The sequence below is a fragment of the Papaver somniferum genome, chromosome 4 (genome assembly GCF_003573695.1).
Source record: "Papaver somniferum cultivar HN1 chromosome 4, ASM357369v1, whole genome shotgun sequence".
NCBI classification, from domain to species: domain Eukaryota; kingdom Viridiplantae; phylum Streptophyta; class Magnoliopsida; order Ranunculales; family Papaveraceae; genus Papaver; species Papaver somniferum.
The window spans coordinates 37,133,656-37,205,744 of NC_039361.1; the positions used below are offsets into that span (position 1 = coordinate 37,133,656).

Genomic DNA, 72,089 nt, shown 5'->3' on the forward strand with positions numbered 1-72,089 from the left:
AAAAAAACCAATTTTTTGAAAACCCATTAAAACCAAATAGTGGGCTTTGTGTCATTTCAAAATGGGCCAACCTCATGCTCTCCATGAATACATGTATCCGTCAATAAAAATTCCATTATCATGTATTGTATTACCTCAAACCAATAACCCTTTTAAAATAAATGCAAGCATGATACAAATACTTCCTATATTTCGAGGGGTCGATTCTGAGAACCCCTATACTCATGTAAGAGAGTTTGAACAAATTTGTCGGACTATGCAACCTGATCATATGTCCGAAGACTCTCTGAAATTGCGTTTGTTTACATTTTCTTTAAAAGAAAGGGCCAAAACATGGTTTTACGGTTTGAGACCACAATCAATCACCACTTGGGAACAACTCACTAATCAATTTTTCCAAAGATTTTTTCCACATCATAGGACCATCGCTATTCGTCAAAGTATCAATTGTTTTGTCCAATTGGATGAGGAAACTGTTTTTCACTATTTTGAACGTTTTAATGATTTGTTGAGTGAATGTCCGCACCATGGAATTGAGAAGTGGAGACTTGTCGTCATCCTCTATGAGGGACTAGACTTTAAATCTCGAACCATGGTTGAGTCTATGTGTAATGGTGAGTTTATTGATAAATCTGTGGATGATGCATGGAATTTTTTAGCCGAGATTGCAGAGAAAACCCATCAATGGGAATCCGTTAGGGAAACAGGAACAACACCACATGATATGAATCACCCCCATGAATTAGAGTTTTATTCTTGTAATAGCTCCGACCTTAGGATTGAAAATTATCCTAGATTGCAAAATCCCTATCATGATGATGATGATGATTATGATGTTATGTTAGAAGAACATGTCTATACTGAAAATGTTATGGAACCTTTGTTCAAATACATTAGGCTTCTCTGCCCCGACCTTAATGCATGATATTTCTTCTAGTATTCCATATGATGTTTCCCCTGATGTGCCGATACACGAACATAAATCTGTTGATGATGTTGATAATTCTGATTGTGATCTTGCCAATTTGATTGATGATTGTGAGCATGATGTGACATGTGTAGATGAGTTAGAAGATTTTGATTTGATTGATAATGATATGCCTATTCTTCTACCTAAGTCACAATCTGATGGCCTTCCACCCAACCTAGATTTGGTTTGTACCATATTGTAAAACCAATTTTTCTGAAAATTCCTAATCTAGGATTGGAACTGTGTGCTTCCCAAGTCCTCTTGGACTATTTTGCTTCAAAATATAACACTTTTCAAGAGCCACAGTTGGAATGCATTTCTTTGCCCATCCCGAAAACAGTCCATTATGAGTTAGACCTTTTGAATCCTGAATCCCTAAAATTAAAAGATTTTGTGCTTAAAAGTAAACCTGTTGAAAAATTTTGGTTTAGGGGTGATTCATTCGGTTTTTCACTCTCACTCCCATTTTTAAGTCCAATTTTAGTGTTTTGAAGCTTTCTTTGTCTCTACACTTTGTCTTTTGGGTTGATCCTCAACTCTTTAGATTGTTAGTGTATGGTGAATTTTTTGTATATAATCCAGTAGATAAAATTTCTTAAAAACCCCTTTTGTTCGTTTTGTATATATTTTGCTAATCCAATATGATCTCGGCTGAAATATGTTGGATTTTTGCCTTGAATAACGGAGTTTTAATTCTGCTTTCGCCGAAATCGGGTATTCTCTCTCCTTTTACTCTACTCAGCATGTCCCTTTCCATATGTTGCATCTTAATTCTTTCCATATTTTGAAACATTGAGGACAATGTTTAGTTTAGGTTTGGGGGTATAGAGTAGATACCATGATAATTTGCCATAATTGAAAACGAACTCCTTCTTCTTTTTGAAAAAAAATTGAAAAATTCCAAAAAAAATTGAAAAATCAAAATTCAAAAAAAAATTAAAAAAATGAAAAATCATAAAAAATGGAGCTCATTTACCTTGAAATGTTGACTCTTGTGCAAATATGTATTTTTATTAGGAGTCTTAGTCTAGATATTTAGGCACCCTGATTCTAGCACAATTCACATTGTGATAAGAAATTTGCACGCGCACGATCTACCAATACATGTATGGCCTCGATCTTCAAGGTGTTTGATAGGAAGTTACGATTGCCAATCACTTTAGAATACTGAACGAAACTTGACTAGCTTGTTCTTTGGTTGGTTGGGATAGAAGGTGGAGGTTACATTAAGAAAGACAACCATCGAATTTAACTGGGTGCATCAAAAAGGGCTACCTCTTGCAAAGTGTCATGTAATCTTTTGTTTCCTTTTGTATATGTATCAAAAGTGTTTCCTTGTTCAAAAAAAAAAAAAAAAAAATATCAGAAAAATACAAAAAAAAAAAAAAAATCAAGTATTTATCAATTCCATCATCTCTTGTTCCAAAAATAAAAGAGAATAGTCAATGTAAATAAGAGTCATGTAAATAGTCATTTTTGTTGTTTCATTGTAATAAGCAAGGAGGGTGTATGCCATTGATGTACAACGCGAGCAATTGTGAAATACCTCCAACTCATTCACAATTCTCGTAAAGTCCGGACAGCTAGCTAGATTTCGACCTTGGTTCTTAGCCTGAGAAACTATCTCTTGGTGATTAGTAGTCATAACTTCAGATCTTTCTTTACACATGTGTAGATACACTTTACACTCTTATCACATGTCTTTTTTTTTTATCAGTTGCTAGGATTGTGCCTTCGATAGCTAGATTGACATCTCCATTTTGCTGTGAGCTTAAACTGTTTTGCACATGTCACATTTGATGGAATATGAGCTTATATTTTGTCCTTAGGTTTTGTAGGCACACCTCTGGTAAACCTTCACGAGACTTCAACTCGTCCACTAGGGACACTTAGTGGTTTAAAAGGCTTAGTGCATACGCTAAATGCATTCGAGAGACCAGCGACAGTGGTATAGTAGGATTCCTTAGTTTTGTTTTACTTGAGGACAAGTAAAATTCAGGTTTGGGGGTATTTGATGAGTGCCAAATATTGTATATATTTATCCCTTTTTGTTGGCATTTAACTCATCTTTTGCATTAATTCTACATTTTATCCCATATTCTGTATTTTCATTGTTTTCAAGAATAAATATTTTTCTTACTTAATTTTGCATTTTTAGGTAATAAATAAAGTTGGATGACTTGCAGCGGAAAAAGCAGAAGAGTGAAAAGCCGGGAGAAATCACGCAAGGAAGCCGCGAAGAATGGTGCGCACAACCTCATTTTCTACACACAAAAACGCCTCCGTTCTCAGCCATCAGATCAGTTCTCAGAAGCATCCGATGGTCGCTCCTTCATAGATCATCAAAATCGGAAGTCTCTGCCAAGCACCACAGCGCTGAAATTCCAAGCCTTCAGATTAGATGGTAGTTGAATCCAACGGTTGCTCCCTTGCTGTTCATCAAAGTTTGATATCTCCGCCTTACACTACAGCACCTAACCCCATCTGGAGCCGTCAGCTTCGTTGTATCACCTAATCCAACGGTCGCTCAGAGCTTGTTTACATCGTGCCGTTCGATTCAATTAGTAACTGATTATCCAACGGATCTCCTCGCTGCGCATAACTTCAGATGATCCCGCCTCACACCCTAGCGACCGAACACCTACACCCTAAACAAACGCATCCCTTCTCCCAAAATCAACTGAGCTCCTTCTTCCCCGACATTTGCAGAGCCACCTCTCTGCCACCACCTTCCCCGACCATTTCCAGCCACCACCTCACCTCTGCAACACCATCACTTCTTCACCAACATCATCAGTACCTCCCCAGTCCGTTCCTTTATCTCTCTAGCCATCTATTTTAGTGACTTCTCACCATTCTAAACCCTAGGTTGGAAATCACTAAAATAGATGAGGCTCTAGACATCAATCGAACACAGGAGAGGAAGCAGGAAGATCAGAGGAGGAATGGGTCGAAGATAAGAGAGTCAATTCCTCGATTTTGGGTAATGAAAGTTAAACCCTAATTTTTGGGATTTGGGGGAAACCCTAATTTTAATGTTTGGGTATAAATTGAGGGTTGGGTATCACTGTTAAAACTTGTTCTTGGACTAGCCAAGTAACCAATTAGGGTTAAATTTCAGTTTTGATATTTGAATTTTAATTCAATTTAATTTCAGCTTCAATTTAGGTTTGGTTTAATTTTCATGTGTGATGTTTAAATTCCTGTTTTTATGGTTTAATTTCATGTTAGGGTTAGTTTAATTTCATGTCAGGGTCAATTTAATTTCACTGTTTAACTTTAGTTTCAATTTTCTGTTCATGCCTAGTGCTCTGCTGATTTCACTGTTATGTTTAATTCACTGTTAGTTTGATGGAATGCTAGGCTAGATACCTTTGAAGCACTGAATTGATTGAGTAGTGGAAGAAATCAGTGCTCATAGCAAGCTGATTATCTTGCCATTCCATTTTTGTATGCTTAGGGTGCATTGTGTTGATTGAGTAGTGGGGAGAAACTAGTGCTCACTAGTGACAATGAGCAAGCTAGTTCTCTTCCCACTCTAGAAGAATGCCTTAGCCTTGCTCTGTTAGATTCACCATCTCCCTTGCCCTTGGCTTAGGCCTTGGTTCATTTTGCATTGTTCTCTGCCTGTTTAGTCATTGTCTTGTAAATTTTCTCCATTGTCTTTCCTGTTAACTGCCTTTGTTCTTCATTGCCTTGTTCTGCCACTGTTACCTTGGCTTAGTGCCACCACTACTTGCACTGCCATCTCTTCTCCTTGTTCTGCTGCTGCTACTACTTGCACTGCTTGAGCAGCTACTGTGCAGTATTGCTGCTGCTGTTGCTTCCCTTGCTGTTGTGCTGTCTTCTTGGCCTTGAGCTGCTGTGCACTGCTTGTGCAGCTGCTGCTGCAACCCATCTGCCCTGCAACTCTCCTGTTGCCTTTTCCTTCCACTGCTGCTGCTGCTGCATTGAGCCCAAAAGCCTCAGAAGCCCATAAGTCCAAAGCCTGGGTTTTTAACCATTGGCCCTTTACAAACCAAAGCCCAGGTCTAATCAAAAGACCACAGTCCACTGTTAGCTCAATCCCATTGAGCCCAAAATCCCAAAACAAGGTTTAAGACCTAAAGCCCATAGTCCACATTTCTGAGCCCAAGCTCAGTTCAATCCATTTCAAAATCATTCAAAGGCCCAAAACAGTTCTCATCATTACAAACAAACTCAAAGGCCCAAAGCACAATCATAACCCATTGGTTACCAAAATCCATTGGTACCCAAAGCCCAACAATAGCAAATTTAGAACCCAAAATAGCTAGAAAACTACAAATCACACCCAGTCTCTGTGGATCGACCCGTACTTGCACGAGCTACAACCGACGACCGTGCACTTGCGGTATTACTGTAGGCCCGCGTTTCTTCGCTTCATTTTTATACATATCTCCGGGCCCACCAAGTTTTTGGCCGGGGATAATTTTTAGGACCTTTTAGAAGCCTACCACGACCCACTTTCACATTCAGATAGGTGAGTTCCATCAAGAGTGTTTACTGTTCACCCCACTTCAATCTTAAATTGAAACTATAGAACTCATTAAGACTTAATTGAAAGTCATCTTCCACATGCAGTCAGACTATCACGTCTACACCATAGGGAAGGACAGAGAATAAAAATTCTCTGATAGTGTTTACCTTGACCCGCCACAAATTAGTTGTCTCATTTAAAACCTTGATCTTGGGATCTCAAGTCAGCAAGGTTGAGTATCCTTCATGGAAAGTTTATTTAATGAGCCTAAGCCTCATCCCCTTCGATGCATTACTAACTATCTCCTTGGAAAAACCTTTCGTCAAAGGGTCCGCGATATTCTTCTTGGACTTAACCCAATAAATGGAAATAGCGCCTTTTGAGATTAGATTTTTTAGGGTATCGTGTCTTCTTTTTATATGTATAGACTTCCCATTATAGTAGTTGTTTTTACCATTTTCTATAGCAACTTGATTATCACAATGTATAGATATAGCTGGCAAAGACCTATGCCAGAGAGGAATGTTTTCTAAAAAGCATCTTAGCCAAGCGGCTTCCTCTCCTGCTTTATCTAACGCAATAAACTCGGATTCCATAGTGGATCGAGCTATGCAGGTCTGTTTGAAACTTTTCCAAGAAACAACCCCACCTGCTAGAGTGAAAACATATCCACTCGTAGACTTAGACTCCTCTGAGTCTGATATCCAGTTTGCATCACAAAATCCCTCAAGGACGGAAAGGTACATTTCATAATTTATACAAAAGGTCAAAGTGTATTTCAAATACCTCAACATTCTAAAAAGTGCATCCCAATGTTCCTGCCCTGGATTACAAGTTTACCTACTTAACCTACTCACAACATAAGTAATGTCTGGCCTTATACAGTTCATCAAATATATCAGACTTCCTATAAATCGTGAGTATTCAAGTTGTGATACTCCATTACCCTTATTCTTTTTGAGTCTACAACAAGGATCATACGGAGTATGAGAAAGTTTACAATCAAAATGATTGAATTTTCTAAGCACAGATTCAACATAATGAGATTGACTAAGACTATAACCGTTAGAATTTCTTCTTATTTTCATCCCAAAGATTACATCTGCGTGGCTAAGTCTTTCATTTCAAAGTTCTCATTTAGCATTCTCTTAATGGAATTAATTACATCCATGTTTGTACCAAGTATAAGCATATCATCAACATACAACCATACAATCACACATGCATCATTCACAAGTTCAGTATAGATACACTTGTCAGATTTATTAACTTTAAAACCACTAGAAAACATTACATGATCAATTTTTTCATGTCATTGTTTAGCTGCTTTTTTCAATCCATACAAAGATTTTTTCAGTTTACAAACTTTGTTTTCATAACCTTTCACTACAAAGCCCTCACGTTGTTCCATGTAAATTTCTCCATCTAATTCACCATTTAGAAAAGCTGTTTTTCCATCCATTTTATTTATCTCTAGGTTATGAACCGCAGCTATACCAATTAACATCCTAATGGAAGTAATTCTCGAAACATGTGAGTAATTATCAAAGAAATCTACACCTTCCTTTTGTTTATAGCCTTTAGCTACTAACCTAGCCTTGTATTTTTCAATAGTTCATCTACTTTACGTTTCCTCTTGAAGACCCATTACATCCTATGGATTTACACCCTGGAGGTAAATCTACTATCTCCCACGTATCATTCTCTTTGATGGATTCCATTTCACTAATTGTAGACTCTTTCCACCATGGAGCTTCAGATAAGTCATGGCTTCTCAATAAGTCTGAGGATCAGTCTCGGCTAGTGTTAAGAAGTCAGGTCTAAAGGAGGTTTTGGTTCTAGCCCTTTTACTTCTCCTAGGATCAATTTATACTTCATCTTCCTCTAAAGGTAAAGTCTGACTGGTTGAAGGGACATCTAGGGGATCAAAATCTCTCTTACGAGAGTCATATTTTAATGGAAAAACATTTTCAAAAATCACAGCATCCCTAGACTCCATAATAGTATTCACACCAATTTCAGAAATTTCAGAACTCACAACCATAAATCTATATGCAAGAGTATGCTCAGGATACCCTATGAAGACACAATCAACAGTTTTGGGTCCTATCTTGGTTTTTTTAGGTTTAGGGATCTTAACCTTAGCCAAATACCCTCACACTTTGAAGTATGCAAAAGAAGGTTGTCTACCTTTCCACAAGTCATATGGAGTTTTTCTGATCCTTTAAAGGGTACTCTATTCAGGATATAGCAGGGTGAGAGGACAGCTTCCCCCCACAAGTTCGAAGGTAATGCTGAACTAACATAGCATTCATCATCTCCTTAAGGCTACGGTTCTTACGTTCATCTACACCATTGGACTGAGGTGAATAAGGAGGGGTAACCTCGTGTATTATGCAATGTTCTACAAAGAAATCTCCTATAGGAATTCTATACTCACCACCATGGTCAGACCTAATGGTTTTAATGGTAGTATTCAATTGGTTTTCAACTTCTAGTTTATACATTTTAAAGGCTTCTAAGGCATCATCCTTACCTCTAAGAAAATATATATGACAATACCTAGTACAGTCGTCTAAAAAAGTAACAAACCATTTCTTACCACCTCTAGTTTGAACCGATTTCATGTCAACTAGGTCTGAGTGAATTAATTCTAAGGGTTTGGAATTTCTATGAACATTTTTGCTAAAAGGTTTTCTAGCATACTTTGATTCTATGCATATTTCACACTTGTGTTCCTTTTCCAAACTAAATTTGGGTATGGAGCCTACATTATCTAGTTTATGCATTGACTTATAATTTATTGGTCTAAGTCTACCATGCAAAACACACACAAAATATTAAAAATCAACAATGTTCACTTCATCAGATTTTTCTTTAAGCTTATAGAGACCATAAGTCTTATAACCATTGCCTAAAAATTCATTTCCCTTAATTACAAAAGGTTTTCTAGATTCAATTAAGAAATTAAATCTTTTACCATCTACAACATAACAAGATACAAGATTCTTGCATATGCCCGGAACATGAAAACTTCATTCAGTGTGAGAATATTATAGATATGAGCTTATGCTCGACCTTTTCCTTTTATGCAACCTTTGTCGCATGAGTTACTCACATAGAGTTTCTCGACATCTTCTATTCTCTGATAGAAGGTGAACAGGTCTTTGCTTCAACAAACATGCTTGGTGGCTCCAGAGTCCACCCACTGGTCTCTCATATTGGTTATTAAAATAACTTCCGACATTATGCCACTGAACTCGTTCTAGTTTTTTTCAACTAAATTAGCATTCACTTTCTACTCATTAAGGTTTTTATGTTGTCTACAATTTGCTGCAGTATGGAAGAATTTTACAAACATAACAATCACCTTTATTTAAGTAATGCCTTATTCAGTTTTACGAAACATACCTTTCTTATGAAACTACGCTTACAGTTGTGTTTGATGTTCTCATCCTTTTCAGCTTTAGAAGATTTGTTTCCATCCACATGCGCCTATTAGCCATTTCCTTTGCAGATGACACCTTTATTCACAAACCACAATTCCAAATCGGAAAGTTAAATATGAGTTTTGAAGATGACATCTATATTTACAAACTTTATTTGTATTACCATTTCAAAAAAACTCATGGTTACCCCATAAAAAAATAGTTTTGTCAACAACAAATTTCTGCTCGTCATAATTTTTCAGGAATGTTTCTCTGTATTGTAAAATATAGAAAAAAATACTTTTACAACTCCAAATTTTTTGAAATGTTACATGGGTAACTATAAAGTTATCTACTACATTATGTCAAAAGGGTTCACCGAAATTTTTTCTAGGTAAAGAGATAAATTCGAAACTCTACAGCTGACACAAAAATTCATCTTATTGTTTCTCACTCCACAATTAACATCCATAATTGTTGGGTGCAATAAATAAAAACAAGGAACAATCAAATAAACAAAATTTATTGATACTTATCTCCTTTATAATGAATGTGATTTATTTGACAAAACGGATGAGCTCCCCAGAAAATTTTGCAGGCCTTTCAACATCGTTCTTACCCATTTTTACAGACAAAAAAAACTATCGTGTTAAGATTGTTGCAACTGTAACAATAAAATACTCAACAAAAGATGTTAGAAAAAAATTTATGAATAGCTTAAATAAACACTCAATTGAATCAACAAACAGAGGACAAAGTCACTTGATCATCAAGCTGTCCTTAACACGATAGTTCACCGGTACGCCTCAAGAATGAGTGATGCCTATACCCTGTGGTGAAGTCGTATCCAGGATAAAACTGATCGTTGCAAATATTGTTAGCACTATAATATTTTCCCACTCATACGAACTCAACAGTAATGGCACAAAGAATAAAAACCACACAGAGGGAGAGAGACGAAAAGAAGAAGGATAGTATCTTCTTCTGGACACAAGTTGAAATGAAAAATTCGAGTCCCTTTTATAGGTAGAAATGAGAGAGGTGCAGTAATGAAAATTGATTCTACGATGTGGTCGGGCCACATACTCAAAGTATGTGGCCCCCTTTTTTTTTACACGTATTATAAAGTGGAAAATAAAGTTGAAAACAATTTTATTACACAACTATTTAACTAATTTTTTTTTAATTTCCTACTTTTTCTCAAAAAGTGAATTTTTTGCGGGGACTTGGAGGGGGCGGGTTTTTAGTTTATATACGTGTCAAAAAATGAAAAAGGGCCACATACTTAGAGTATGTGGCCTGACCACATCGTAGTCGGGGTGAATCAATTCCATGCATGAAGCTAATTAAATTAAAATGGAAATAAAACAACCAATTTAATTTAATCTTTAAATCAAAATAAATATTAAAACGGAAAGAATATTTAAATTAATTAAGACGATCATTACTGCATAAGAGATTTTTTGTTGAGAAAAATATATTGTGCCTGGTCATACGCCCTCCCCCCACATTAAGACAAAATATAACGGGCCCCTAGCTCAGCTGGTCATCCCCGTTCCCCAAAGTTTAATGCGCTCCAGGAGGTCCCAGGTTCGAGTCCCCAATGGCGTAATATTGTAGGAATTAACATGGAAGGTAGTGTTAGTTTTCCCCCCTTGTGACACAATCTCAGCCCCCCTCCCGCCGTTTCGGCACCCTTGGCTAGGTTACCCATGAGGCTCGCTGGGTAGGTTAACACAGCAACCTGTTCAATTAATGTAATAGTATGTCGTTGGAGCTTAGCATGTTAGGCTTCCAACTAGTTTCATGTAATAATATCTATCCAATAATATTTTCAAAACGTTTTAGGAAATAATTTAAAGGAATTATGTTCAAAAAGATAAGTCTTGGCACGAGCTCTAAGCCCAAGCCTTAGTGGAAACAAATATATTTTTCCCCACCCGTTCCACACACATTGTTTTACTAACTATCCATAAAGAATTAGTTAAATAATGAAAATCCTCTTTAGTTATATCCTATGTGGGACTAAAGGTCACATTTCATTCACTCATAAGAAAATGAGCATGTGCTCTTAGAGAATCAAAGATCCTAAGTTCTATTCCCACCAACACTATAAAATCAACACTATAAAACTCATTTTCTCCAACACAACTTTGGCAAACGAACTGTTTACCATGTTTTCGCTGCCAATTTTTACGAACATGTCTTTCAAAATCAACATTTACCTGACCACTTGATAGACGCGTTTATGTGTCTAATATATCTCAATTGTATATATTGTAAGTGCTCGATTTTGTACTTATTGGGTTATTTTATTTATTTGTAGGTGTTTTGGGAAAAATAAGGTTTTGCGGCGAAATTGGCTAGAAATGTGGCGTTTGGAACTCCGTAGACAGTGTACCGGAAGTACCCCGGAAGCGCCCCAGAAATACCTCGGAGGAACCCCGAAATAAGTTATATTTTCACCCTAGAAAAATCGCTAGGGGCACCCCATTTCAAGGCATATGCTAAAAGGGACTCCCAGTCTGGTTAAGGGGACACCACATTCAAAGTTCAAATAATGGAATTTGGCGGGAAAATTAAAGTTCACGTCTGATAATTTGTTGTTGGATTTCTGGGCAGTTTTGAGGGAGATTAAATCCCTGAAATCAATTGGGCTAGGCCTGTTAAGACTAAACAGACCGTATACAAGTGATTTTATCGATCAACTTGGGCTGGAATGGCTGGGAGAAGCGATCAAAGTCCAAACAGGATACGTATTGTTCTGTCCAGTTTCAAGGATTTTTATGAAAGATTTTGTGAGAGTTTTACGCTGGATAGTTACGTACTAGGTCCTGTTCAAGTCTTGATAAGAGTTTGGTGGAAAGTTTATAGCTAACAGACGCGTACGAATAGCTTTGAGCAGTTTTGATAAACCCAGAAGCCGCGTGAAGAACTGAAAAGAAGAAATATTTTCCGAGACTTTGGAAGAAAGAAAAAAAGAGATTCTATCGGGATTTTTTTGAGCTGTGAAGTATATAAGAGGTGGAGAGAAGTTAGAGAAGGTTTATCAAGAGTTTGGGGAAGGTTTGGGACGCAGAGGAGCGAAGAAGAAGGAGTAACAGCAACTCCCACCTGCTGCTGCTGCTGCCATTAGAGGACCTTGAAGAACACGAAGAACAGACTGCACTGAGCAGTCTTATTTCCGCAGCGTCAACAGCAGCAGCGGAGTGTCGTTGTTTTACTGCAGTTCTATGGTATCGTTTCTTTCTGGACGTATTTTGTGGGTCACAAAACCACTTCTTTATAACTTTTGACTCTTTTGGTCACACTTTGATATTTGAATTAATATTTTGAGTGTATGATTAATATGAGTAGCTAAATCCCAACACTGGGATAATGGAGGAAGCCGTTCTTTACGCATATGATAATTATATTTAATTCTTTTATGACTACTTGCACTTTTATTAATTTTTTTATGATTTTTCTTAATTGGTTGTTATATCGTATGATGATGTATGCTTGGTGGAAGTGCTTTTGATGCGTCATGCTAGTGATTTACAATCAATCTTCTAAAAATCTACCTTGGAAATAATAAGAGTCGATATCATTTGAGCTATAATTGTTTGGGAATAAATATATGAATTGTGTGAATGATTAATGGTGGAATCCTGAGTCCTAGTATCTCTTGATCTTGTGACATATTTTGTATATACAATTTTGTTTTTAAATCTTTTCAAGTCCGAGCAACGAACTCTTATTTACCGCAATCGAAATACTATAACACCACTCTCCTTGCCTCCTCTCTTGGCTTGCATTATCAATGCAACATAAGCGGTTGCTTCCCTGTTGATTACCATGAAGCGTTATGCCAATCCTTTTGGATCACGAGAATTGATGTTCATGGTTTGTTCTTCAGATTTACGAAATTTATTTTCCCACATGGTGTTACCATGTTATTTTGCATCACTGATACAATTTTGGTTAAAAAAACATAATTACGGCAAATACATTCATCTTCTATCATGTTGTATTTTGCACCACGAACTCTGGTTTTTTACCTTTGCCTTGCATTTGAGATTGAGAATCCATATTACAAGAAATAAATAATCGTAGAAAAGAAGTGATTGTTTTAGATTTGAATAAGATTGAGAAATTGTAGAGAGATTTAGAAATTCTGTTGTGAGTTGAAATTGGTTTGAAATTGGGTTTTTATAGTGCGGAAAATAGTTGGATGGGGAACTGCTGAGCGATAATCAAATCAGCGAGCGATACAATGACTGGCGCTGGCGATTTAATGACCACCGAGCGGTCAAATCTCTATCTGTCGCTGGAAACTCCATTTTGTATGCTTATATATTATTTTTGACATATAGGTATACACGTTTGGAAGTTTGGCATACACAGTGGATGCATATATGCCAAATATCAGATTTTGACATGTGCATAGGAATGAATGCACAATTGGGGGATATCAAAACTAATTGGGGGATATGAATTACTTCCCCTAACCCATAGTGTCTGCTAAGGGGTGTTTTTTTGGGAGAAAAATACTAAAATACCCTTCCCTTAAAATAAAAATTAAAAAACTTAAAATAAAAAAAATAAAATTATATCCCCCATTTTCATCTTCACCTCTTATTACTCTCTTTTAGGGTTAGGGATTTGAAACCTAAATATTCCCCACTCCCTTTCAAATTCTCTTCTCCTTCTCTGTCGGCTCCTCACTTTGAAAACGATTTTTTTTAACATTCGGAAGTGATGAAGACCATGCCGGAAGTGATGAATACCATGTCGGAAGTAATGAAAACATGCCAGAAGTGATGAAGACCATGCCGGTATAGATGAAGACCATGCTGGTAGTGATGAAGACCATGCCAGAAGTGATGAAGACCATGTCAGAAATAAAAATTTTTACATCACCGGAATTGATGTGACCGTGTCGGAAAATGGTGCCGGCATGCTTGGTAACTAACATTCAATGCCGTAACTAAGTGCCGGCATGCTCGATAAAAATCTATCAATGTCGGTCGTCAAGTGAAAAAAAAATCAAGTTTCTGGATACTTTACATCGTGTGCCGGCAAATATATTCAAGCAACATACCATGTCGGTAGCAGTACCGGCATGCTCGCGAAGTAACTGACTGTGCCGGAAATGGACTAAAAACCAGAACAAAATTCAAAACGTACTGGAATTCAATTTTCTCGTAGGGTCAGCCGGGAGGGGTACGCCCCACCGGACCCCTCCGGACCCCATGGATAGTGTACCGGCAGAGTTTTTTAGTTGAATACTATGTCGGCTTGAATTTCAAAATGGGGGATAAGCTCGGTGCCGGCATGGACGTGGTATGAATACCATGCCGGAAGCGAAGGTATCGGCATGGTATTCATACCACGTCCATGCCTGCACCGAGCTTTTTCAGCTGCAAAAATGGTGGATTCAAAGAAAAAAATCAAAATTTCAACCTCTTAGCAAAAATTCTCTCTTCACAATCATCCTCCATTTTTACCAAAAAAAGTTTCTTCTCAAATATTTTTTCCTTCCTTCTACTCTCACCTCACTCACCCAAATTCAAATAAAAATACACACTAATCATTTAACAAATACTTAAGATTCTTACTAAATTTAATTATTTACTAAACCTGATTAGTGAGGGGTATATTAGGAATTAAAAAAATAATTCGATAAGGGGTGACCCTGATTTGATATTTGGATCCAGTATTTGTCTTTTTCCTCTACCCCTGGTTAGTTTTGATATCCCCAGTTGCGCGTTCATATGAATAGGCCTAAATATTTTTATTTTTTTTTATAAATAAAAATTGATGTCGAAATGAGATATTGTGAGTGGGTGTTCCAAATCAAAATCTAAAGCCTTTTCCAGTAGCAAGTACCAGGTCGGCTAGAGAGTAATCTCATAAATGGACGACATAGTTTTTATGCCGGTCTGTCGAGCCTTACACAACCCGCAATCTGACAGGCAAAAATACTTGACGCTACCCGTGCCGCAAATTGTTTTTGTTTTGCACCAGATGACAAGTAATCCCCGTTTTAATGGGATTACGAATTCTCGGCCATTAATGCGGGTATACTTACATCCTGTCCCTATTGCAGAAGCTACTAGGATTCTTCCCCTTTTACAATCTGCAGGACTGCATTTACGTGGTCGCGGGTTGAGGGGCAAAGGAAACAAAAGAAATCGACCGGCAGAAAAGAAGTGGGTTGTTAGTCTGATTTCATATTCCGTAACGAAATTGTGAGTGGGTGCCCATCCTTTGTGGTGGTTCCATAATTCGTTATGCATTTTTTTTTGGTTGGAATGATATTTTTAGACATATACTATCTCCGTTTCAGAAAAAGGGATACATTCACTTTTTGAACTTTGCCTATTTTGTATATCTTTTTCTGAAACGGGGTGAAAGTATCTCTTTTTCTGGAACGGGATGAAAGTATTAATTTTCCTGAAACAGAGTAAAAGTATCACTTTTCTTAAAACAAAAAATAGTTTATGCATAAACAAAAAGATATGGATGCCTAATGTGTTATGCATCCTTTGTAGTGGTTTGCAAAATGGCTATGCATTCAATTTTCAAAAATTGTGCCTAAAGGATAAACACCTCCGATTTTTTTGTAAAAATTCTAAATTTGATATTGTTGTTTGTACTCGTTGCGTAGAGTTTTTTAAAATCTTTCCAACGAGATAAAATTTATAAAATTCCGAGGCACGGATTATTTCATATGTTATATTCTAGTTTACATTCCAATTATACCCTTACAAAAATAAGATACACAAGTAGTTATAGTAATTGGATTAAAAGAGGAACAATTGTGTCTAGTGAAAAAGTAACCATGGATACGTAAATTTCCATTTTTTTTATCAAATTACATATTTGTGTTATTCTTCATTTTACAAAAAAGTGGTCATAAAAGGGACTCCCTCACTTAAAGCTCTCCGGTCGGTCGCCCAATAAAGAAAAGGTCGACTTTTCGATCGAAATGACACGAATGCGCCCGTCCCTTTACCCTTCACGACATTTTTTTTTCCTGTTCTTTTCCCTTCCATTCTCTTCCTAACTTCACCCAAAATCAAATCGATTGATGTTCCTTCTTTCTAAAACCCGAAATTGAATTATTCATCTCCTCTCGAAATCACAATATTGTTTTCCTGTACCTAGGTGAAGAAGAAGATTTGTAATGGAGGTGGGGCTGATGAGATCGTGACGGATGTGTTGGTACCGTAGGTGATCAGGAAGAGGAGAAGAAAGAAGAAGAAGGATAAATCAAAAGGAAAGTGCAAGTATATGTTCTATTCCACTTACGAATTGTCCTTTATATTTTCTGAATTTTGGTTTGATTTATTAATATTTATGAAATGTCGAAATCCTAATATGTTCTGGAATTATCCTAATCTTTTTTGGAATTTATCAATTTCAAATAGTACTGAAGAGTTGGTCATGTTTTTTATTTGTACTAAATGCCTGAGAATGCTGGTAGTAGTAGGACAATTAGGTAAGGATTTAGTCATTTTTACCGTTTTAATCCTAAATTTGTGAACAACGACAGGAAATGCCTCAGGGGCGTGCAGGGCCGGTTTTGAGGGTGGGCAAAGTGTGCTTTGGCACAGGGCGGGAAATCTTTTGCCAAAAAAAGTTATCTTATATAATTATAGTTGTAAATTGTAAATGAGCTTACATTAAATAACTTTCTTAAGCCCAGAATGAAGAGCCCATCTCTTATTATGATCTGGCAAGTGATTTATTTAGAATGATTTTTTAGGGACCATGGTTTTTTTGAGGGGACCATGATTTTATTAGGCCACCTTCCCTATAATGATAAGGGGTGTCCTAAAACTTTGAAATGACTAACCTACCCTTAACCTAATTTAATTTAAAACCAAACCTAATAACCACCTATATATATATATATATATATATATAACCACCACCACCTCCTCCCACCACCACCACCACCCACCATCGCCGATTACCACCACCACCACCTCCGATTATCACCACCACCAACCACCGATTACCACCACCACCACCACCGCCGATTACCACCACCACCACCTCCGATTATCACCACCACCAACCACCGATTACCACCACCTCCTCCCACCACCACCACCACCACCACCACCGCCTATTTAAGAAATGTAACAACATCAATGCAATCACAATTAAGTTCAGTTACATAATAATTTTATCGAGTATAAAAGATGCCAGCCGCAACCTGATTCTGCCATGGGACCACTCCGGAGGTATTTTCCAACAAACCCTTCGCTTTGATTTGATTTTGATTGCTTCAATCGAATAGAAATCATCAAAATAGGGTTTTAATAGGAGTTACAGAGCCATGTTCGGTTAGGTCGATTTTCCAGAAAACCCTAGTTTACTAACCGAACTTCTTGAAAATGAAGAACACGAAGAACAGTTCGGTTCTATTGGATTTAAAACTAAGTCATCGAACTCTCTGTTCGGTTGTTTCGAAAAAAAATGTAAAGTTACAAAGTAACCGAACTCCACCCTTAGAACCGAAAAAAAAACAAATCCAGTCTAACCGAACTTAGCCAATAGAGTTCGGTTTGTTCGAAAAAAATTTTAAAGCTACAAAGTAACCGAACTTAGCCAATAGATGCTGGAACTTCACATTTTTGTTTGTTTATTAAGTTCGGTAACTTCACAATTTTATCGCAGAAACTGAACTCAGAGTTCGGTTGGTTAGCTGTTAGGTTCAAGTTTTCGAAAGAACCGAACTTTGTAAACTTATATACTCTTATATTACGTAAAGTTCGGTTAGATCAAAAGTGCATGCAGTTTGCGAACCAACCGAACTTTGTACACCAAAGTTCGGTTAGTTGAGAACCAACCAAACATAACGCTGTAACTCCTAGAAATTATCAGAGAGTTCGGTAACCTGCGTGTTTGGAACAAGTAACCGAACTACACTTTCAGATGAGTTCGGTTACTTGTTCATCTCACGGGGCAACCGAACTACATCTTCAGATGAGTTCGGTTACTTGTTCTTCATATAAAGTAACCGAACTGTTCAAAATCCAGTTCAAATCCGGATCACTTTGAAGATTAACAAATATCCGGATCACTTTGTTCTTCATATAAACTAAATGAAGAATCATTTAGTTTTCTATATGATTATAGATTTGAATACTCAAACTTAGTGAACTGGAAAAAAAAATTATTTTCCATGTTTTTCTCCTTCATCCTCTCTAACTCTACTCTCTCAATAATTCTACTCAACTAATAATAAACCCATCTTTTAATTTAATCTCACTAATTGTTTTTAACTAATCATTCACTAATCATAATCTAAAATTAATTAAGAGGGTAGATTAGGTATTAAATAAATAACTAGATATGGGGTGATCTAGAATTACTTCTAATGCCTTTACCCAAAATAAAACCATGGTCCCCCAAAAAAACCATGGTCCCCAAAAAATCGTTCTTTATTTATGTTTTCAAATCTATTAGTCTAGATGTTCTGTTTTGATTTCTCTTTTTGTGTTACTCATTGTTGTATGGTCATTTTATATATTCTTTGAATACCGGTTAGTTTTCTATATGATTATAGATTTAGGATTGTCGGTAACTTTTGGAAAGCGTTGCGCAAGAAAGTAGAGAACTGATGGCTGTTGTATATTTTCTTACAGAGGCACGATGAATAACTATCCAAATCAATATGTGAACAATGAACGCTTGGAACCGAATTCGTTCTCCATACCTCAAATCATGATAAACATCTAAAAATGTATTGATTTTTAGAAGTACTGTCAGTGTTTATTTGCTCCCAGAATTCCAATTTGTTCAAGTTTTTGTTGCCGTATTAACCATGAGGGATATTTGGTACAATTAATATAGATTTTTCCATCTGTTTCCATATTGTATTAGCAATAATATGCGTACTAAAATATTGCATTTGACATCTGATTCCATATTATATAAACAATAATATGTGTACTAAAACGGTTATACCAGCTAAGATTGGATATTCTAGACGCAAAAGTGAAAATAAAATGATGTAATAATGATAGAGTACCAGTTAAGAAAAAGAAAATTTATATGTGTGCAAAAAAAAATTGTATCAAAGGGCACTGAAGCTATGTATCCCCATCTCCATTCGCCATACGTGCCTGGGGGACATCCTCAATGAGATATGCAAGTTCTCGTCCTGGTGGAAGGTCACATCACCCCAACTCTTCTGCCAGAAATTCTGAGGTAATGCTTGAAGCTGATATGAGTTAAAGAACAAACAAGAGAGAGGAGAGCACAAATGCGGAAGCATAAAAGACTACATTGATAATAATTCGATGTGATAACATTCATGGCTCAACAACCTATTTATATTGTTCACAAACTTGACTACCACTCAAGACACTTTCCTAACTAAGATCAAACTCTAAGCATAAGCACTTTCCTAACGTAAACCAATTTCCTAAAATACAAAAGACTTGTTTAACAAATAAACGTGTGTTACTTAACACACGTACTGTATGCCTTAACACCCTCCCGCAAGCGTAATGGGTGATCTTGAACCGTGAGCTTGAACCTGACATCAAGAAATTTCAAAGCAACCATAGAACCGGATGTGATTGAGTGAGGCTGAAGAAAAATTGAAAATATGACATAATAGAAGATTGAGAAGAAGAAACAATAGATGATATTAAAGAAACAATAGTAGATGATTAAAAGATAGAGAACGTGATTAATTAAGTAAAGAAGGTTAAAGAATAAGGGAGGCTGTGTAGTAGAACACAAAGTTGAGAAGAAAAGAGGATCGAGTAAATAAGGTAGTTGGGGCTAGTGGAGATGGAACAGCTTAAGTGGAGGTACGTATAACAAACAGATGGGAGATCAAGATTAATACGATAATGAAAGATTAACATGGTAGTGATCAAGATTAAGGAATAAGTGGTAGAAGTCGTGACAGAATAAGAAAGAGGTATGGACGAGATGTACTGTTGTGTAGAAAGAATAAGAATGGGAAACAGGTGGTAGTGATAAGAAGTTACAAGTTTGGTAGCGTGATGCGAATTCGGACATGGAAGAGAATACAGAGAAGATGACGGAGGACTCGACGTTATCTTGCTGCCGATGAAGGCTCGAGTAAACAGAGTCACGGACGATGACGGAAAGGAGTATATGGACTGAACTTAGGAGTTTGGTGATCGTGGAAGCTGAAGTAGATAATGTGGTTATGGTGGAGATATAAACAAAGAATAGAGCTGGTAGTTGTTGGCAGTAGTGACGAAGGAGTTAGAATATGTCATGGTGATCGACAGAAGATAAAGAGAAGTGGGAAGCTCGAACTGTTGTTGCTGTCGGCTTGGCTGCAGTGTATGATGAAGTTGGTGGACTTAGATGCTTTCGATGGAGAAATTGGCTTGATGCCATTGATGTATCAGTGAAGATGGACAACGAGGATATGTATATTGAGAAGAGCTGGGAAGAACAAGAGACCTTGCTGCCAGTAATGGTGATGATGGAGAAGCTCGTGATAATCACGATGGTGCAGTGAAGAGATGAAAATAGGAAATGATGACATCCATAGCAGTGGTGATTGATGGAAGACGAGTAGAGAAGAAGACCTCAATTGTTGTGATGACATTGATGCTGGAAGTTGTTGATGGAAGACACGGTGATGATCGAGTTTAGTTGTGTTGTACGGGATGAAAGGGATATAAAGGAAGTAACAAGGGTTTTGTGTTGTGGTTGATGGTGAAGACATGAATGGTTGGCAGTAGCGATGGAGTTTGAGCATCATTGGCGATTGACGAACAGAGAAGAAGTGATGCTCGGACTTGGAAGTTGGCTCGAGCTTGGTAGCGAAGATGGAGCTGATGTTGGAGCTAAGCTAATGGCAGTGACAATGAGAGATTAATGCTGATAAGATTGAGAAGAATTATTAAACACGGACGTGAATAAAGAATTTGATAATAAAGAATTGAAGAAGAAGATGCTAAAAAGAAGATGAATGGGAAGTTTAAGTTTTCTGTGTATGAAAAGAAAGTAGAGAAAGAGAGAGAAGGTGAGGATCGAAACTTGCTCTGATACCAAGTTAAAGAACGAACAAGAGAGAGGAGAGCACAAACGCGGAAGCATAAAAGACTACATTGATAATAATTCGATGTGATAACATTCATGGCTCAACAACCTATTTATATTGTTCACAAACTTGACTACCACTCAAGACACTTTCCTAACTAAGATCAAACTCTAAGCATAGGCACTTTCCTAACATAAACCAATTTCCTAAAATACAAAAGACTTGTTTAACAAATAAACATGTGTTACTTAACACACGTACTGTATGCCTTAACAATATGTGTGCATGAACTATGACCAGAGCATTGCATGTTTGGAAGTTAGGATCTTTCATTGAATACATACATCCCCGCTTCCTTCATGATTATAGGTTTGTGTTTCTCTTCATGTCAGGGTAATAGCGCAGATGAACGTTCTTACAGTAGGGCCCAAAGTCATGAGTTGCTTTTGCAGATGGAGTATGACGCAGACCGAGCATGGTATGATAGAGACAAGGGTAACACATCATTTGATGGTGATAGCTTACAATCTTGTTTTGAGGCTTCTTCCAGAAAGAAAAAAGCAGAGGTGGCCAAGAAACTGATACGTGCAACTTATTTTCTTCATCTTTTTGGTATGCAGTATTATTACATACATGATTACTATTTTGTTTAGTTTAGAATTAAGATAGCTTAACCTGGAAAAAATGGCAAAGGTATTAAACATGCAGTATTCTGGTCATTGTAGATGTTTCGTTAGGCTAAGTCCTATGGTCTTCTAATCTAGCAGCCAGATTGGTCATCCACGTCAGCTAGGGCAACCTCCTAAGTCCGATGGGATGGCTAATCTAGCTTCTAGATTAGAAGACCACGTTATCTGGAACCACTATACAAAGCTGTTTTGTTCAACGCATTAAATCTCAGCCGTTAGATCAGAAAATTAATCTCCCAGCGCTGAATCGTTCAGCGTTGGGACCACTTTTTGAACGCTGAATCATTCAGCGTTTCAATCTCGCTGCTAGTTGAACTGTGAGCAAATGTTAGGAGAGAGAAGTAGACAGAAGTAGTGCTAACTTTTTTCCCACACTTTTTTTTGATTTGCAACACTTTTTGGCCAATCTAGCTGCTCAACCTAGCCCATAGGGGTTAGCCTTCAAGGATTCTTCAGTTGCATATACAGCTATTTGTGGGAGTGTCTTTTTTCTCGTAGTATCCTCTATTTGCTGGTTGCTCTCCGTTCAAAAAATGTTTCCATAGATTGTTCCTTATATGGATTTTGTGACAGGTTTGCAAGGATGGGACAATGATGACACTTGGGAAGAGCAAAAAATTAACTCCAATAACCGCTGATAAGGCACGATGGGAGGACTGCCAGCTTCTGAGATCAGGAGCTTTTAGAGGAACAGTTGTGCTAACCGAGTTATTCTACTTGTTCATGGTATGCTATGCACAGTTTACATAATTCACCTCTTTAAGAAATTAATGGCAGTAATAGACTATCATTGTTTTTTATTCTCTTTTGTAGATTTTTTATACTCTTTTGTAGATTTAGGTTATTTTGTATTTTATTTTGTATGATAGTAGTGCAGCACTATTTGTATGTTCTTGTATGTGCTCGAAGCAAGCACATACAAATAGTGCTTGAAGCAAGCACATGCAAATAGTGCTTTCCTAAACTATCATTGGGTTATTTTGCTTTAAGTGTCTATTCTTGGTTACATATTTGTATGTTCTCAAGGTAATCGTCATGTACTGGTAACTATATGTACACCGGTAACCTAAGTTAAATTAAGGACTATTATATTGCTAGTTTAGGAAAGTTGAAGCGTACCAAATGCCAAATTGCATCTCATAGTTTAAAGTACAAACGAATATATTTTTTTTTATATACAAAGCATCCCACCCTTGTTTGAGCCAGTAAAAGCATTGACTTTTGGTATAATCTTGTGATAACCCACTTATAATCTCTATGTACAGTGGAGTGCTTACAAAAGTATTTTATGCATCAGTTGCAGATACAAAGCCTCCTTTTCTGGATGGAAGAGTTGTCTTCACGAAACAAGCCGATCCTCTAATGCCCTTGCAGGATTCCGCTTCCGATATGTCGATTATATCTTGCAATTCAGGTGTGACGGGAATGACAAACTCTTTTACCATGACTTATTTAGGTTTAAGCTCCTGACTGACCACAACCAAATGGTAATGGAAATGCAGAACGGAGAAAAAGATATGTTTACCTATAGTAAAGATATATGTGTTGTTGAGCCCATGATAGTCCCTCTCCTGGACCAGCCTTTTCCTCTCAATGGTCAGCTGCAGATATAAGAGAAACAAAAGCAATGAAAGATGGAACAATTACAACAGATAAAGTGATAATACAGTCTAACCGCCATCCGCATCATCTGCAGAGGTTGACGGTACTTACTGCCTGTAACATAAAACTCTATTTGAGCAAGTTCGAATAACTTCAGTTAAGTGAACCTAAATCAACAGGTAACTAGCATATGAAGGTCATATTAACTGTGACATTATTTCCAGTCGGGTTATGTTCTAGACTGCCATAACCATTAAGAATGGCTCTGTAGGCTGACTTAAAAAAGAAAATGCCGCTAGCAGCTGGCTTCCATCTCAACTTATCCTCACCAGAGAAGGGAATCCTACTTTAGGAATATCCTTAACAATAGCTTCATCAAAAAAAATATTGTGCCTGAGCTTATTTTAGGGTGGTTTCCTTTTCCTGTCAAAGTCTTGTTCTAGGATGGTTTCCTTTTCCTGGTCCAAGTCTTACTTTTAGGATGATTTCCTTTTCCTAGACCAAGTCTTGTTTTAAGATGGTTTCCTTTTAGGGTGATTCTTAGGAATTATTGAAGCCTATATAAGAAGGCACCTGCGTTATTATTTGGTTATAAGAAAAATTATTTGCTGCTGTGAGTGGACTGATTGTACACACACAAGTTTGTTTGTTGGATCTTTTGGTTCCAAGTCCGCTAGATTGACAGTGAGGAAAATTGAATTTGGTAAAGAGAAACCGGTGGACATGGAGGGAGGTTATCATGGGGAAATTGACCTGTACGCAGTGGCAGTGAGATTATCGAAATCAGATGAAGTTAGCTATGGAGGGTTATGTGTTCCTGGAAAGGATAGAGTGGTTTCTAGAACTCGCGAGAAGAAATCTCTTCTAGGTTTGGATGTGCTGGCGAACGCAAAACGAGAATTGAGAAGTGTTGGAAAACATAAACGAAGAGATTTCAGGGATGATACTATTTCAGAGAGTAGAAGTGTGAGGCAAAGATATGATGGCACTGGTCAAAGGTACCGTGAAGACTCCCGGAGAGAGCGAAGCAAATATGAATGTCCGACACCTGGAAGATCTGTCTGGGATGATGGAAGATGGGAATGGGAAGACACCCCAGGTAGAGATGGTCATTCAACACCTAGTAGGAGGTACCGGCCTTCACCAGCCCCAATGCTTGTTAGTTCATCACCTGATGGTCATTTGGTGTCCCCATGGCTGGGCGATGCACCATCTTATGCAAGGTCTGCTGCTTCTCCATGGGACTATGTAACCCCATCTCCAGTCCCGATACGTGCTTCTGGGACATCCTCAGTGAGATATTCAAGTTCTTCGAAGGATAATGGTGTAGATGAACGTTCTTCCAGTAGGGCAAAAAGTAATGAGATCACAGAAAAGTTGCGTTTACAGATGGAGTACGATGCTGATCGAGCATGGTATGATAGAGATGAGGGTAACACAACTTTTGATGGTGATAGCTCATCAGCTTTTCTTGGGGATGAGTCTTCTTTCAGAAACAAAAAGGCAGAGGTGGTCAAGAAACTGGTTCGCAAGGATGGAAGTTTGATGACACTTGCACAAACCAAAAAATTATCACAGATGACGACTGATTATTCACAATGGGAAGACCGGCAGCTTATGAGATCCGGAGCCGTTAGAGGAACAAAGGTGCAAACCGAAACCGAAATCGAAGATGAGGATGAATGCAGAGTTAATCTCCTGATTCATGATATAAAGCCTCTTTTCCTGGATGGAAGAGTGGTCTTCACGAAACAAGCAGATCCTGTAGTGCCCTTGAAGGATCCCACTTTAGATATGGCGATTATATCACGCAAAGGATCTGCTCTAGTCCGAGAAATCCATGAGAAACAAAGTCAAAATAAATCTCGTCAAAGGTTTTGGGAACTCGCGGGATCAAATCTTGGTGATATCCTGGGTATTGAAAAGACAACGGAGCAGATCGATGCAGATACTAATGCAGTTGGGGATAAGGGTGAAATTGACTTCAAGAAGGATGCTAAGTTCTCCCAGCACATGCAGGTGAAGGGCGAAGCTGTTAGTGAATTTGGCAAGTCAAAAACTTTACTGGAGCAACGTCAATACCTGCCGATATATTCTAGGCGTGATGAGTTGATGCAGGTAATTCGTGAAAATCAGGTGATCATTATAGTGGGAGAAACTGGGTCAGGAAAAACAACTCAACTTACACAGTATCTGTGTGAAGAGGGATATACAACAGAGGGAATTGTCGGTTGCACACAACCAAGGCGTGTTGCAGCAATGAGTGTTGCAAAGAGAGTCAGTGAAGAAATGGAGACTGAGCTAGGTGATAAAGTTGGTTATGCTATTCGGTTCGAAGATGTGACTGGTCCAAATACAAAGATAAAGTACATGACCGATGGAGTACTTCTACGTGAGACACTAAAGGATTCTGATCTCGCTAAATATAGTGTCATAGTCATGGATGAAGCACATGAAAGATCTCTAAATACGGATGTGCTGTTTGGAATTTTGAAAAAAGTTGTTTCTCAGCGTCGTGACTTTAAGCTCATTGTGACATCTGCAACCCTGGACGCTCAGAAATTCTCCAACTTTTTTGGAGGTGCTCCACTCTTCGAAATCGAGGGGAGGACGTTTGACGTTGATATCTTTCATAGTAAGTGTCCTTGCGAAGACTATGTCGAAGGTGCCGTGAAGCAGGCCATGTCCATTCATATCACGTGCCCTCCTGGTGATATCTTAATTTTTATGACTGGTCAAGAAGAGATTGAAGCAACTTGCTTTTCCCTACAAGAGCGTATGGATGACCTTGCTTCCACCACCAAGAAAGGGGTTCCTAAACGGGTTCCTAAACTGTTGATACTCCCAATATACTCCCAACTTCCAGCTGATCTGCAAGCCAAAATCTTTCAAAAAGCTGAAGATGGGGCGCGGAAATGTATCGTTGCAACTAATATTGCTGAGACGTCACTGACGGTGGATGGTATCCTGTATGTGATTGACAGTGGTTATAGTAAGATGAAAGTGTACAATCCTAGGATGGGTATGGATGCACTCCAAGTGTTTCCAGTCAGCCAAGCTGCTGCTAAACAACGTGCAGGTCGTGCAGGCAGAACAGGCCCAGGTCAATGCTACAGGCTTTACACTAAGTCTGCTTTTGATAAAGAAATGCTTCCGAGTCCTGTACCTGAGATTCAAAGGACTAATCTTGGTAATGTTGTTCTATTGCTGAAATCACTGAAGATTGAGAACCTGCTGGATTTTGACTTCATGGACCCGCCACCTCAAGATAATATCCTCAACTCGATGTACCAATTGTGGATACTGGGTGCCTTGAATAACGTTGGGAGTCTGACAGAGCTGGGGTGGATGATGGTGGAGTTCCCATTGGATCCATCACTTGCAAAAATGCTTCTAATTGGAGGACAACTTGGATGCTTAAACGAGGTGTTGATAATTGTGTCCATGTTATCAGTGAGCAATGTATTCTTTAGGCCAAAAGCGCGTGCTGAGGAAAGTGATGCAGCCAGGGAGAAGTTTTTTGTGCCAGAGTCTGATCACCTGACGTTGCTCAATGTATACCAGCAGTGGAAAGCAAATCAATACCGTGGTGACTGGTGTAACGACCATTATTTGCATGTGAAAATATTAAGAAAGGCCAGAGAGGTGAGGTCACAGTTACTAGACATTTTGAAGACCTTGAAGATCCCACTAACCACGTGTGGTCTGGATTGGGATGTCGTACGTAAGGCTATATGCTCTTCCTACTTCCACAATGCTGCCAGACTAAAGGGGATCGGTGAGTATGTGAACTGCCGCAATGGGATGCCGTGTCACCTTCCTAAACATAGTGCTCTGTATGGACTGGGTCACTCTCCAGATTATGTGGTGTATCATGAATTGATTTTAACTACCAAGGAATATATGCAATGTGCAACGGAAGTGGAGCCACAGTGGTTAGCGGAGATGGGTCCAATGTTTTTTTCAGTCAAGGATTCAGATACCTCGATGTTGGATCACAAGAAGAAGCAAAAAGACGTGAAGACTGCAATGGAGGAAGAGATGGAGAATTTGAGGAAGGAGCAAGCAGAAATGGAGAAGGTAAACAAGGAAAAAGAGAAGCAGAAGAGGGCTAAGCAGCAGCAACAGATTTTAATGCCTGGATATACCAAATGTTCGTCCACTTATCTAAGACCAAAAAAGTTTGGATTGTGAATATGTATAAACTGAAACCCTTCATTGAGATTTTAATCATTTCTGATATTACTTTGTATCTTGTTATTATGCTATGAATATCTACGGACTACTCTTGTTTAGTTGAAATCTTATGTATTACTCTTGTAGCCTGTTACAAGCTACGATGCTATGCTAGTTTGGATTCTAAGTGCTACTTATTCCAACAAATTTTGTTTCCAAAAAAAACAAGACAAGTTTATTTTTTGAGAAAATATTGGTTATCTTAATTGCTTATATTTTATCTTTGATATTTTTGGAAGCAAAATTAGTTGAATCAATTAATATGAAAAACACATGTCAATTCCTGATTTGTCCCTCATGCCCCCATCAAAGAACGCCCACATCAAAAATTTATCCTGAAATATGGTTATCGAAGAAGAACAAAAATAATAATTATGATGACTTGAGTAAAAAGATTAGGTATGATTCTTTGGGCATTGGGTTACCGGGGCCATTTGGGTATACGAGGAGTGGTAGGTTTCTGTTCTCTGGGTATATAAGTGGGAGAGCAAAATTTATATTTATGATTCAGAAGCTTCATTCACGGATATTGATTTTGACAAGGTTGTTTCTGAAGTAATCCGTCACAAGAACACCTTAGTTTCATTAAAAGTATTAGGAGAAAAGAATACAAAAACAATGGAATCTAATGAAAGAGCAAGTTCAAGTGAGGTGATAGATAGCACTGCTTAGCCTTACAAGCATCAATTCGAAGTAAGATATCTTTAGGTAAGTTTAGACTAATACCCTTCATTGACATTTTAATCATTCTGAGATTACTCTTGTTTACTCATGTTATTACGAATATCTATGAACTACTATTGTTTAGTAATGATGTTATAATATCTATGTTGCTATGTTAATGAAAAGTTTGGATTTAGAAGTACGGGGTTGACTCAACATATTCGCCCGATCCTCAGAGCATGACGAAAATGCAATTTGACCCGTAATACTAATCTGACTTAAACCCAAACTAACTTAATTGGACCAGATTCTTCTTTAGACATATATATCAGACCGAAACTTTATAAAGTAAAAAAATTGGGTCGGAGGAACTAAATTCATCTCCTTTTCTCTATCAAACCACAGAAAAAGGCGATATGTTTCCCCCGTTGGTTTCATGATGAAGAAGGGTTTCATGACGAAGGATGGATCTAACAATCTACCTCTACCGGATGAGATGATACAAGACATACTGGTTAGGATACCAGCTGAATCAATTCTAGAGTGCAAGCAGGTATGTAAACTGTGGAGAGATCTTATTCTTCATCCATCCCTTCTGTCAGTTATACATCAATCATCTTGATTCTGCTGATAATTCAGGTAAGCTATGCTTTATTTTCCTCGTTTAATTGGGGCCTCCTAAAAACAATTAGGGGCCCTGACCAATTTATACACACTCCAAAAAATCTAGGGGGTTCCAAAAGGTGGTGAAAATACCATTTTACCCTTTCTGCTTAAAACCTAATTAACCCTAAACATAAGGCCCCCATTCAATTTCTAAAACCAAAATCAGTTTTCTCCCCTCCCCTCCCCCCTCTCTCCCACTCGAGCAGTCCCATTTCCACCATTGACGACCAATTTTTTTTTCTTCGCCGATTCATCATCGTAATCGTCGATACGAAAAACTCAATCGACGATTAACTTCTTCCACAGACATGGCTCAAACCAATGAGTACAAAGGAAAGTTTGGTAACCCTAAATTGGTAGAGAAACCCAAATTGAAGATTAATCTCAAAACCAAGGTTGCAGTATCAAGCCGGGAAGAATTAGAAGAAGAAATGACGCTGATTAGAAAGTAAGTGAACTAAGACCCACTTTGTTTTGATTTTTTCTTGAGTTTTGATTGTGAAATTGAGTTTTGGAACCGATTTTTTTCAGTTACAGTGAATGGGTCGTTACTCTGTATTTTCTTAAAAATTAACGATTCTTCATATGCATGTATACACTATGAAAAATCGTTAAGATGTATGAAGTTTTAGATAACGACCCAAATTCTGCTACTACAAATTTTTGCCCTAGATTTGGGTCGTTACCTCTGTAATCGAATCTGTTGACGACCCTAATTCTGTTACGAACAGTCTCTCTGTCTTAATAATTGGAAGTGTCGTCAATATATCTATCCGAGTCGTCATTGAACTCTTTTGGTTTATATTAGAGTCGTTACCCCTATATAGTAACAGATGACGACCCTAGTTGCAAAACAAAAATACTCACTGTCTAAAATATGGATATGGTCGTCACATTTTTTGTTAGAGTCGTCATATTTTCTGTGAGAGTCGTTTTTGTTTTAAAGAATAAGGTGATGACCCTTGTTTTGATATCATGAAACACTTGACTTATTTGTTCCTTTTTTGTGTATGTACAATTGTAGTAAAAAGAAAGACAAGAAACACATGCCCACTCCTCCTTCCAAACCTCCCCGACACACCAGATACTTAAATGCTGGTCCATTCCGAGGAAAAAAGCCGGATGAGGTACCCTTGTCAATCAACGAACCAAGAGACCCAAATAATGATTAGTTGGATTCGTCACCTTCTTCCACCCCTGTTGTATCTGCTTCCGGAAGCGATGAAGAAGAAATTAGGGAACAAGAAGAGATTTATGATGATGATGACGATGGTAACGATGGTAATGGTGGTGGTAATGGTAGTTCTGGCCTAGGTGATGGTGGTGGTGGTGGTGGTGATGATGATGATAAGGAGGAGGAGGAGGAGGATGAAGGTAATGATGGTAAGGGTGTTGGTGGTGGTGATGATGATGATGATGAGGAGGAGGAGGAGGAGGAGGAGGAGGATGAAGGTAATGATGGTAAGGGTGTTGGTGGTATTGATGAAGATGAGGAGGAGGAGAAAGAGGATGATGAAGGTAATGATGGTAAGAGTGTTTATCATGATGATGAGGAGATAGTGGAAGAGCAGGCGAAACCGTCGAGACAGAAGGATAGAAAGCCAGTTGCAGAGAGCGCGAGACACATTCCCCCCCAACATTTTCAGCTGGAAGAAAGCAAGAGGAGAACCTAAAGATGGCTGCAAAGTTCTATTTGGATATCTCAGATCGTGGGATCGTACCATCTACGAAACAATCGTAACAATCTCAACTTTGCTTTTATATTTGATTTGTTGATGTTAACTTTCATTTTATTTTTTTATATTTACTTGTTTTTTCTTTTGTAGGATCATAAGAATGCCGTACGTCTATTCAGGCGGCAATCTTCTTATGTGAAAATGTCCTTGTGCGATCTAAAAGATGAATGTGAAAGAGTCAAAGAGATTATTGAAAACTCTTCTCTGTATACTGCCGTTGTGAACTCTGTGATTACATATGACAAGGTTGCAGTATCAAGTTTCAGTGAGAGGTTTTACGGCGAAACCGATACATTCCAATTCCCTTTTAGTGAGATGGCATTGACACCCGATGATGCAGATCAGATATATGGGCTGCCGGTCGAAGGAAAGTCCACCAATGACAAGTTTAAGAAAAGGCTTAGTCGTGAAGAAATTTATGCATTAACCGAGAAATTTTTTGGCTGGGATCAAGAGACCACACATGGCCTTTTCGTGAAGGGAAAGAAATACCCGAAGAAGGAGTTCAAACTCGTAGATATTAGGGAGAAGTTTGCTGGAAGACTAATCAAAGAAAAAGTTGATGGTTTCTCTGATATGGAATGTCGTTATGCGGCGGCTGGGTATTTTTTGTACACACTTGCGTCGGTTATATTTCCCGACAGTAAGGGTAACCGGGTGAGTGTCAAGCTTCTTCAAATTTTGGATCCTTTAGAAGATGTGAACAAGTACTCTTGGGGGACTTTCATGGTAGCGCATTTGAATTGTCAGTTATCAATTGCATCTCGGGAACGATCTTCTCAAATTCATGGAAATACGGCTCTACTCCAGGTAATTGGATTGAACATTGTTGCCTCCTTTATTTATGTTTATTTGTTCTTTGAATATTTTTATACCTATTGGATTGTTTTATTTTATGTTTATTTGGTGTCAATATAGGTGTGGATTTACGATCGTTTCCCTTCATTGATCAAAGACAATCCCGACGTCACAATCAACCCATAATGGAACAAAACTAAACCAAGAGGGATTCGATACTTGTACAGTGGCTGTCAGGATAAGGAACAAAAGGATGCGTTGTTAGAAATGCGCCAAAAATTGGACAACATCACAGTTGAAGAGGTAAACTTTGATCCTTATAAGAATGACAGGGTGAGCGCAATGGAAGACGTCGTATATTACAGTGGCCCTCTATTTTACCCTTACGGATTTTCAATGTATAATTCGATGAGAATCATGCGTCAGCTTTGGTTTATTCAAGATTCACCCACACCGGATTATGAACCGCGATTCAAGCACAAGTTAGACAAACGTTAGTCTGACAACTCGGACTTAATGGTAGTTTACGAACCTGAACCTAAGACCAAGCATTGGGATGATAAGCACAAGCATGATATCAAGATAGACGTCTCTTATTGGGAGCATATGAATGAAGGACACGATTCCACAGAAGATTACTTGGAATGGTATGGACGCTTCTCTCACCCCCGGGTCATCCGGATAGATCCTCCCGACACTCGAAGGAGCAACAAGGTATCTTCCTCTGCTTCTACATCTGACAACAGAGATGATTCTACCATTCTTAAGCTTGTGGTAAGTATTTTATTTTTGAAATTTTGTTATTCATGTATATACAAATATAAGTTATTTAATATGAATTGATATTTGAATGCAAATAGAGGGAACGAATGAAGATTCTTGTCAAGGAATTTTTTTGCTCGGCCGACAAAGGAGAAGTGGTAGAACCTGAGCGACATCGTAAGTACGCTGATTATTGCAACCACATTGAAAATCCACAAGCGAAGAAAATGTTTGCCGATCTGGCTAAGCAATGTAAGAGGCCCAGGAAAACCCGGGAACAAATGAGACAAGAACGTGCTCAACAGTGTGAAGCAAGTCAAGGTGGAGGAAGCCAAGGTGAGGATAGCTCGGAGGATATAGAATATGCTAGTGCAAGTCAAGGCCGTAATTGGAGAAGCCGGACATCAGCTGGTGAAGGAAGTCAGGGAGGCCGAGGTGGAGGTCGAGGCTGAGGTGGAGGTCGTATTCTTGGATGAGTAGATGTTCTTATAATGTTTTAATGGACGACCTTTAGTTATTGTATACTTGAACTTATGTCTGTTTGTTTGTTTGGTTTTTGTTTGATACAACTATCTACTGCTGGTTCGAATGGATCCTTAAAACAATGTGGTTTTATTTAATATGTTAGTAGGTATTTTTTTTTTCAAATTACTGTTATAGTTATCAAATAATATATCTTCAAACAAATGATCCATCCTATGTGTCGTCATCCTATAATATAGTAAGCTGACGACTGTATACCAAATTGTTGAAACACATCAAGCGTCGTTATATTATTCATATAACGTATTAACGACGCAACGTAAAAATTAACCAGAGATTCACTTTTTTTTTTTCCATATATATACAGTCGTTACCATTTATATGGAAACAAGTGACGACTCTGTGTAACAAAAACATCCAGGAGATGAGCCAATCTTTTCCACCATAGAGTCATTAGCATAATCATATAGGAGCGTAACGACCCTTACTAAATTAAACCCAGAGAATTCTGTTTTTTAAGTAACAAGAGTCGTTACTTTTGATATGAAAATTAATGACGGCGCAACGAGAAATAATTACAGAAAGAACATATTTATTTTCATGGAGAGTGTCGTTATGGGTTATATGAAAACCAATGATGACCCTGAGTTACAAAAGATACGAATACACTTATATCATTAACGAAATAACACCACATAGTTCAAGCATCACATAAGACTTAATATGGATATTCTTGAATTCGACACATCAAGTGTTCGTCGATGAAGGTCTTGGCGCGACGGTACAACATGGTATATTCCTTGTGGTGAACGAACATTGTTTCCCCATTACGAATTCTCCATAACCCTTTGAACCGTTCGAGATGAAATTCAATGAATGGATAATTGTAAGTATCCGGAAAAAAAAGGACTTTGGTATAAAATTATGGGATTACTCACCTTTTCTCTTAGAGGATCACGAGGATGATGGTCGTACACCATATTTCTAACTACAGCATATTCTCGCATTGCACTTTTTATGTAGTTGAATCGAAACGCTCGATCTCTCCATTTTCGGTTATTAGGATTTGTCGTGCGTCCATAAAAGAATTCTCTAACTCTCTTCCAAAACATTGAATAGATTTCATTGGGACGTGCACAGAAAGTGCTACGAAAGATTTTACGAGATCCATATCTTCGTCCAGCTCCCATGCTACCATCGCCATTGATATCTTACTTTGAAATGAAATAGGAATTATTAGTCGCTAATTAAAAGTCATGGAGGACGTAGATGGAATGAAATATGACGACCTTAAGTGTTACATTTTACAGAGAGTTTTGATTTTAGAGTCGTTCCCTTGTTAACCAAACAACATAACGACTCTATGTGACCTACCTAAGAAGGGTCGTTAATCTGTATCACACTACCCTAACGATTTTTCATAACCTGGAAAAGTTGCAGGTTTGAGTCGTTATTGGTAGTGTCAATATACTGATGACCTCATAGAGTCGTTTGGGTATACACCCCCCGACTCTGACGACCCTTACACTGAGTTGTTCCATAGTGGTGATGATTTGACCACTTGGAGAAACAAACACACAAATCGAAGGGTATAAGATGTTTACCTGATTATTTTGAGCTTGGGGTTCCTCATTTTGAGGGTTGGTTCCTTCATTTTGAGCAATGGGATCTTCATTTGCACCAATATTCATGGCTTCCTCTATTAACATCTCTTTATCAAACATCCAATCCATAGGATTAGTTGAGGCAATCTCACCTTCAACACAATCATGGTTGTTATTTGAAGCTTCACCAACATCGTTCCCTCCACTAGAATCACTCATTTCTAAAAACCCTTACTTTTCCCACAAAAACTCCTCTTATTCTTCTCAACACACAAAAACACTATTATTTTTTCCCCCAAATTTTAACTCTTAAATCTGATTTTAACTTAAACAAACTAATTAGCTTAACTTAACTAATCATTAGCACTAATCACTTTGGGTAGTTTAGACATTTAAAAAATATTGGGATAAGGGTTAACCTCCAATTGTTATTTGATGACCCTTTTTTGTCTTGTAGTGTGAGGCCCCTAATTGTTTTTAGGGAGCCCCAATTAAACGAGGTTTATTTTCTCGAGTCTGTGAGTTGGTTTTGCTGGTGAGGTGGTGAATAAATTTTATTATGCCGAATATGATGAGAATTGTCATGAGAGTCATGAGACACAGTTTAGTAGAAAATCAATGGTAGATTTGAACCCTTCATTAGATGTTGGCCCTGATTGTTATTCTTTTGTCGGGTCTTGTAGTGGTTTAATTTGCTTAGAGAAATCTTTTGAACGTGGACCTTCTTATATCTGTAATCCAATCATGAGAGAATATATTACCCTTCCACGTTTTGAAGGATATTACAAGAGTGGATTTGGTTACAGCCATTCAACCAAGGAGTACAAGGTTGTTAGAATCTGTCTTCACCCGGACAAACCAAATTTTTCAATTTTTCAAGTATACACTCTTGGCAGCAGCAATGGATGGAGAAATTTGGGAGAGATGGAGTGGAAAGGTATGGATCTTCATGGACGTGAGGTGGGTGTGTTTGCAAATGAAGCTCTTCATTGGGTGAACCAGGACAAAAATAACATTCTTGCTTTCCATTTGGCTGATGAGAAGTTTAGTGAGCTTCCACTACCACCTCCTATGCGAAACTGTTATGCTATGCTTGGGGTTTTAGGTGATTTTCTAAGTGTTACTTATAGTGATAATCGTGGTGGTGAAATATGGTTAATGGAGAAGAACAAAAACTTGAGCTGTTGGAGTAAAGAGATTAGGTTTGATTCTTCGGGCAATGGAATATTATGGCCATTTGGGTATACGAGGAGTCGTAGGTTTCTGCTAAATGGGGGTAGCTGTCGGAGCAAAATTTATGTTTTCAAGTCAGAAGCTTCATCAACGAATATCGATTTTGGCAAGTAATTTTATGAAGTAATCCGTCACAAGAACACCTTAGTTTCATTAAAAGTATTAGGAGAAAAAGATGCAAAAACAATGCAATCCAATGAAAGAGCAAGCTCAAGTGAGGTGATAGATAGCAGTGCTTAGCCTTACAAGCATCAATTCGGAGTAAGATATCTCTAGGTAAGTATAAACTGATACCCTTCATTGAGATTTTAATCATTTCTGAGATTACTTTGTATCTTGTTATTATGCTATGAATATCTACGAACTGCTCTTGCTTAGTTGAAATCTTGTTTTCTCATTTTATTATGCTATGAATATCTATGAACTACTCTTGTTTAGTAATGATGTTATAATATCTATGCATTACTCTTGTAGCCTGTTACAAGCTATGTTGCTATGTTAATTGCACAATTTGCTAGCTATTTACAAGTTATAGTAAATCTTGATGGAGAATGTGATGCTTACATTGGTAAGCTTGTGTCGTGTTTAAAAACTAAGGAAATGGAGACCTATCCTGGTGGTCCTAGCTCCCTGTCATCTATTTGGTTCTTACTTCTCTGCTTAATCATATATCATATAAGGCTGCCATCTTAAGATTTAGCATGTGACTTTAATTTGCTGAATTCGTTCATTGAGAAAATATGTTGCTCCAGGTAGGAAATAATAGAAAATCCTGTCTTAGTTAGTCAGTGAATTTCATAAGAACTGTGAACACTAGCTTTTAGGCAGAACCTTGTCATGGTATGAGAAGGGGGAGATTATCTAGAGAGATAAAAAGGTGTCCAATTTTTAATAGTGTTCGCAGTTGTGATGAGAGTGGATATGCAGCTTAGAAAGAGAAAGAAACCCTCAACTATGATACTGTATACAGTTTCGATTAAAATCTGATGACTAAACAGTTTACTATGATACTGTATACAGTTTACTATCAGATAGCAAGACTTCGACCATCTGTATCATCTAGATTCAGTGTCACAGGTTCAGTAACATTTGAATCCCACAGGAATTCTGATGACTGATATATGCATGAGTCTGCTTTAGATCTGCATATCTCGATGCGCCCGTATCCGTTTTTATCCAAAACTCCATAGGTAAATTTTTTAATCCCTAAAGTGTACTTGCTGAGGTCATCTGAAACCATCTAGATTTTTGATACTAGTTGGCAGAAGTCTTTTCACGGTATGCAAACGGGGTGATGCTGCTTAGAAAGAAAAAGAAACTCTCACTATGATACTGTATACAGTTTCGATTGACCTTTGAGTTCAGTTTTTAAGTCTTGGGTCTGTTTCTCTGCGGTTGAAGTAAGATACGTCTCACTCTATTTGTACGTCACATTCTGTTGCCGGACAGAGTGAGGATTTAGACATTTTTTGTTGCTTAGTTGTTGAGTTCACCCACATTATCTAACATGATACGGGTGAGTAAAATTTCTTTCTGTAATCTAAACAGTCTAGTGTTATGGGTTTGATGTGAGACCTCATGACACACTATTTAATTGAACTTCCCTATCCTGGGTCTTATATAAACTATCGAATGGAGTAAATAGAACTGCACATAAATAGTGGGGAGATAGCTGATGCTTAGGCTTATGATGTCGTGCCATTTGCTCTTCTGATCTACTATATTCGTCAACAGAAATCCTGTGAATGCAGGAGTTATTTAGCAGAAGTAACAGCAATGGGAAGGAATGTCGACACGTAAGTAGGCACAAGCAGACATATAGACTGCAATTATTTTGTTTTGCTATCTGATAACATGCCACCTTTCTTGAGCATTATTCATTAAATGTGTTGCACTTGACATATATGAGTGGTGTAATTTATCCAAGTAATCACTTTGAGTCGTTGCAGTGCTTAGGATGCTAGTGAGTGATATGCTATGAGGAAATCATTGAGAACGTAGGCATGCTTGCAAATCTCCTACCTTCGTACATAAATATGTTAATAGAACAAAGAACATGTTGGCTGACACCTTAGATAAATCCAGTAGACAATCTGGTTTCTCATGTCTTGGTTAGTCTCTCCCCATTGTATTTTGGGTATGTTAAAAGAAAGAGACTTTGCCAAACACAATATAATGACTTAATTTTCTGAACGAAAAAAAGTATGCCTTGTCATATTACTCTGCAACCGATTGTGTGCGCTAGATACAAACTTGAAGGCAGGCTTTCAGGTAAGGAACCATCTGAAAAATCTTGTGAAGGTGAAAATGAGGTTGCTAAAGCGCATAACACAACCAAGGTTGGCTGAGTCCTGGTACCATATGCCATTTGAATGTTTTCTTTTTCTTATGTCTTTGCAGATATTATATGACCAAGTGGTGCCCTAATTTTTTTTTTTGGTTTGATTAATTTTGGTTTGTTAGAATGTTGGTACAAGAGAAAAAAGAAGACCATTTTACTGAAAAATGTAAATCAGAGTAACTTTTTGATTGTTTTTCCTCTTCAAGGTTAAGAAACTTAAAGAAATTAAGATGAGTACGTACCACCTACCCTACACCTAGTGGTCATTCATCCCATTCAGTCCTACGTACCGTCACCATGCAGCAGCAGATGTTAGCACAGTCTCTCTCTCTCTCTCTCTTTCTTTCTATCTTTTAACCACTGTACTGGCAATTCTCTACTAGCTTTTGAAATCGTCTTCACACAATAATAGAGGTTTACCACGGAGTAGTTACCATCGTAAATCATTCATTTCGTGCAGTCCTAGGTACCTTCATCATGCAGCAGCGTATGTTAGCACTTTGTTTCTTTATTTCTTTAAACTTGTGCGTGACGTAGTGTTGTATAGTGGGGGGTATTGTACTGTACTAGCCATTCTTTACTAGCTATTGCAACCATCCCATTTCAAGTTGAACCCATGTTATGGAGCCACGCCACTCCATGAAAGCTTAGTAACCAGTTGTATAAGGAGGACATGCTCATTGCTCACAACCCGGAGATTGATCTTTCAACTACTCTAGAATGCTACTCTTGTTTACAGCACCAAAACAGTGATAGGAAAACCAGATATGTTATTCAGACTAGGCAGTGGTTGAGTCAACCAGTTGTGTAGGAATTAGTGGGTTGTTTGGAAGGGGCATACGTCAATTCGTGACCTTACTGAACGTTTCTAGCGCAAATTATTTGATCTAAGATTGGTCAGTCAACACATGAACCTCGTCTACCATTTTGGTCAAGGGATTAGGTTGGTCAAGTGCTTGCACTTATCTAAGACCAAAAAAGTTTGGATTGTGAATATGTATAAACTGATACCCTTCATTGAGATTTTAATCATTTCTGAGATTACTTTGTATCTTGTCATTATGCTATGAATATCTACAAACTACTCTTGTTTAGTTGAAATCTTGTTTTGTCATTTTATTATGGTAGGTTTTGTTATTATTACACACAGCACCAAAACAGGGATAGGGAAACCAGTCCATATGTTAATCAGACTAGGCAGTGGTTGAGTCAACCAGTTGTGTACGTAGGAATTAGTGGGTTGTAATTTGTGACCATGCTGAACGTTTCTAGTGCCATGTATTTGATCAAGGGATTAGGTTGGTTAAGTGCTTGCACATTCCCCCATCATCAAGCGACAAGTTCAAATCAGATTTCGTGCAAAATTTAATTGGACATCCCTTTTCTTTAAAAGTTGATCTGAGATAGGTCACTCGGCACTTTAACCTAGTTTTGGCTGAGAACTGAGTGACAGGTGATGAGAACTTAGTACTGATTTCTAATAACTAGCCAGCACTAGACACTAGCTAGACCATGCGATTAGCCGATTTATGAACAATTCATTATCCATCAAAATATCAGATTTGGATTCAGTTTGCAGGAAAATGAGTAAAAAACTGCATAAACAAACCCAAAAGGCAATAAACCATCCTTCCACAGATCTGACAGTTTAAAGGAGGGACCGTTACTGTGCTACTTCTTTTCTCTTCCTAAGGGAAGAAAGGTGACCAGCGGTGACACTCCAGATACATGAGCAGTGGCAAGGAGGATTTCTTCCGTTCTGCCGGTAAGTAATGTTATTAATTTATTATTATTATTATAAATATTATCATATTATTGGATAACGATTATTACATGAAACAGGTTGTTGTGCTAGCCTACCAGCGAGCCTCATAAATAACCTTCCCAAGGGAGCCGAAGCGGGAGGAGTCTGAGATTATTATTATTTTATTTTATTTTTTTGTATATTTCCAGTTGGTAATATGAATTTCAATCCCAGATGCCATTTGAATCACTTCTTTTTCTTATGTCTTTGTAGATATTATATAACTTTTCGACCGTTTTTCCGCTTCAAGGTTAAGAAATTTAAGGAAATTAAGATGACTACGTGCCACCTACCCTACACCTAGTCATTCAACCCATGCAGTCCTACGTACCGTCACCATGCAGCAACGGATGTTAGCACTGTCTCCCTCTTTATTTTTATCTTTTAATCACTGTACTGGCAATTCTTTACTAGCTTTTGAAATCTTTTGAAATCGTCTTCAGAGTTCAGACTTTTCACACCATGGTTTTTAAAAGCGTAAGCTTCACGCTTCGGAGCGTATGCTTCAGCATTTCGCTCTGAAGCGGTCATGTGAAGCGTATTTTTCATGAAGCATACGCTTCACGTTTCGGAGAATACGCTCCTGCTTCAAATTTCAGCATTTCGCTGCCAATCAGTTATGTGAAGTGCGTTTTTTGACTTAGTCAACTCCTTTCTCACTTAAGTTATAAAGCTTTTAAAATAAAAATATGAGTTTTTTAAGGGGAAATCAAACACCCCACCTCCCACTGGCCTGGAGAAGGTTGAATTGGTGTGCGCACGTTTTGTTTTTGATAATAATTAGACTTATATAAAATATGTATAGATATTATCTTCCTAATAAATTTATAATTACTAGTTACGACTAATTTACATTCGCTTCAAACATTAATCATGAAACAACGCTTCACACTTCGATATACGCATCGCTTCCTAAAAATGAAAAACGCTTCACCCTCCGCTTCACGCTTTCAATATCTTGCTTCCCACAATAATAGAGGAGTAGTCACCATCGTAAATCATTCATTTCGTGCAGTCCTAGGTACAGTCATCATGCAACAACGTATATTAGCACTTTCTTTCTCTTAACCAGTGCGTGACGTACTGTAATGTTATTAATTTTTTATTTTATTTTTGTATTTTTCCAGTTGGTAATATGAATTTCAATCCCAGATGCCATTTGAATCTTTTTCTTGTTCTTATGTCTTTGCAGATATTACATGACTAAGTGGTTCCCTAATTATTTATTTTCCTTAATGTTGGTTTGTTAGAATGTTGGTACAAGAAAAAGAATACTGAAAAATGTAAATCACAAACATTTTTAGATTCTTCTTTTAAGGTTAAGAAACTTAAAGAAAGGCGAGTACGTACCACCTACTCCCCTACACCTAGTCCATGCAGTCCTACGTACCATTATCATGCAGCAGCGGACAATTCTTTACTAGCCTTTGAAATATTTTGAAATCGTCTTCACACAATAGTGTTTACCACGGAATAGTTACCATCGTCAGTCATTCATCATGCAGCAGCATATGTTAGCGTTTTCTTTTTTTCGTTCTTTTAACCGGTGCGTGACCGTAGTGTTGTATAGTGGGGGTATGTATTGTACTGTACTGGCAATTCTTTACTAGCTATTGAAATTATCCCATTTCAAATTCAAAGTTCAAAAATTCATTATAGACCATGTAACTGACCTGTACGAAAACCACACAGTAATAACTATGCCGGATCCCCTGTTTTTCTAATGTGAAAACTACAGGGAGATCCATTCTTACACATTTTTCTACTATAAAACTCACCCTCACAAAATCTCACGGGCGCACCCAAAAGCAGCCAACAAATTATTTGCAGGCCCAGAGTTTTCAAAATTCATTTATTTTCTTTTTTGTTTCCCAGTTTAGCCTCACTTTCAGTTTCAGTATATCCTGTTTATTTTCGAGAGATTGATTCAATTTACTCAGCAAGCTTTAGCCTCACTTGTCCTTGATTACTGAGAGAGATTCAATTTACTCAGCAAAGCTTCAGGTTCGTTCGTTTTTATTCCAATCTTTGATTCTGATTTTTTTTAATCCTTATTCGATTCTATGTTTTAGTTTCTGTAAGATTAGGATCTATTATTTTAGGTTTCCGAAGCTTAATTTAGTTTTTTGAATCGTTTTTTAGATCTTTTAAGCTTGTTTTTGAATTTTTGTTTATTTTCTAGGTTTTGAATTTGTTAACATCAATGTAGATCTTTTCGATTAAATTTTTTTGTTTCGATTTCATGTTCCGATGTTGACATACCAATTTACTAGGTTTTGCTTCTGTTCTGTTGGATTTTTTATTTGATTTGTTTTTCCATTCTTATTTTTGATCTGTTATCTGTTATTAATTTTGATATCCTGTTGATTTCTCATCTGATTATGGTTAATGTAGATTGTTTGCTGTTGTTGATTTGATCTTTTAATTTTGAGTAAGAATTTTTGTGAAGGAATATGCAGGATAGATATGTTTGGTTTTTTCTCTTTTGTGTTTTGCAGGGTGAAAATGCCTGTTGGTAGTGCACTAGCTGTAATTCACTACTTCAATGAATTCTTAGCACATCCTGTTGATGTCAACACAACTTTGGAGTCTTTGAAGACAGCCGTTTGCCAGAATTGGACTCGTTTATTACCGCATCATGTCAGATTTTCCTTTAATGATGGAAGCAAGTTTGTGCGAGTTGATTCTGATATTCTGCTTCAATGTTTTGTATCTCGTTGCCACTGTAAAGGTCAGAAGAGCTTTGATTTACTTGTCGAAGTTGGCTGTAATTCTTCCAGAAGTCGTAGTAGAGCTTCAAGTAGTCGTGTAATAGAACTGAACCCGAACAAGCTATGGTGAATTTCCTTGAAGATGGTTCTGTGCTTGTTAACAAGGTTCTTAGGACTGAAGGTTGGGATAAATTACTTGGTGAAGTTGGTAAAGTGTTTTTTGGAGGTGTAGTAGAGGTACGTATCGTAGTGAAGAAATACGAGTTAAAAGCTGGGCGTGTTCTTGTATATAACAAGAATGAACCTAGCAGGTTCTATGCAAAATTCTCAAAAGAAAATTTCCCTTGGGAGTATAAGGTTTGTGCTGTTGATGTTGAAAACAGGATGCTTAAGGTTAAGAAATATGAGTGCAGTCATACCTGTGGTGTTGGAACTGAAAGGCTTTTCCACAGGCTCAGCTGTAAATTTGTTTCTAGTCTGATCAAGGATGAAATCCGAAGTGATCCGAGTTTCAAAGCATCTGATTTGGCGAAGTTTTTCAAAACTAGCTACGGGATCAATGTGAAATACTACCAAGCTTACAACGGAAGAGAGAAAGTGTATGAGGATATATTTGGTGATGAAGCCATGTCGTATTCGCATCTTTCATGGTATGTAGATTCCATTCGCAGCACAAATCCAGGGAGTTGGATTAATTTTCAAGTTCAAACGGATGAACCTGAAGCGAACGAGGATAGTTCAGCTGAATTAGAAGATGAGGCACCTTCAAATAAGTTTTTGTGTCTTTTTATTGATTTCGAGGCATGCATCCATGGTTACCGTTACCTTGGCCCCATGGTTTATGTCGATGCTACCTTTCTTACAGGGACATATAGAGGATGCCTCATGGCTGTAACCGCTATCAATGCTGAAAATGGTAATTTTTCTGATAATGCATCCTTTTTATATATATGTGCATAATGTCTCATGCATTATTTATTTTTGATGCATAATGTCTTATGCATCATTTAGTTTAGATGCATAAGACATTATGCATTATTTGTTTTCACTTTTCTGGTTATGCATCATTTCTGTTTTAGATGCATAATGTCTTATGCATTATTTAGTTTCGATGCATAATGTCTTATGCATTATGGTTTTCATTTATTGATTTTATGCATCCTTTTTATGCACATGCATAATGTCTTATGCATCATTTAGTTTATATGCATAAGACATTATGCATTATTTGTTTTCACTTTTCTGGTTATGCATGATTTTCTGTTTTAGATGCATAATGTCTTATGCATTATTTAGTTTAGATGCATGAGCCATTATGCATTTTTTTAGCTGCACATACTTCATGTAGACGCTGGCTTGATTTTATATTTTTTTTCTGTGCAGGCTTCTTCCCACTAACCATGGCCCTGGTACCTGGTGAAGATAATGATAACTGGGAATGGTTCATGAGGAATTTGAGTAATGTTCTTGATCATGATCAAAGGCCAATCACATTTTTATCTGATCGTGCAGAAGGATTAAAGAGAACGATTCCATTTTACTTTCCTGGAGCCTTCCATAGTTTCTGCTATTATCATCTTAAGATGAACTTACCTATTAATGCATATGACGAAAGGTATGGTGCAGTTATTGATTCATTTCAAGCTGCTGCTTATGCTCTTAGTCGCGAAGGTTTCCAAACTGCCATCGCTACTATTAGGGTTCTTGGTTGTGGTTGGGTTGCCGACTATATTGAAGATATCCCTCCAGAGAAGTGGTAAAATGCCTTTTTCCAGGGTTGTAAGTATGGTAGGACATCTTCTACTCTTGCTGAATCCTTCAATAGTTGGATGAAGGTACACAAGAAGCTCCCTGCAAATGCTCTTCTTGATCAGATAAGGAAGGATGTGATGAGTATGATGTCAGAAAGGCGGAATACGGGTAATAGTTTCATAACAATTCTCACACCGAAGAATGAAAATAAGATGAAGGCTCTTATTGATGGGGGTTTAACCTGGCTGGTTATACAGTCCGATACTCATGTTTATGAAGTGGAAGGAGGGGACAGTTATCATAGTGTTAACCTTGAGGCAAGGACATGTACCTGTCAGAGGTGGCGCGTCTATGGGTTTCCATGTGTGCATGCTTTCGCATCGATAACAATGTCTGGTTCTAATCCATATGATTTTGTTGAACCTTATTTCACTACTTCATACTTCAATAATGCCTACAGTCATGCAATTCATCCTATTCCGAACTATAACAGGCCTGAAGTTTATGAAGGTAATGATATTATCGATATACCTGATGTTAGGAGGCCGCCAGGGAGACCACAAGCTAATAGGCATTTGAGCAGATATGAGAAGCCGCCCAGGAGAGCTATTCGCTGTGGTAATTGTTTTAAGCTTGGTCATCATAACAAGCAAACATGTACGAATCCTACCTGTTACAAGAAGCTTCCGAAGCCGCCGAAGCAGCCTAAGAGAAGTTAAAGAAGAGCAATTATCTTGTTTGTTTCTTCAGACTATTACTTTTATGTTTGAACCTTATTCATTTTTATTTCATTAGTTTCTGTATTAGTTTTTATGAACAAGTACTTTTTCTGTACTTAGTTTCTTTTTTGTATTGGTTTTATGAAAAATAATTTTTTTTTGCACTGTGTGTTTTTCTGCTTCTATCAGATAATATTTTCATTTTTATTCTTAAATGCATAATGGATTATGCTTTAGTTTTTGATGATGCATAACTTGTTATGCATTAGTTTTTATGATGCATAACATATTATGCGTTATTGTTTTGAAGATGCATAATCTCTTATGCATTGTTTTTCGACGATGCACGATCTGTTATGCATTTATTCTTTTAAAGATGGTGTCATAACGACTCATGCAAATGTGGTTCCTTCATGCATCTGCATCTGCATAACAAGTCATGCGTATGCATAACAAGTCATGCACATTTATTTTATTAGGAATAACATGTTATTCATGTTTATTTTGTTGCATAACTTGTTATTTAGATGTTTATATGTAACCTGTTGTTCCTTCATTTTCCTTGTAAGATTTATATCATAGTACAGTTAAATGAAATAAGATTGCAGCAAATAGAAACACTGAAACCAACATTGATATATAATAAATATATATATAAACATCGACAAGATAACATAAGTTGTTCTGACAAGAACTACTAACTACTTTCCCATTAGTTTTCACTCCCAAGTTAAATTTCTCAACATACCAACAACACACAGGTTGTTAAAACAAAGTTACGTTTGAGCCTTTCTATTATGCAGCTTCACATTTGACGCTCAGCTTCATCACATTGACGCGCAATATCATCTCAGATGTCTTCATTGGCATCTATCGCCCAACTGTTTCTAATATCCGTCAGCATTTTCAATACCAGACTTACTCTTTTCTTGTTGGCTTTTTCTACTGCATCTTCCTTTCCCAACTTCAGCCATTTGTCCCTGACTTGAGACTTCATGCTCATCTTCATATAATAGCATACAAATATGAGGCAGTCGGGGTGATGACCTTGTTCAGGAACAATCTTGGTAAAAATATCCTTGTATACAAGCGGTTCTCGCTTTATATCCACGATTTGTGGTGATAGATTCAGTTCGTCATATCTTTGGATCAAATACGGCATACAAGCCTTTTCCATTATGAGAGCTTGTTTCTTGCAGTTAGATTTATAGCCTTCAACACTGTTATAGTAGTTCCACTCACCCTCTGAAAAGTCATACTCTAACAATGTCCAATGTGTACCAGCAGGGTTTTCCTTTGTCATATAGTTCATTGGAATGAACATTCTCTCAACTTCAATAGGGAGATTCAAGATGAATTCTCCAACAAATTTGGCAATCCCATCTTTCTCCTTTGTTTTAACAAAGAACTGCAAAAGAAATATTTTTTAGGAAAAAAAAGTTAGTGGATGCAATTGAAAGGGTGCACAACAGGTGTAGAAAACAATGCTGAATAACTTTTTATGCAGTTCAATCTAGTTGCATAACATTTTATGCTGAAGTAATTATATGGGCATAAGATAATATGCAGGAATGACTTGTTATGCAGCAAAATGATTTTATTTTCTTGACTTACCCAAGCATCTGGCGTCATGAATGCAGACTCCGCATACCTATGTTCAACACTATCAGCCATCTTTTCATTTTCCCGCTTCTTGAACAACCTATAACTGTAGTAGCGTACTACTTGGTCTTCTAAGTATTCGTTGTTCATTATCTGCCTTATTATATCTCCGTGAATCCGAATATCCCACAAGTACGGGTCTTCTCCTTCTCTGATACTCCAAGCCGAATTTCTGCAGATGATATAAGACACAATTGGTGAGATGTTTTATTCAAGTGACATGCGGCAGAACCATAAACTAGAGGGTTGTGTTATGCATGGTTTTTTTTTTAAGCATAACTTGTTATGCATTTATTTCATAAGAAGCATAACCTGTAATGCATTGATTTCTTAAACAAACATAATAAATATAACAACATTTTTTGCATAACTGAACATGCATTAAACATTGGAGCTGCATAACATGTGATGTAGATATTTTAAACAATGCATAACTAACCATGCATTAAACATTGGGAGTTGCATGACATATTATGCAAACAAGCATAAAGGTATTTTTGATGTACTTACAGGCTGTTGGCATTCTCAAAGTATGTCTCCAGTACTTCCATCATGGCTGGTTCTATTGTATCCTTGTAATCTTGAAAGCATTCCATTGTTTCCAGCGGAGGTAATTTTCTGAACGGCAAGCCAGCAGACGTACGAGGATTTTCTTCTTCAACTTTATTCTCACCAGGCTTGTCTTTTTTCTTCTTCTGCTTCCCTAGATCACAATATTTGAGTAGTACACTGGTTGTCCTTTGATTCCATGTTGTCCTTTCCTTGATTCTTCTTACCTTGCTTCCTGGTTGCTTCCCATCCTCTTCTTCCTTGTTTGCTTTTCGCTTCAATACTGACTTTTTCTTCAATGGTGACCTCTTCAAAAGTTATGTTCTTGGTACAAACTCCCCTCCTACATCTTCTTCCTAGAGATTCATGTAACCAAAATGTGTTAGATATAAACAGTTTATTATGAAATTAAGTAAATAGTTGATTAAACAACAAAACAACAATATAATAAACAGTTTATAGTTGATTAAAAATAATAAGTAGTACATAGTTGATTTGACGTTAATAAAAATACCATAATAAAAGATGTTGTATTTTAGGTACCAGGTTTTTTGAAACGGTCTCCATCTCAGCATCTTCATTATAGCCTTTTTCTTTTTCAGCATCTTGTGTGGCACCAGGAGTTAAAGGATTCTCAACCACCATCTCCTTCTCTGCATCAACAACCATCTCAACAGCTACTTGTTGTGGCTTTTCAGCCACTGGCTCTTCTGGTTGTTGTGGTTCTTCAGTTTGATGTTGTGGTATCTCAACAGCGGGTTGTTGCAGATTTTCAGCTTGCTCTTGTGGTCCACCAGCATCATCTTTAATTGCAGCAGCAGGTTGTGATAAATGCAGATTAAATGTGGGCACCACATATTCTTCTGCTTTCTTCTGAGTTTCTGGAAGAATGTCATCATCACCAACGGCCAAAAAGTCTCTTTCCTGTGCTTCAAGTCTTTCTTGTGTTGTTGCTATATTTGGTGTTGTCTCCAATTCCACTTGAGTTTCTGTTTCCTTGTCGTCGCTGGAGAGATTAACAGCTTTTTCCATGTCCATGAACTTGAAAGGTGAAGACTGGATACCTTGACTAGACGTTTGGTCTTGGCTATCGAGTCTGATAACTTATGGAACTGATTCTTGTGTAGGTGGTTCAGTTGAAGATACCAGTTCAACAAGAGTCTTATTCCTTGGCAAGTTTTGGCTCAGTGGGTCGCTTGGCTCAGCTGATGATACATTGACACTAGGTCCACCTGACGACTCCTCCTGCACTTCTATGTTGCCACAATCAACGAGCAATTCCTTCACGTAATTATACAACTTTTCATTTAAGTCTACTCCACTCTGTCTATTCCTCTCCTGAGTCTGCTTCATGTCTTTCAGCTTTGCTTCAATGATCTGCAACCTTGCTTCAGCACAATCGGGTGGACACGTTTCTTGTTCAATGATCTTAATCGCATCCAGAAATGCTTCTTCATACTTGTCCCTGTTATCTTCAAGATTCATTGCGACGAGATCATATATCTCTTTCCTTTTTCTTGGTTTTCTTGGTTCACAGAATTCCATCTCCATTGCACAATAATCATCTCTAAATTTCTCATTATACTGCAACATGATTAATGACACTCATCAAAGGAATGCATAAAAAATATAACAACATTTTTTATATGCATAACCTGTGATGCAGCTAATCTAAACAATTCATAACTAGTCATGCATTTAATATTGAACTGAATAATATGTCATGCATTGATTTGTTAAGGTGCATTACTTATTATGCATTTAAAAACACAACCCTGCTTAACTCCTTTTCAATAGTGAAAAATGCATAACTGGTCATGCATTCATATATTGGGCTGCATAACATGTTATGCATTGATTTATTAAGGTGCATAACTAGTCATGCATTTAATATTGGAACTGAATAATATGTCATGCATTGATTTTTGTTAAGGTGCATAACTTATTATGCATTTAAAAAAACAACCCTGCTTAACTCCTTTTCAATATTGAAAAATGCATAACCGGTCATGTATTCATATAATGGGCTGCATAACATGTTATGCATTGATTTATTAAGGTGCATAACTTATTATGCAGTTATCATTTTTTGCTAACGTAACTTATTATGCATGCATTTTTAAGGAATTTAGAGATACAGTCATAGATGCATGAAGGTCATTATAAATCATGAAATGCTCACAAACAGGTACCTTTAAGAACGTAATATTCTTCTTGAGCATTGCTTTCTTCATTGCTGCCAAGTCCCACTTCGCAGCTCTCGGTGTAGCATTGGAAATGACTTTGACGATGTCTGATGATATCTCATCTATGTTAGAATGCTCAGCCAACCAAAGCTGCAAAAAATAATAACTAATAAGATATTCTGTATCCAAGAAAGTAATATTTATTGACAGGTGTTATGAAAGTAAAAAAAAAAACTAACTCACAAGAGAATATATAGTGCAACCCCTGCAATTCCTGATATGAAGATTGTTTCTTTTGACAGTCTTGATGCTCTCCATCAGGTGTTCATGAATAAGATCAGGAAAAGAGACGGAGTCCATGGTTTCCAAATCCTTAACCAAACCAACATACGAGACATCTAAATTGTCTCCACTTGAACGACAAAAGAACAAGACGACTAGCATGTAAAGGCAGATAAGGCAGACAACTTCTTCTTCATGACCTTTCTTATCAAGTTTTTCCAACACCAGCCTTTCAATATCATCTATCCACACCTTTGTTACCCGTGCTTTGGGATCTTTGCTGATAAATCCTGGCTTTGTTTTGAATGGGAATTGCTTGACGAGGGGATGTGACTGATTCATCTTTATCTCTGCCTTCGAAGTCAGAATATCATTTCCTCTGTCTCCTTCAATTATTGGAATCAGAAATGTAACAGCAAGATCACTAGACGTTGATGCTATGGACTTGTTTTCAGACAACTTGAATGAATGTTGATTCAATTCTTCATGGTCATATGATAGAAAGACTTCATCCATCAGCTTGTTGCTCTTACCATCCAAGTATGCCATGTTTGCAGCATACAACCAGTTATAGAACTTTCCAAACACACACACATTCATCATGTTAGCCTGCAACGGATTCAAACCACCTCTGTCTTTTATCTTACTAAACAAGTGACCTACCCTAAGGAAACCTGCTCTATAAGTACCTCCTTGAACTGTAGATTTGGTTTTAGGTTTAACTGCGTAAAAAAAAGAACAAAAAAAATGCATTTTAGAACTGCTATTTAGAACAACAAAGGAATGCATAACAAATATAACAACATTGTTTTATATGCATAACCTGTGATGCAGCAAGTCTAAACAATGCATAACATGTTATGCATTGATTTATTAAGGTGCATAACTAGTCATGCATTTAATATTGGAACTGAATAATATGTCATGCATTGATTTGTTAAGGTGCATAACTTATTATGCATTTAAAAACACAACCCTGCTTAACTCCTTTTCAATATTGAAAAATGCACAACCGGTCATGCATTCATATATTTGGCTGCATAACATGTTATGCATTGATTTATTAAGGTGCATAATTAGTCATGCATTTAATATTGGAACTGAATAATATGTCATGCATTGATTTGTTAAGGTGCATAACTGATGCATAACAGGAACAAGAAGGAATTCAACGCACCTTGTTTATAGACAACACATTTCTTATTAGATTCAAAGCAAATCTTACCATCTTCGGCATCATTTGTATTATCATCCTCATTATCTGCATCACCCAATACTTCCTTTGGTGCAACTTTCTTTGCTTTCTTTGCCTTGATTTGCATCTCCTTCAGTGTTTCGACACTATCAATTTCTTCTTGTTCATCTTCAACGTCAGAAGGTAAAATCACATTGAGGAGAAAATTATGTTAAAATCGAAGAAGAATAAAGTGATAACTCATAAAAAATTATGGGTATTCAGGATTAAAAAAAAAATAAATTCAAAAAAAAACAAAATCAAACACTGACAGATGAAGCTAATGATAAATCTCACCGGGTTTTTTCTGTTTCTTCGACTTCATTTTTCCTTTTACATCTGAAGCATCAAGAACAAAAATTAAAATAAAAAATCAATAAAATCAATAAAATCAAATGTACCGAATGCATGCAAGAATAAGATCGATTAAACTAGTTTTAGTACCTAATTTCTTCTCTTTTGATTTCTGAAGACGTGTTTTTGTCGGTGTTTCATCCATTTTGGTTCTACTGAATTCTAGGGTTGATGTTTTTTAGAGTTTGAAATTGATTTTTAGGGTTTTATCAACTTCAATAATCAATCATCCGTTACAGTGTTAATGGAGGAATAGGAATAGAAAAACGGATGAAGAAAAAATGAGAAGAACGGATGAAGAAAAAATGAGAAGAAGAGAAAAGAAATGGTTCCGACCGTTTTTGGGAGTTAATAAAACCGCTGAAGGGTAATTGAGGAACTCTGCATGTTTTTAATGATTTTAAGTAATGTTGGGCGCCACTGTAGGGAAAAGTAATTCTGGGCCTGGCGGTAAGAAAAAAAAGAATTCTGGACCTGCGCCTAAGTTCCCCTTTTCTAATGAGGGTGGGGCCCATTTCACACAATCATATTGTTTACTAGGGAGCCTAGTTAGTAAGTTCGCGAATGATTCGCGAATGATTGGCGAATTTTTCCGTATCGCGAATTTTACCGTTTTATTCGCGTACGTTTGCAACTCCGAACCCAAGACGCGTATTATGTGGCATTTTCGGATTATTCGCGAATCGTTCACGAACTTTACGTATCCCGAATGATACGTCCGTTTAATTTGACAAAAATTCTTTAGCTTTTATGTTTTCAAAGGTCCTATTTTTTTGGGCTTTACTGCCTCCCAAGCATACACGGCCCAATATTAGACGTTGTTGTAATTTTTGTGAAACAAAAATGACAGAAGAGATTTGAAGGTGAAGGTGAGAGATTTAAACCACTATACCACGTCCTCTTTGATGACTAATATTGTATATATTATTAATATCATCATTTTAAGTTTATTTGTTCTTTAAATAACTCACATGTATGCATAAAAATTAGTCTATGACCTTATAAATACTAATTATTTATTATATATAGATACCGAATTTTCAGATCCGAACTCATATTTATAAATCGAATTGTACACGTACGTATGCCGTTCCGAATTACTGACGAATCACGTTCCGTTGACCGAATTTTGGACCGAATTTGAGTTTTACAAAACCGTATAATACTCGTACTTTTACCGTTCCGTATGTTTGCCGAATCCCGAATTACTAACTAGGCTAGGGAGTTACCATCGTACTAGACTTCAACTCTTTTTCTTTTCGTGCTATCTTTATAAAATTACATAAAATGGTTTACTGCACTAGAGATCCACTTTTTCTTGTGCGTGCCTTCTTTTATACAAAAATTCAAAAAAGAAAATTTTGAATCCCGGTGACAAATAATGTCGTTTCTGGTTGGCTCATCACTGTCAATCCAGAGCATGCAAACATAGCAGGGACCAAAGCACAAATACAACATTAGTTAAGGTGCCAACGAGTAAGCATATCTACAGTAAATCTAAAGGTGTAAAATGTGTCGAGATGTGCCGGCTCCAGCACACAAAGAGGGGTATGCTGAATGTTTCTCGTATCGTCTTGTGCCGCGGCAGCGTGTCGCATGTCAAAAAATAGGCGTGTCGTGCTTTTAAAAATAATCATGATGTGTTGTGTTGTGATGTGGCGGCGTACTTATTTCAAGTTTTCCATGTTCCCTAAATATTTGTGTATTGAGTGGGATTCAGTGAATTTTTGAGATGATTTTAATACAGCTGGCACAGTAATCAAAATTTTGCAAATAATATTTACATGTTACAAAATATATTACAAAATTTTATTCTTGAAAGGTAGGCATGAATTTTTCATGATAACTATTATATTAATACTTATACTATAAATATTATTGTTGCACGTATATCCTGGCTCTACGAGAGAATATTTTGAAATGTCCTAAACAAATAAGACCGACAAGGTAACGTGCAAGTAGAGGTATTGAAGCTATGGTGATGGGGTTATAAAGGGAGAATTGCCGCACACCATTCTGTTTTTAAGGCTTGGCAAAAGAAATTCATCATGTGATTCAATCTGAATTAAGGTATTGTTGATATCAGTGCCCAAGTTTCTAATGATTACTGATTTAATTTTCTTAGTTTGTATATTTCCAGTTGGTAATATGAATTTCAATCCAGATGCCATTTGAGTCTTTTCTTTTTGTTATGTCTTTGCAGATGTTATATGACCAAGTGGTGCCCTAATTTTGATTAAATTTGGTTTGTTAGAATGTTGGTACAAGAAAAAGAAGACCATTTTACTGAAAAATGTAAATCAGGTAAACTTTTCGATTGTTTTTCCTCCTTAAGGTTAGGAAAACTTAAAGAAAGATGAGTACGTACCACCTACCCTACCACTTAGTCATTCATCCCATGCAGTCGGAAGTCCTACGTACCGTCACCATGCAGCAGCGGATGTTATCACAGTCTCTTTCTTCTTTCTTTTAACCAGTGCGTGACGTACTGTATTGGCAATTCTTACTAGCTTTTAATATCTTCTGAAATCGTCTTCACACAGTAATAGAGTTTTAAACTTTTTACCATGGATTAGTTATCATCGCAAGTCATTCATCACATGCAGTCCGTGCCTTGGTACCGTCATCATGCAGCAGCGTATGTTAGCACTTTCTTTCTTTCTACTGGTGCGTGACGTAGGTTGTATAGTTGGGGTATTGTACTGTACTGGTTGGTTCAAAAAATCTCGATAGACCGGGTAAATGAAGTACACGAAAGCCACTCTCATAACTAGGGCTGAGCATAAAAACCGTAACCACGGTTTTATCCGTATCTGTCCGCAAATTTGCGGGTGAAAACCAATCCGCTAGAGTTATGGACCGGACACGGGTGCAATCTCAAATCCGCACGCGGTGCGGTTACGGTTGCGGGTGTAATCTCAAATCCGTGGATTAACCGCACCGTAGGACAATTAGGGAATTTAGTAAATGTATTAAGGATATTATGGGAAGTTGGATGTTTATATATAAACATCTTTACATTTGTAAACCCTAATGATTTTTTTTCTTCGAGAGGAACCGAACAGACCTCTTCTCCTCTCCTTCCTATCTTCGATTCTTCTTCAATTAGGTTTAATTTTGATTACAGAGAAATCCGGAATTTTCAGTTTTGATTCAGAGAAGTAAGTAACGATTAACTTCAGTATTAAATTCAGTTTTGATTACAGAGAAATTATGTTTTTTGATTTTTTTCCCCCAAATCGATTGCATGTTAGGATTCAATCAATTTCTTCGCCATTGGTTCTTCGGTATTAACTTTCAATGTCTGTTTCATGTTGCAGAGATTTAGTTTCAGAAAATGGTGAAGTGAAGAATATACCTTCAACGAGATTTAGTTGCAGTTGACTTGATTGATAAACAAGTGAGGTAATGAAACACAACCCTTGTTTACTAATGAAAATTTAGTTTCTGTTTACTAATTTTTGGTTTGAAAATGAATTTTGTTATTTGAATGGAGATTAGGGTTTGTTATTTGAATGAATTTTGTTAGGTTATACTAAAAGTAAAGTTTGTGACTGTACCGATAATGATGTTGCAATATCTACTGTCAATGGGTATGAACAGGAGAATCTGAGAGCAGATGGCTTATTTCTCTGCCACGATCAATGCTTTACCGATTCCAACCTTTTGCTTTTTGCAACTTCTTTCAAAGTTGTCAATTATAGTCCGAATGAATGTTTCTGGAAAATTCATACTTCAAAATTCGGGTTTAAGTTTTGATTTTTTATACTTTGTAAAGTTTGTATTACTTATTCCCACTTGCAGGAGGTTGGAAGGTTCCATGACTTAGAGAAGGTCCATGGATATGATGGAATATGGAAGGTTTGTCCTGTCAAAATTTGAATTAGAATTCTCACAAACAAAAATAGCAGACCATTTGTTATGCAAAAATTGTATGTAGTTTGTTGCATAATATCTCAGTTTCTTTATCTATGGTTTGGTTTAGCTGATTTCTTATTGGTCTTTCTGTATTACTTTTTAGAAAGCAACTATGGTGATAACCCACAAGTGTGCTTTTCTTGGACAATTAGAAACATAATTTCTTTGTGAAGTTGCAGATGCATATATGACAAGCGATTGATGGATGCGCCATTTTTGGTTAACACAACTAGGTACCTCTTTCCTTTTTTATATGGATGGCTCTTTTGTCTTTTTGGATGAAGCTCATTGCAGAATTAGTTAAATTCATCTTGGTTTTCATAAAAATTGGTTGTGGTCAGTCTTATATATACACTCTGAGTGGATGGATTATCAGATACCTTCTGTTGAATAAAAACGATATAGGGGGTTCTAACTCTCATGGAACAACAAACATGAACAACCATATAAAGCAAAGAAGGTGTCCTAACCATATGAAGCAAAGAAGGTGTCCTAAAATTGACTTAGGTAAATCTCAAACCTTGCTTCCTTTGTTTTTGTATCCTTCTCTTTGTGATCATCCTTGCACTAATTAAGTTGATTTATCAAACCTTGCTATATTTTGATGTGATGCTACAACTTTGGGGCCTATGGGTCATAACTTTTGTGTGCAAATGTGACTTGATCAGTTCATTATAGGGTCTGCGGGCATAACTTTCTATTAGTCTCCTTGGAATTTGATTAGTCATAATCAATCTTAATACTTTGGCTTGTTGTTCCTCAATGTCGATTGGGTCTGCGGTCTAGTTGTGATCAACCCTTTTAAATGGTCTTTACTAACCAATGTTGATTGGTTTTTGTTTCTTCTTGTTTATTGCTGCCTTATATCTGTTTGTGACATTGGTTCCTTCGGCTTATGATATATCAAATCAAATTAGGAACTTATGATCATAATGATTCCTAAATTTAGTGTTTACTGATTATCTATAACTCCTCATTTTACAGATGCGGCATCAATCTTGCAGGAAATTCCAGACATATCTATCATGGATTGAATAAACTAGTACTCGAATCCAAGGTCTCTTTTTCAGTTTTTGGCATCAGAGATTCATATGGCTTTGCACCAGACTTGTTGCATTTGAATTAGTACTCTTTTGTGTTAACTGTTAACTATCTTATGTCCTTCGTTGCTTTTGAATTACTGAATTAGTACTCTTTTGCTTTTGAATTAATGAATTAGTACTCTTTCTGTACTTAGTTTTTTTTTGATGTATTGTGATCAAATCCGCGGTTAATCCGCAACCGGCCCGCAAAATCTGCTGATCCGCAGAGGGAAAATCCGCGGGTGATTGGGCCGGTCACGGTTTGAATTCCCAAATCCGCAACTTTGACGGTTTGGTTGCGGGTGACCCCTAATCCGCAACCGTCCGTCCGTTGCTAACCCCTACTCATAACTACACCCAAAAATGGGATCCCCTGTTTTCCTAACGAGGGTTGGGCCCTTTTCACACAATCATAGAGTGTTTACCGGTTACACTCATACTCGCCCAATGGTTACACTCCCGATGGTTCCCACGACGGTATCTCTACCGCCTGCACCAGCGATACCATTCACCCATGTGAACCACCCAAATGGTCATTCTAGTCATGAGAGCACCGATCCACATTACTGGCCATCTTAGAGAACCAAAGAAGGTAGGAAGAAAACCTAAGGGAATTACATAGGCGGAATGCGACACTTGAGTATGAAAACTACCAGCTGCGGAATCACAGGTCAAGGTCTCGGGGATCTTCTAGCCGAGGCGCATCTAGTAACCAAACCCGACCAGGACAAGCTCTGATACCACCACCTATAGGGTCGACCCCAAATCCCAACCCGATAAGGGGAGGTTATGGTCCTCCTGAGAGATCGTCAACAGAAGAGGATGCACCCGATCAAAGTAGGAGATCAAGTGACACTACGGAGGCCAAGCTTCGGGAGCTAGAGGAAAAGATCAAAAAGTTATCAGGAAACAGTGAATTTTTGAGATGATTTTGATATAGCTGGCACACTAATCAAAATTTTGCAAATAATATCCTCGTGGAATCAACTGTATTATAAAAATATCTGAACTTGTTGTTTATTTGTTTTACAGAAAACCATAGCTCAGACCAAGTTTACTGAAGAAAGCGGAAGATAGTTTAAGCAATTTGAATGTTATGAACTGTACAAAGAGAATTTCGCTGGATTTGATGTAGTTTGATGTTATTTGCAGGTTTAATTAAATTGTAATAAATTTCGCTTAATCTTAAGTGGAAATCTATTTTCATTCATTGATGCCAATTCTTTTGCAAGATATAAACTTAGGAAATAAACGTACTAAACAACTTCAATAAAAATCGAGTACAAGTTTTGGCCTCCTATTTATCTTCATTCGGCATATCTTCTTTTCAACACGCTCTTTGACAGTTTCTCCTTTGTTTTTGATTTTTGTTGTTGTTAAATTTCAAAACTGGAGCTCTTCTTTGTCTTTTAGCGGAACATTTTCTTGGAGCAACTTGAAAAACTTGCACTTCCCTCTTACAATTTTCAATCTTTTTAAAACTCTTACATATCTTAGAAACATCAGCTTCAAGTTTTGCATCACAAAAAAGTGTGATCGCCTTTTCACCCATTGAGGAATAGATTTTAGAAGAGAAAATTCAAGATAGGTGAATTTTGGTGTGAGTGAATTGTTTGGAATCGACGGTAACTTATAGAAGTAAAAATGAATTTTGAATTTAAAAAAAAAATACCCGTTGGAGTTTTTGTTACAAACGTCAGCGCGCTGCTCTCAAGCGCCCCAATGAAGCTTTGAGCGCCAGCGCTTTAGCTACGTATGCTAGAGTTTTTCCTGCGGTCGCGCGCTTAATTACCACATGCCGAGTGCTTTACTATAGTGGAAAAGCCAGTTTGGCCATCCACCTGGATGAACACAAAGATTGATTTGTTCATTCCCATAGGAATTGCCCTTAGAATACTAGGTATTTAGAAAAGAAATCACCAGGATACCATCGCAAGTCATTCATCACATGCAGTCCTTGCCTTGGTACCGTCATCATGCAGCAGCGTACGTTAGCACTTTCTTTCTTTCTACCGGTGCGTGACGTAGGTTGTATAGTTGGGGTATTGTACTGTACTGGTTGGTTCAAAAAATCTCGATAGACCGGGTAAATGAAGTACACGAAAACCACTCTCATAACTATACCCAAAAATGGGATCCCCTGTTTTCCTAACGAGGGTTGGGCCCTTTTCACACAATCATAGAGTGTTTACTGGCTACACTCGTACTGGACTGTAACTTTTTCTCTTGTGTTTTGTTTACGACACCCTTTGGACCTCTATATAAACATACTAAGTTTCTATGTAATTTATTCTACATCTCTGTCTCCATTTCCTTCCTCCTCTTGTTTACGCTTCTCTCCATTCTAACATCAAACTCTTTCTTTAAACAATAAAGAAAAGGAAAGAAAAGAAGAAGTAATACCATGTCTACCAGTAGAAAATCTTCTCAATAAGGAAACAAGTGGATAATAGCCAGAAATATAGATGTGTTGCATGTGGAGAAGGAATAGTTGCCTAGTTTAATTGGGGGCCATAATTTCTAATTGGGCCATGGAATTTTGTTTGCCCCCCAAATTTTTCAAGGGTTTAAAAATCGGAAGATGAATATACTATTTTATCCTTGATTAATATTTTTTCCTTTAAGTAACGACCCTTCACCGACATTAACGACAGTTTAGGGTCGTCATATACATCATGATCAAAACAATAACGACACTAAATCGTCATATACTAACGACTCTTTTTAGAGATTAACGACAGTCTATAACGACATTTCTAAAACATTAACGACTGTTTAAGTCGTCAAATGCGTAACCAAAACAGTAACGACCCTTCCAAAGGGTCGTCAGGGAATTGATCATTTTTATGACGAGCCAAAACTATCGTACATTTCCGCCATTAATGAATCTTCGACAGTTTAGAATCGTCATTTAAACAGTCTAAACATTAACGACTGTTGAGGGTCGTCAATGAAAATTTTTAATACCCTGACGATTTTTCATAACCTGGAAAAGTTGCAGGTTTGAGTCGTCATTTTTAGTGTCAATACATTGACGACTTTCTAGAGTCGTTGGGGTATACATCCCTCGACATTGACGACTCTTTCTCTGTGTTGTGACATACATCCAATCCATGGGAGAATTTAAGATAATCTTACCATCAACACAATCATCTTTATTGCTTGAACCTTCCCCAACATCATTTCCCCTACTTGAATTACTCATTTCTAAAAACCCTAAATTTTCCTCTAAAACCTCCTTTTCTTCTTCTCAACTCAAACAACAACAACAAAAAAGAAATTGATTCTAAAATCTGAGTTTAATCTAACATAATCTAACCATACTAATTAACTTAACTTAATTAAATTTTAATACTAATCATTCAGGGACAGTTTAGCCATTTAAAAATATTTTGGTTAAGGGGTGACTCAATTTGAATTTTAATGATCTTTTTTGTCCTTTAGTAGAAGGCCCCTAATTGTTTTTTGGGGCCCCAACTAAACTAGGAATAGTTGATAGTATTATTGGGATGAAACCGAAATCATTAGCTCAATGCTTAGCCCACACGCCTGAAACCTACCAACTCTTGGATACGTCGGTGTAAGTCGATAAAAACTATTCTTATGCGGTTCATATATATCAATTATCTTCTTGTGGTTTTCAATCACTTGTCATGATTTGTCGTTGTCATTTTCTTGTAGGCACACACTATTGTCAGGAACAGAAACACGTTGTACCATTGATGGAGTCGCATACGGCAAAGTGGAGCAAAAGTGTAAGTGCACGGAGGTTTGTGGTTAGAGCAAGTTTTATAGTGGAAGAGTTCCATCTTCCATCTTCCACGCCACCTCAGCATTTGGAACCGTGGATGGAAGTGTAAGTGTAGTGGTGGAATAGTGAAAACGCTATTCTTAATAACGCTAAAAAAACACTATTCTTAATAGCGCTAAAAAAACGCTATTAAGAATAGCGTTTTTTTCTCAGCCGTTAGATTTCAACAACTCATCCTAAATCTAGGGACAAAAAAAAAACGCTATTAAGAATAGCGTTTAACGCTATTCTTATTGGCGTTAGATGGATTCCACGAACTCTTCCACGAAACGGTGGAACCTTGCTTGGATTTTCTGTGGAAAACCCCAACTTGAAAGCCATTAGAGTTGACATTCCATGATTTTTCCACACTTGGAATAGGTTGGATTCCACCATAAGACTTGCTCTAAATACTATGAAGTAGTCCCCAAACCAGCTGCTAGAGGTTTCCACGACCCCGGAATGACCGTCATCTTGTACGACAAAGTTAAATGGTATTAGCCATCTACCATAAGAAGAACATCATTAAGCGATTAAGTTTAGTATCAAGTTTCGTATCAAGTATCATCATCATTTATTATGCATTTGTTTTGTATCATCATCATCATTATCATCATCATCTATCATGTACTCGTTTTATATCATCATCATCATCTATTATGCACACCATCATCATGTTATCATCGAGAATAGAATCCAATGGGACTTATGATTTAAATTATCTATCGAATTATGTATTATGTATATCTTTCGTATGAACGCATGTGCTTCATGATAGAGCTAGACTTCTCATTCCTCACTTACAAGTGAAATCATACATGATACAACGCCTAAACATCATATTGGACCTATGGTCACTCTCTCTTCTAAAGAACAAAGACCTTTAGAGCATCCACGCCTGTGTTTGGCATCACAGCCAACTTGCCGATCTAACATTTAATTTGGTTATATTAGTTCCCACAAAAATATAGTGGAGGAAATTATGACTTTAGCCGGACTGAATAAGAATGTTTATGTGCCGTGACACCAGCCCTATCTCCCTGTGAGACGGTATTTAAATCTGAGGTCTTTAAAAAACGGTCCTAAAAGCATATTTCATGGCCATTTCAACGGTTATGGCTGTGTGATGTGCCCATCGCTATGACCATCCATATAATTCGTCTCGACAACTACGTTAGTGCGGTTTTAGTTTTAAATATATCAACGAAAATGCTATTTGAACAACCGATTGACAGCTGAATAACAGCTGAATCCGATGTGGCACACCACATGGTGATGACTGTTTTCTTGTATGTTATCCGCGTTTGCGGTGAAACTTCCCGAGATTCAATCGATGAAATTAACTTGCAAAATCATGGTTGTCTCGTCTCTATCCCTAACAGTTATCACTCGATCAAAAACCTTTATGTTGCTTAACTTTCAATCTTACGAATCGAATTCTCAATCACTCCTCTATGAGCTAGGTGATATATAACGCGTACAATTACCTTATGAGATTAAAAGGTATTTATGTGATTTTTTTTTTTTAGAATATTTATGTGATCAAGATCGGGTGGAGAAAGAATAAGTTTAGATGCCGTATATTAGACAGGAAAAAGAGTTATGGAGAGAATTAAATGTAAAGATATTTAAGAGTAAGTATGATACTCAAAGATATGTGTTGGATTAACTTCAACATAGAAGTCACTAACAAGCTAGTTAGGACAAGATTAGGAAATTGATGTAATCCTAAGGGAATTAGCAGTCATCTAGTTCTAAGAAAAGGAAAGAATTGTAATAAGGTAATAGGACTAAGAAAAGGAATTCATAGTTCTATATATATAAGATCACCAAAGTTGTGGTTGATCATAAGAGCAAGATTAGAGCTTGTGTTTAGTTTTGAGAGATTTTCTAAACATCAATAAAGAGAGTAGTCTTTATACAAGCTAAGTTTGATCTTGCAGTTGCCATTAATTGGTATCAGAGCTTGTTTCTGAGCCATGGAAAACGAAACCACCATTGTGGGTGCAAAGCATTTCACGCCACCATCAATACAAGTTCCAATCCTCAACGCCACAAACTACACAGTATGGGCCATGAGAATGAAGGTACTGATGAAAATCTACAAAGTTTGGGAAACAATTGATCCTAGTACATTGGACCCAGACAAAAATAATGTTGCCATTGGATTACTCTTTCAAGCAATACCAGAATGTCTTGTTCTACAAGTTGGTGAACAGGAAACTTCAAAGAAAATTTGGGATGCAATAAAGACACGTAATCTCGGAGCTGATCGAGTTAAAGAAGCCCGTCTTCAAACCTTAATGTCTGAATTTGAAAGAGTGAAGATGAAAGACACTGATACTATTGATAGCTTTGCAGGAAAGCTATCAGAGATAGCCTCAAAAGCTGTGTCACTTGGACAATCCATCGATGAAAATAAACTGGTAAAGAAGTTCTCAATAGTTTACCAAGATCCAAGTATATTCATATCATAGCTTTTCTCGAACAAGTCTTAGATTTAAAGAAGACTAGCTATGAAGATATAATTGGAAGATTGAAAGCATATGAAGAGAGAATCCTTGATGAATAAAACAATGGAGAAACTCAAGGAAAACTCTTGTACACAAACTCTTACCAACAAAACTCTGCGACAAGAGGAAGAGGTCGTGGAAGAGGTGGTAGAGTAAACAGAGGCTGAGAAAGAGGAGGAAGGTTTAACTCACAAGATAGAACAACAAGTCAGAATGATCAAAACCAAGGGAAAGAAAAGAAGGATAGATCAAACATTATTTGTTACAGATGTGATAAACCAGGACACTTCTCCTCTGTATTCCCTGAAAGAATACAAAAGATGGAAGAAGCAAACAAGAATGAAACAAGGGAAGCAGATACATCTCTTTTCATGCACGAAGTTGTATTCTTAAATGAAGGGAAACTAATACCAAAGAACTACGAATCAAAGGATGGAGAAGAAGGAATCTGGTATTTATATAATGGAGCCAGCAATCACATGACTGGTAAGAGACACTACTTTTCTAAACTCAATGAGAAAATCAAAGGACAAGTGAAGTTTGGGGATGGATCTTCTGTAGAAATTGAAGGGAAAGGATCAATTCTATTTTAGAGCAAGACCGGAGAACAGAAGCTTGTCACAAACATCTACTTCATTCCAAACTTACAAAGCAACATTCTAAGTTTAGGACAAGCTACAGAAGTTGGATGTGATGTTAGAATGCGACAAGATTATCTAACAGTTCATGACCCAAGTGGAAGACTTTTAGTTAGAGTCTCACGCTCACAGAATAGACTCTACAAGATAAGTCTCATGATTGGAAGGCCACTGTGTCTGAATATGAGACTGGAAGATCAGACATGGAAGTGGCACGCAAGGTTAGGACACATAAGTTTCAGAACCTTAAAAATTATGTCTCGGAACAAGATGGTTCGAGGGCTACCACAGATAAACGATGAATCAAGGATCTGTGAATCATGTTTAGTTGGGAAACAAACGCGTCAAGGTTTTCCAAAAGCAACAACATTTAGAGCCTCAAAGCCATTAGAGCTTCTTCATGCTGATTTATGTGGTCCTATTACACCACAAACCCTTGCAAATAACAAATACATATTTTTTTATTATAGATGACTTCTCAAGATATATGTGGTCTATTCTTATGAAAGAAAAGAGTGAAGCATTTGACAGATTCAAAGCTTTCAGAAATCTGATAGAAAAAGAGTTAAAAGAGGAGGTCAAAATGCTTAGAACTGATAGAGGAGGAGAGTTCACTTCCTTAGAGTTCAACAAATTCTGTGAATCAAATGGAATCAAAAGGCAACTCAAAGCACCATATACACCACAACAAAACGGAGTGGTGGAGAGGAGAAACATGACTCTAATGGAGATGACAAGAAGTTCTTTAAAGGCTATGCAGGTACATAAGTATCTATGGGGAGAAGCTGTACGACACTCCACATACCTAATAAACAGGATACCTACGAAATCTCTGAAAGACATGACTCCATATGAAAGTTTGCGAAAGAGAAAACCAAATCTAGATCATCTAAGAGTGTTTGGTTGCAAAGCATACGCAAAAGTTGATTCTGCAACTCTTAAGAAACTGGATGATCGATCTCAGACTCTTGTGCATCTAGGAATTGAGCCTGGATCCAAAGATTACATATTATTCAATCCAACAAAGAAAAGAGTAATAGTGAGTCGAGATGTGGTATTCGATGAAAAAGCAAACTGGAACTGGAAAGAAACTAATGATGGACCAAGTAGGGATCCAGGAATGTTTCACATGAGATGGGGTCAAGTAATTGATGAAGGCGAAGGACCCATAATCATCAATACCAATGGAAACAATGATGTTAATCAAGAAGAAGAATAAGAGAATAATGAAAACACTGAGAATAACGAAGAAGTAGAAGAAGAAGAAGAAGAAGAAGATGAGATTGATGAAATAACTCAACCCATTCCACTACAAAAATCAAAAAGACAGATATAAAAGCCACAGTATCTGGAGGATTATGTTCTTCAAGATGCAGAAGAATGTGAGATTATGCTACTTTCTGTTAATGATGAACCAAGGAATTTTCAGGAAGCAAAGGTCTCGACTAAATGGACACAAGCATGTAGAGAAGAAATTATTTCAATCAATAGAAACAAGACTTGGTTTCTAGTTGATAATCCAGGTGGGGTAAAAGTGATTGGCCTCAAGTGGATCTTCAAGGTTAAAAGAAATGCTGATGGAACTATTAACAAATATAAGGCAAGACTTGTATCTAAGGGATACGTTCAAGAATCAGGCATATAATTTGATGAAATTTTCTCACCAGTTGCTAGACTAGAGACAATTCGTCTCTTAATAGCAGAAGATGCATCAAACTCTTGGGAAATACATCATTTAGACGTAAAGACGACATTCTTGCATGGCGAACTAAGTGAAGATGTGTATGTTGAACAACCAGAAGGTTTCGAAGTAAAGGGACAAGAACATAGAGTTTACAAGTTGACAAAAGCTCTCTATGGTCTAAGACAATCCCCTCGAGCCTGGAATACAAAGTTAGATCAAATCTTAAAGGGAATGAGATTCATAAAGTGTTCTAAAGAAACTTCTGTATACAGAAGAGAAGAAAAGGGAACGCTTCTTGTGATCGCAGTCTATGTAGATGATCTATTTTTGACTGACAACTTCCTTAAGGTGATCAATGAGTTCAAGAGAGAAATGTCATCAAAGTTTGAGATGTCAGACCTCGGAAAACTCACTTATTACCTTGGCATAGAAGTTCATCAAGGAGTAGATGGGATTCAGATTAAACAAGAAGCTTATGCAAGGAGAATTCTGAAAGAAGAAGGACTTGAAACTTGTAATCCAACGAAGATGCCAATGGAGTATGGACTTAAAGTTTCAAAGGCACAAGAAGAAGCAGAGATTGATCCAACGAGTTATAGAAGAAATGTTGGATGCCTAAGATACTTATTACACACAAGACCAGATTTGGCTTTCTCTGTGGGAGTAGCAAGCCGTTATATGCAGAGTCCACGCAAGTCTCATGGTGATGTAATAAAGCAGATATTGAGATATCTAAGAGGAACAATCAGTTGTGGATTGAAGTATGATAGAGGAGGATTAAAAGGAATAGTTGGGTATAGTGACATCAGTCATAATATTGACCAAGATGATGGAAAAGGTACAACTGGTCATATATTTTATCTAGGAGAAGCACCTATTACATGGTGTTCACAGAAGCAAGACACAATAGCTCTGTCATCATGCGAAGCTGAGTTCATGGACGCAACAGAAGCAGCTAAACAATTAATATGGCTTCAATAACTGTTGGGTGAAATCAAAGGAAGAGAACCTGAAAAAGTTCTCATCAAGATTGATAATAAATCTGCAATAGCACTCACAAAGAATCATGTATTTCATGGTAAGACGAAACACATTCACAAAAGGTATCATTTCATACGAGAATGCATCGAGAAGGAGGTCATTAACGTAGAACACATACCTGGAACTGAGCAGAAAGCAGATATATTGACAAAGGCATTAACTCGGATCAAGTTTGAAGAAATGAGACAACTGATTGGAGTACAAGATATGTCACAGGTAAGGTTGAAGCTTAACGGGGAGAATGTTGGATTAACTTCAGCATAGAAGTCACTAACAAGCTAGTTAGGACAAGATTAGGAAATTCATGTAATCCTAAGGGAATTAGAAGTCATCTAGTTCTAAGAAAAGGAAAGGCATGTAATAAGGTAATAGGACTAAGAAAAGGAATTCATAGTTCTATATATATATGATCACCAAAGTTGTGGTTGATCATAAGAGCAAGATTAGAGCTTGTGTTTAGTTTTGAGAGATTTTCTAAACATCAATAAAGAGAGTAATCTTTATACAAGCTAAGTTTGATCTTGCAGTTGCCATTAATATGGATTTCGCTAAGAGAAGAGGGAAAGGAAGAATTCTGATTATCATTTTTGTGTATATTTAGTTGATTTCCAGATCTAATGGCTTAAACGAGTTGGCTCTTTCGATCTTTTTTCTCGAACTAATTTTTTCCATGAGGTGGAAGATAAAACTGTATCCCTTAAACACCTAGCCTCCACGTAGCTCTTGCTGTCAACTAGCTGTTACAAACAGCGGTTCATGTAGCAGAATCGATATATCAAAGTTTTTTTGTTTTTTTTTTCAACTTCTCGTCACCTAAATATAGAAGAAATGGCCGTTTATTATGGCCGTCTTATTGCTATCATGACCGTCACCTATATAAAACAGACCAATTTTGGTGAAAAACAATCAGACTCAACAAACAAAGATATGGCATATGGGTGGCTGAGTGTCTCATTTCAAACTCAAATGCGACATGTTAAATGATTTTAGTCAATAATATAGCAAAGGACTAGACTTCAGTTTTTTCTGTGTTTGCACTTTGCAACCATTCGTACAAAACGAAATTACAAGAAGAAAGGAAATTGGCTTACTCTGCTAGACACGTCAACTTTTTGGTCACTTTTTCTGTGTCTGCTTTCTTACGTACAAAATTTCATGGAATTAGTGTGTACTTGGTACTAACTTGAGATAGGTGATGCCATCTATCCCTAGATGAGGTAGCTCCAACCATGTGCCTCGGTATCAGTAGTGTAATGATGAAATTAATTTCAGATGCTATTATTTAATTTAAAATGTTGCATCAAAAAGTCATAATGTACCCTGGTATGCGACTAAGAACTGTTCTAAGAATATTGTTTATCACATACTTTAGGCATGTTGAAATCAATCCTACTTTGATATACCTCGTTAGAATGATGTTTATATCCAACTACTTCTAGAGGACCAGGTAGGTATACCGGACCAAATATTAGATAAATGTGGTATTTTCTGAAGTCGAGCGCACGGGAGAAGTCTAAATTTTATCTGGTTTGATTGGGGTATATTATAATTAATTGGGGTATACCCAATTTTATAGGGACTCTTTTTAAGAGTTTTATGGGGAGTCATAATGGGTGAAATTATAATATTACCCTTGTCCTTTAAAATTCTATTACCCTAATCAGTTTTTCAGTTTCACTTAATCTTCTTCTTCTTCTATTCTTCTTCTCCTCCCCTTACCATACCGAACCCCCCCCCCCCCCCCCCCCCCCCCCCCCCCCCCCCCCCCCCACACACCACCACCACCACTCGACGATTAAATCGAGTGAATCGTCGATCCAACAATTCCGATTAATCTTCAAAAATGGATCCACCACGGCGTAAGACAACTTGTATGAAAGAAGCTAATAGAAAACCCAATGAATACAACCACGAGCTTGCAAAATTAATTCAACAAAAAGAGAGGAAAAAAAACGGTTGAAGAAGAAGAATTCCCAGCCGCTGAAACACGAGAAATGGTGCGATTAAGACAGTAAGGGCTTACTTAAACTCACTCTAGTATTTCAATTTCATGTTTGCATGTCAAATTAGGTCAGAAAAATCAAATATATGAATTTCCAGTATTTTAGCCGGCGATGTTTTATTTGTCGAGCCTGCCGAAATTCCATAGCTAGATTTTGTCGGCAAGGTATGTGGTTGAAGATCTTGCCAGCTATTTAGTATCTGTCACTGCAACTTACAGGGTTGGCAAGTTATTCAACCTAAGACCATGCCGGCGTCAGTTTTCTTCGGTTGGTTATCAAATTTTACCCTGCTGATGAGTCCTAAAAAGTGCATATTTCTATATATTTTTCTTGGCATTTAACTCATCTTTTGTGCATTAATTCTACATTTTATCCCATATTCTGTATTTTCATTGTTTTCAAGAATAAATATTTTTATTAATTAATTTTGCATTTTTAGGTAATAAATAAAGTTTGGATGAATAGCGGAGCGAAAAGAGCAGAAAAGTGGTGAAAAGCCGGGAGGAATTACATAAGGAAGCCGCGAAGAATGTTGTGCACAAGACCAAAAGGCTAGAAGTGGGCTTGAAGAGGAAGAATTGTTCTTAAAGAAGATATGGGCTTGGCATACCCATGGCCCAAAACCCTCACCCAAACCCATTTTCAATATCCATACCCGCCTTCATCTTCAACCATCAGATTGGATCATCTCAGCATCCAACGGTCGCTCCCCGCTTCCTTCCATCTCGCCGTTAGATCGATCCATCATCTTCGCATCCAACGTCTCATACTCGTTGTTCATCAACAATTGCTAAACCCGCTCAACACCCAAGAACCCAAATCTATTAACCCAACCAAACGAACACTTCTTCCCAAAACCATCGACTCCATCTTCTCCATTCCTCTACAGACACCATCTCCACCACCTTCTCCTCCACCTGCTCTCCCAACTGCTCCGCCATCAACACCATAATCACCACAGCGTCAAACAATGATAACCCATCATTGTTCCCCTCTCCCTAGTCCATCTATTCTACCTATTTCACACATATCCTTCTCCGAAACCCTAAGTGTGAAGTGGGTAAATTAGGTCGAGCTAGAGTCAAATTGGCGGTATGGGAAGCAAGAGAGGACCAATTACAAGCATGGATCGAAGTTTGATTGGATTCAGAGATTAGGTAAAATTTAAATTTCAATTTTTAAAACCCTAATTTTTCTGACATTGGGGATTTTTTGGGGGAATCGATTACATGTTTAATTGAAGTATGGGTTAGTATATTAGGGTTGTCATCAGAGTTAGGTAGGATTTTTTTGATTTAATTTGTATTTTCACCAAACCCTAATTGGATTGTTGTGGTCCTGTTTTGGAGAAAGTTGGTTTGTGTATAAATAGGGATGATGGGTGTGTGTTAGAAGTCATGCCTGGACTAGCCAGTGCTTCACCCAAGAGGACTGGAATAGCCAGTGCCTCAAGGGTTAGTTTTTATTTTAAATGATGTTGTGCATTTCAATTGTTTTTATCCTATCCATGCTTTGATCTTGTTGTGCTTGAATTGTCTAGGATTGAATATCCTTATAGGTTGTTAAAACACTAAGCAAGCTTCTCTGCGGGTAGTTGCAGTGTGAGAGCCCCAACTATCACAAGGTTTAGAATTCATCTTAGTGCCTTTAGCCTCCTTTCTAGACCAACCCTTAGATGAACAGCCGGCTTTAAACCGCAACTGTCATCTAGTTATTCAGAAAGCCTAGAAGCTGACTGATAACTAACAAGGGACAAGAACATAGATGGAAGACCTGCCTTTGTTTCTTTATCACGGCCCTTGGCTAACAACCTTGGTTTGTTTGTCTTTGTTTCACTGTTCTTATTCACTGCCACTGATTTTTCTTGTTAACTGTCACTTGCTTCATTACTTCAATTCACACCCAAGTCTCTTTGGTTCGACCCTGCCTTGCACACTCACTACAACAGACCCCGTGCACTTGCAGGTATCATTTCTGTGACTCTTTTATAGAGCCACCACCTGCCGGCTGTATACTAATTTTTGTGAATCTCCTGATGCCTTGAATTTTTAAATTCGGAATGGTATTTGTATAAAAGCATGCCGGTTGTTTATTAGCCGGCAATGTGTTGGTAATGGAACTTGACGACTGGTTTGTGGAAAATCCTTGTATCTACTGTGTTCATATTTGTTATCAACCAGCAGGTTATGTGAATATTACCCTGCATGCTTCTTATTAGCCGACATCTATTTTTATTTTGACCCTTCCAATTGTTGTGTAGTGATAGACACATTTTTGTGTCTAATTTGTCCTCAATGTATGTATTGTTGGAACTCCATTTTTGTACTAATATTGTGTTTTAATGTATTTTTAGGAAATAAACATTTTTGGAAAATTCGGCTCGAAAAGTTGATTTTGTCACCCGGAGGACAAGTGTTATTCGGACTCTCGCTTTTGGATAAGGGGTAACCTAATTACTAAGGGGCACCCCCAGGTCACCCCCAAGAAAGCTTCTATTCACACCCCAGTTCTGGTTAGGGGGAGGACATCTTCTTCCCAAATTCAAAAAACCAAAAATTGGCGGGAAAAAAATATATCAACTGGCAGATGTTTGTTGGAATATTTGAACGTGTTCTAAGGCGATTCAATGGCTTATTTTTGGTAGGAAGTTGTGTTATGTCCTATCAAACACGTTTTGGGCTTTTGGTTCGATCAAATTTGGCCAGAATTAGCTGGACAATTCACGGAAGCAAAACAGGGAAACACGGGTAGGACACGGGATTGGAGAAGATTTGAGTGTGTTCTGCTCATGCATGAGGGCTCTAGCAACGTTGTGGGTCGTGTGTAAACACTTATAGAGTGACCAGGATGGAAATCTATGCGTACCAGAGAAAGAATGGAAAGAAAATATTCTGGATATTCGGAGTCAAACTAATCATATGGATAAAAAAAGGAGATGGAAATAGAAAAATGTAGATGGTTTTAATGTTAACCAAATGATCGATGTTTCACATATCTGTCTGAAGGCCACTGCCAGAATGAACCTATCCTAATGGACTGAGATACCGGTCTGACTAATATCAGCACAACTGGCATATACAAGGGAACCAGTGGTCAATAACTTAAATCTAGATCAACAAACTTGCAAATACAAGGGAACCAACAGTTGACTACAGAGAACAATAACAATTTTTTTTTTTAACTTAACGGCATGAATAGATCTTTTTGATCCAAGCGCATGCTTCTTGTCAGCAGATTACACGATAGTTCCCACGGGTCCTGCATTCCACGCTTTCTTAGGCGACGGAAACAGGGAGAACACACACATATTGCGTTAATACTTATTCCGATTGGTCTAACTGGTCCTGTCTTTTTTTTTTTTTTAGTAACTCAGTCACTCTAATTCAGTCTAGCAGTGGTAACAACTTGAATCGTGTGCCCCACCTAATCGCTTAGAGAAACATAGTTTAAAAAAATAAAATGAAAAAAAAGAAATGAAAATGACTCAACGATATATGGTGAAACTATCATGTTATTACTAACACCTGAGCTATGTGCTTTTATGAATAGAGTCTTTCGATGTTTCCATCTAATCAGATTGGTTCCTCAACTCCTATAACCAAGATGTTCCCATCCACTTAGATTGGTTAGTGCAAACCTGAATACGCATAAATTTCTAGGCTATGGAGTTTATTTATTAAAACTAGAAGATTTTCCCATACCCCCAAACTTAAATCTAACATTGTCCTCAATGTTTCCAATGATAAAATTAACAGCATGAACAAGGAGAAATTGTTACCACTTGAAGCAAAAAAAGTTGAGGAAAGATATTACCGTGTTGCGTGAGATTAGGTTACCTCCCAAGAAGTGATAAGTTTAAAGTCTTCAGCCAGATATCAAATACCTCAAAAAGGATCTTCACCTTCCAAAGTCATATACCAATAGCCGAAAAAGTTGTGGGTCCATAATACCAAATAGATCACTGGCTCAGAAAAATGAACAGAAGGAGCACATCGTAATCTAAGGTTTCTTGCAAGACAACCGGATCTATCCAGAGCCTCCAGTTGGGCTTCATAAGATTGTCTTGAAAAATAGATTCATCCGAAAAACGGGTTTCTAATATATGGATTTCCTCCTGAACAATATCAGGCGGATCAAGTTGTGGAGTCTGAATAGACTCAAGCGATAGCTCAGATGCACTAGGCTTGAGTCCCAAGTTAGGGACTTCTACTGGGGATAATTTACACTCTCTACCCCCAAACTTAGAGTTTTGGGTGTCTCTAGATAAACTAGTCACAATATTCCCAATTTCTAGACTATCCGGTTCCTGAAAAAGGTCAATTGCTTTCTCTGAGTTATAATCAGGTGGTTCATCCTCTAAATTATTTTGAGGTATACTAGCTATAGGAGTTATATGTTTCATATCCTCTATGGTCATCCCT

General features: G+C 37.4%; 3 protein-coding genes across 3 annotated transcripts; all 3 read left to right on the forward strand.

The window, feature by feature from the left end:
* The first annotated feature begins 23,947 nt into the window (after nt 1-23,947).
* On the forward strand, nt 23,948-27,418 carry LOC113272346 (pre-mRNA-splicing factor ATP-dependent RNA helicase DEAH7-like). The gene has a single exon (XM_026522196.1). It carries the CDS (start codon nt 23,948-23,950, stop codon nt 27,416-27,418), a length of 3,471 nt encoding a protein of 1,156 aa, XP_026377981.1.
* Nucleotides 27,419-29,097: 1,679 nt separating this feature from the next.
* On the forward strand, nt 29,098-30,462 carry LOC113272347 (nucleolin-like). The gene is made up of 3 exons (XM_026522197.1): nt 29,098-29,237; nt 29,814-29,916; nt 30,220-30,462. Exons 1-3 carry the CDS (start codon nt 29,098-29,100, stop codon nt 30,460-30,462), a joined length of 486 nt encoding a protein of 161 aa, XP_026377982.1.
* A 4,328-nt stretch (nt 30,463-34,790) lies between these two features.
* LOC113272348 (F-box protein At3g07870-like) lies at nt 34,791-35,519 on the forward strand. The gene has a single exon (XM_026522198.1). It carries the CDS (start codon nt 34,791-34,793, stop codon nt 35,517-35,519), a length of 729 nt encoding a protein of 242 aa, XP_026377983.1.
* Nucleotides 35,520-72,089: the final 36,570 nt, after the last annotated feature.

Bases quoted from the DNA above. Each gene is read 5' to 3' on its own strand.
- LOC113272347 (XM_026522197.1), top strand. From the start codon at position 29,098: ATGGCTCAAACCAATGAGTACAAAGGAAAGTTTGGTAACCCTAAATTG. The intron at 29,238-29,813 runs GTAAGTGAACTA...GTACAATTGTAG, and splicing joins GAAATGACGCTGATTAGAAA to TAAAAAGAAAGACAAGAAAC. The intron at 29,917-30,219 runs GTACCCTTGTCA...GAGGAGGAGGAG, and splicing joins GAGGAAAAAAGCCGGATGAG to GAGGAGGAGGAGGAGGATGA.
- LOC113272348 (XM_026522198.1), top strand. From the start codon at position 34,791: ATGGTAGATTTGAACCCTTCATTAGATGTTGGCCCTGATTGTTATTCT.
- LOC113272346 (XM_026522196.1), top strand. From the start codon at position 23,948: ATGGAGGGAGGTTATCATGGGGAAATTGACCTGTACGCAGTGGCAGTG.